Below are 72,089 nucleotides of genomic sequence, written 5' to 3' on the forward strand. Positions count from 1 at the left end.
GTGATGGGCATTAAAGAGGGCACACGATATGAGGAGCACTGGGTGTTAGACTGAAATAATGAATCATTGAACATTATATCAAAAACTACTGACATACTATACCTTGGCTAATTGAATTTAAATTTAAAAAATAGCAGATATCTTAAAATTTGGGAAGTCAGAACTGAAACCAGTCTCACTAAACCAGAGGTGTAGGCACAGCTGCAGACTCAACTTAGAGGTTCTAGACTGGGGATTAAATCCACTTTCTCAACCTCTCCAGCTACTATAGGCTGCCCTTGACTTTGGCTCATGGCCCTTCTAAAATCAGTGATGGCTAGTTAAGCCTTTCTTACATTGCATCACTCTGGAACTAACTCTTCTGCCTCCCTTATCCATGTTTAAAGACCCTTATGACCCTTATGATTATACTGGTCCTGCTGGGATAATCTGATTTTTTGGTTGACTGATTACCAATCTTAATTCCGTCTGCTGTCTTTGCCCCTTGATGTTTAACCATGGTATATTCACAGGTTCTAGGAGTTAGGATGTAGACTTTTGGGGGTGGTTACTGTACCTACTACAGAAGGGTATGAGAAGCAATCTCCACCTGCAAGGGACAGGTGTTCATGAAAGGAGTCCTGTGAATACAGTCTACAATTTTGGTGCTGCCCAACATAGGGGAATTAAGTGGTGGGCACTTGCACTGTGGCAAGGACTCCAAAGGCCCCAAGTGATTACTGGATATGGAGATTAAAGGAAATAGACTGAGAACCAGGTCTGTGGGGACTTTTGGTGGGGGGGATCATGGTGTTCTTGCTGCTTTCACTTTGACCTGTGAGTTGTTCCTGAGGTTTGTATAAGCTGCCAAGTTCTACCACTTGGCTACAACATGAGGTGCTTAGACTTGGTTTCTACCCCTTGTGTTTATTTTATTTTTTAAAGGTTTTATTTATTTATTTGACAGATAGAGCAGGAACACAAGCAGGAGGAATGGGAAAGGGAGAAGCAGACTCCCCACAGAGCAGGGAGCCTGATGTGGGGCTTGATCCCAGGACCCTGGGGTCATGACCTGAGCAGAAGGCAGATGCTTAATGACTGAGCCACCCAGGTGCCCTACCCCTTGTGTTTAGATAAAACAATAGGGCTTGGGAATAGGTGCTTAAGTTCCTTCCCTGTGGCCTGACCATTGTTTCCCATTAGCTTTGTGTTCTTCAGCATTAATGTCCTTGTGGATTCTGCATGGTTTTTCCACTTGATACTTGTCTGTCTTTGACTTTCAATATTCAAATTGCCCCTCTGTTCAGCGGAGCTGCAATTAAAGCCCTAGGTATTCACTGGTATAATAGAGCTAATCAATGTCTGGGAATATCTTTCCTCAAAGCCCCTCCTTTATTATCTTTACTAACATGGTAATGGGGGGGTGGTAGAAGGAAGCTAAACTGCCTGGGTGATCGATGTGGACCCTAGAACCCATTTACTTTAATCCTTAAAAATTTTAAAGTGTAGGACATAATGACTTAGTACATAAGTACAGTCAAATGATCAGTCAAGCTAATAGAACTTCTTACATAAATATGCTTTATTTTGCAATGTGAGTACTTAATGCAGTGTTAGCAAATTTCTACTAATCAATACAGTATTAAAATGTAGTTGCCATGATGTACAATCTTTAGAATTTCTCATCTTACAGAACTGCAACTTAGTACTCCTTAGCCAACATTCCCCCATATCCCTTACCTGATGGCCCTTGGTAATCACTGTTCTGTTTTTACTGCACTTGGCCTCTTTAGATTCTAAATATAAGTGGGGAGATAATGAAGGCTTCTTCTTTTCCCTAACCCAGAACTTGTCTTGTAGTATCACTAATACCAAGGAATGAAGAACTGGCAGAACTATGGTTTTGACAAATCTTCATGGCAGGGAGTGCTTGTAAGCTGAACTAAAGACACTAATCTCCATGGAAGTGTCTGTTCTGATTGCTGTAGGAGGTTCTTTTGTACAGCATTATCACAAAAGATGGGGTTGGTCCATTGTTCTTATTGGAGTGTTGCACTGGAGATGATTGTATGGTACTGTTGAACCTCTTGTTTGGGTGACTTGCATGGAGAGATGGGTCATTAGTATTGTATATACATCTCAGGATATCCATACTCAGCTATTAAAAAAAATGATGTAAGACATAACTTGTCTTTCCTCTTCAAAGTTTGTTAGTAATTACTCCATGGTTAATCATAGATTTGGGATCCATCTTTTTGAAGCATCCTCCAGTCTGTTTCCCTGTTTAGTTGTTAAAAATGGCTTATGATCATCTTTTTTCCAGACAGCAGGAAGAGAACAAAAAGTGGTGAGTCTATAGCTTCCTAAAGGCATGGGCTGACATTTGGACTTAATTTTTGTTAACATCCCATTGCCCAGTTTCTAGACATGTGGTCACAACTAGCTGAAAGCTTGGTCATACAGTCTTAGCTGGGGAGTTGTAGGTAGACCTATATATGCGGGACTCAGTTACTAAAAGGAAGAACCTATTGGCTGACCAGTAGTAGGTTGCACCACTCTATATTTAAAGAAGGCCTCCCAGATTTGGAACGAATATATTCTGTAATGAGATAGTTCACTTTCTCAGATTTCCTCCGCCTGTGGGCTGATCACGTCAAACCCTTCTAAGGTTACATAGCTGGCTTAGAGCTAAGTCTGACTTTGAGTGTAGTGGTTAGAAACTTGTTACTGCCAGGTTCAAGTGGAACATGAGTATATGGGCCTATGGAGTGGAGTACCTGTCACATTAGTGTTTGTACAGATCCTGGCCCTTGAGCTGATGCCACGTTTGGTACTTCACTGGCATTCAGGTAAAGCAATAGTGTATGGCTTGGCTGCTTGGCCTGGATGAGGCATAGTAGTAAAAGCATCTGAATTCTGTTTTTCTTTGAGTATAAAGATGTAAAGAGCAAGCTTGGGCACAAGGTTATTCAGGCAGTCCTGGTGAGGAGGGAGGAAGTACAGGAAATCACTCTTACTTTCTACTACAGGCCTTCAGACAGCTCTGGAGTCCATGGCATGGGTTTTGTACTTGGATGCATGAATCTTAGGCAGTATGTTATTTGGAAGTGCAGCTATGCTTGTGACTGTCCCTTTTGGGTCAGGTGTCCGGGATCAGTTGAAGCAAAGTATGGCTGATAGCACTAGTAGCTTAACCTGTTCTTCTAATCTGGGGCTTTATGGGCAGACATTCCAAAGCTGATCTTAGAGTGGAAGAGGAAGGAGTATCTTGTGCCTTGTGCTGGTCTAGTCCTCACTAGAGCCCACTACCATTGGTCTCTACATAGTTGTGGCACTTGTGATTCCTTTGCCTTGAAGAAATAGTTAACAGTAGGAGCAGGGATATATGTGCCCTACGAGAAGAGTTGGATCCTACCACTTTGAGCCTAGGCCTTTGAAATTAGGTTCGGAACTTCAATACTATTCATTATTGGTTGGCTAACCAATTTTTTTTGTCTGCCTTCAACAGACTGAAAACTATATTAAGTGTAGCTTTTAAGAAGAATTGAGAAAGAATTACTGAGACACAACCATAAGTCTACTGGAGGGCTTCTGGGAAAGATATTTCTTAGTTGATTAAAAATCAAAAAGGAACAAAAACCTTTTCTATATTTGTGCTTGCAATGTCTGTGTGCTAGCTGGAGCTCATTACATTTTGTGCCTGAATTGAAATTATGCTGGCAAGTCACCATTCAAAAGATGATGAAGTTGATGGAAAAAAGTCTGGGTCTGTGAAGACACCATTGAGCAGAACTATCTACACTTGTCTGTCTCCAAATTTGCTGTATGTGGAAAATTATCTTTGAGCTCTTAAAGCCAAAGTGGTATTCTCTGTAAAACCAAATGTGTAACTTAACTGAAAGCATTGTGGTTGAAACAAAGTCTGTCTTAAACTTTCCCTTACTTCTACTGAAAAAGCTTCTGTAAAGTCCAGAAGGAGAAAGAGGAACAAGGTCAAGTCCTCTGCTTTAATGCCATAACACAGCTTTTGTAATGGCTAAGACTAGTCACTTACATATGAGCGGCAAAAAACAGACATAAAGGCTTAGCATGCCTAAATCTATCCTATGCTAAAGTAGACAAAAATGTTATACCCTTTTTCTACCTAAAATTACCTCCTCTCTTTACCACCAGTTAAATGTCAGTAACTTGAATCGCCTTAGGGTTAATTCTATTTTCAGGTAAAATCAGGTAATTAAGATTTCATTCCTGCTTAGTTAGGGTTCTATAAAAATGCAGACCCTAGAAAAGAATCTTGGAGGAAGTAACTTATGGAGGTGTTATGAGGAAACAGTGAGTTAGGGCAGTGAGGCAGGGATAGCATGTATACCAGTGATTACTTAATAATCACTTAATAAGTGGTTACTTATTAGTGAGTAAGTAACCCCTGTGGTAACTTGGGCCAGTTCTGCCCAGAACCTTCTGGTGGGATAGTTGTGAGGAATGATCTTTTGAAGACTGCCAAAGGGCAGGATGCTCACTCTTGCTCCTCACCGGCTGAGGGTTCTTCCTGGGGGACTCACTCCCAGAACTCCTGGCAAACAGGGTCCTGTGGCAGAAGAACTTGGGCAGAGAGACACAGGAAGCCATTGGCCTGTGGTGACTTTGGGTCACCTGCATAAATCAGCAAGAAGAGTTGGGTTATCTACTCAGTTTACCTCTTAAACATTTGGATCCAATTTTGCCTCATATTGAACTTACTTGTCTTGTTACCATTTTGAATCAACCTTAAGGAAACTTAAGTGTGACAATCTACTTTACCACACCATAACAGGTCCTTAAACTCTAATAAATACACATTCTTTATCTATTCTGGATTCCCCTCTGCTTCTACCAGTAGTTTGGATCAGGATGCTTAAGCAGTATGTTGCCCAGAATGAGAGGTCTAGATATCTGATCACCTGTTGTTATGAGGTCATCAATGCTACAGTAACTATATTCCACTCATAGTGGCATTAAGGTACTCAATTTCAGAAGCCTAGCCATAACACCCAACTGTGTAGTAGAAGTCTATTTTTTCATGATGCATGGGGTCATTGATTCCCTAACCTATCAGTAACTCTTCCCTTTGCCTATTGACCTACTGGCATGAGGTGCCTAGCATGACCAATTGTTGGTTTAGGTCCTCTGTAAGGCATTCTATATCGTCCTGGTGGAAGATTTCCTTTCCTGAGGGTCAGAAACTCTAATCTGCAGGCCTGAATTCGTGGGAAAATGAGGCATCCAACTCCAGGTGGGTCTTAGGGTGTAATGGCCACAGGAGCCATATTACTTCCCACTGGTTATAGATATTGTAGCTCCTAGGGACAAAATACTACATTGTTATATCTTCAACTAAGAGTGTAACTTTATGGGTAGGATATTGAGGCTATCTAAGGGTTGATTTGAATCTAGTGGAAACATAGCCAATTACCTTGAGTGACAAAAGCACTAAGACACTGGGTAACAGGCAGTTAACATGGGAAAGCTAGTAGTGAAGACTTCTGAGTTCATGTGGTTCTAGTCCAGTCATGCCTGAGGTTGTTTCTCAGCTTATCTAGTCTGAGGCTTATCTTGTCTGCACCATCTTGTCAAGTTGGCCATTATGTTCTTGAAGCCTTTCACCTTCAGGAAGTGGTTCTGTAGGAAATCACAAGGATGAACATATTTATGGTTTGCCAGAGCCCAGGGTATGTGGATCTAGAAGGGTGAGGGTCTGATGTTTGTCTACATATTCAGGGTGTGTCCCCATTCATTCTGGGAAGAGGATGCAATTGATACACAAATAACATCAGAATGTCTTTGGTGCCTTCATTAATTGTCTGGTCTGAGAGAAAGTGGTTTCAAATCTTAAGGCCACATCCTCATGGTCAAAACAGCCCAGTATAGGTTTGCTCAGATGCTGACTGATGAGGTGGGTGGCAGCATCACTGGAGTGGATGGAACTTACCCTGGAGTACATTAAAGTTTGTGGTGAGAGGCAGGTACTGCCTGTGAAAGATTTAGGTGGGTTAGGAGCTGGTCAGGAGCATGGAGTGTGTTGGGGTCTGCTTCTAAAAGCCTAGCCTAACATGAGAATTTGAGTGAGGACACACCACCAAGTAAAATTCCATAGGATAGTAGAGAGGTAGGATGGGCGAGAGGAGGCTAAGCAAAGGTGTGATACCGAGTAGGGTCCTAACAGATAAACAGGTCCATATGGCAGAAGACCTCTGAAAATAGTATAGTTCCTATCTCAGTTGTTGTAATCAAGGGAAAAAACAAAAGTATTTCTGCCACCTCACTCGTCTCTCTTGGACTAAAGCTTGTCCAAGACCAGTTTCAGGCCCTTAGGTTGGGTTATCTACTCATAGACCCTACCCTTAGGCCCTCTTCAGATGGCTCCTTTCCCTGCCCTACCATCCTCCAACAAAGACATAAGTGCTGGCTGTTGGCAGTCAAATCAGCAGGAACCATAATGCCTAAGACTAGGAGATGCCCTAGGCAGGCGTGGGCTGAGCCCTGGCAGCCTCTGGAGCTAGAAAGGGAATGCTTAGGTTGTTCATTCCAAACATTACTAAATCAAGAAGTAGATCACCAAAACTGGAAGTGCCATGAGTTGTCACAGATTTAAAATGAGACTGAATAAATTTTGTTTAGGCTCCCCACAAAAGAACATGAGGTTTGTGTAAGCAATAAGGAAGTATTCTCAGGAGAACTCCATGAAGGTGTGGGAAGACAGAATATAGGGGTTGGTAGGGAAACCAAAGAAGAATGATTTCTGGCAAAATCCTGAGTACTATATCATCCATATGGATCACAGGGGAGCACTAGACTACAAATTAGACAGTTAGTTGGACCTTAAATATCATATCTGACAGTCATGAAGTTAAAATGCCTTTATTTGGTAGAGTTAGGAGAGTGTGAAGCCTTAGACACACCTGTATCTTTGGATGTAAAGGCAAAACAGATCCAATAATCCAAGGATGGTATTCTAGAACAGAGGCAGGAGCTGGCCCTGGAAGTCACATGATAGCCAGAGTTGAGGAGATAGAGAAATAGTAAAAAGGACCTTGAGGGGATATGAGCCTGGCCTCAACATGATTCATTAATGATTGTGTGGTTATAGGAGGAAAAGGACAAAGAATAGGTGGGAAATAAGGCCTAAAGATCTTGCATTTATTCCTTCACATACTTTTCTACATGCTATCCTAGAGATGTGACCCCTTATTCTCTGTATGCTTGCCTCTGGGCTTAATTGTAAGAAGAAAACTCAAAGTAGCTTTGTGAAGTCCTTTGCTCCATTCTTAAATTGAATCCGGCATCTTCTGGAATGCTCCAAAGTTTAAACCAGTGGCAGGGCAAGAAGTTGCCAGAGGGATCCCTTTGTCAGGAGGCCACCTGGAGGCTGAGGTAGGTCATTATGGAGAAGTAGGCAGTGGACTAATATAGAAACATGGCTTCTTGTTTTTTTTTTCTTTTTTCTTTTCTTTTTGCTATGTACTGTATATCTTAGCATTGCTTCCTGGCAGGGATAAGAGTTTCCATATTGGTATCTCACCAGTTATTTTGGTTGTTGTGGAGGTTGTTATCTAATTGTTGGAGTAGTATTCTGAGACCTATTAACAATATCTTGCTGACTCACTCATGAAAGTTCTTTGTTTTAGAAAATCTTTGGGTCATATTTTTTTTTTCCTTTAAATTTATTTTATTATGTTAGTCACCATACAATACATCATTAGTTTTTGATGTAGTGTTCCATGATTCATTGTTTGCGTATAACACCCAGTGCTCCATGCAATATGTGTCCTCCTTAATACCCATCACTGGGCTAACCCATCCCTCCACCCCCTCCCCTCTAAAACCCTCAGTTTGTTTCTCGGAGTCCATAGTCTCTCATGGATCGTCTCCCCCTCCCATTCCCCCCCTTCATTTTTCCCTTCCTTCTCCTAATGTCCTCCATGCTATCTCTTAAGTTCCACAAATAAATGAAACCATATGATAATTGTCTTTCTCTGCTTGACTTATTTCACTTAGCATAATCTCCTCCAGTTCCATCCATGTCGATGCAAATGTTGGGTATTCATCCTTTCTGATGGCTGAGTCATATTCCATTGTATATATGGACCACATCTTCTTTATCCATTCATCTGTTGAAGGGCATCTCGGCTCCTTCCGCAGTTTGGCTATTGTGGACATTGCTGCTATAAACATTGGGGTTCATGCAGCATTTCTTTTCACTACATCTGTATCTTTGGGGTAAACACCCAGTAGAACAATTGCTGGGTCATAACGTAGCTCTATTTTTAACATTTTGAGGAAACTCCACACTGGTTTCCAAAGTGGCTGTTTCAACTTGTATTCCCACCAAAAGTGTAAGAGGGTTCCCCTTTCTCCACAACCTCTCCAACATTTGTTTCTTGCCTTGTCAATGTTTGCCATTCCAACTGGTGTAAGGTGGTATCTCAATGCGGTTTTGATTTGAATTTCCCTGATGGCTAATGAATATTTTTTTCATGTGTCTGTTAGCCATTTGTATGTCTTTTGAGAAGTGCCTGTTCATGTCTTCTGCCCATTTTTTGACCTGATTATTTGTTTTTTGGGTGTTGAGTTTGAGAAGTTCTTTATAGATCTTGGAAATCAGCCCTTTGTAGTGTCATTTGCAAATACCTTCTCACAGTCTGTTGGTTGTCTTTTGGTTTTGTTGACTGTTTCCTTTGCTGTGCAGAAGCTTTTTATCTTGATGAAGTCCCAAAAGTTCATTTTTGCTTTTGTTTCACTTGACTTTAGAGATATATCTTGAAAGAAGTTGCTGTGGCCGATGTCAAAGAGGTTACTGCCTATGTTCTTCTCTAGGATTTTGATGGATTCCTGTCTCACATTGAGGTCTTTCATCCATTTTCAGTTTATCTTTGTGTATCATGTTAGAGAATGGTCCAGTCTCATTCTTCTGCATGTGGCTGCCCAGTTTTCCCAGCACCATTTATTGAAGAGACTATCTTTTTTCCATTAGATATTCTTCCCTGCTTTGTTGAAGGTTATTTGACCATAGAGTTGAGGGTCCATATCTGGGCTCTCTATTCTGTTCCATTGGTCTATATGTCTGTTTTTATGCCAGTATCATGCTGTCTTGGTGATCACAGCTTTGTAATATAGCTTGAAATCGGGCAATGTGGTGCCCCCACCTTTGTTTTTCTTTTTCAACATTTCCTTGGTGATTTGGGGTCTTTTCTGATTCCGTACAAATTTTAGGATTGTTTGTTCCAGCACTTTAAAAAATGCCATTGGTATTTTGTTCAGGATGGCATTGAAGGTATAGATTGCTCTGGGTAGCAAAGACATTTTAACAATGTTTATTCTTCCAATCCATGGGCATAGAATGTTTTTCCATCTTTTTGTGTCTTCAATTTCTTTCATGGGTGTTCTGTAGTTCCTAGAGTATAGATCCTTTACCTCTCTGGTTAGGTTTATTCTGAGGTATCTTATGGCTTTTGGTGCTATTGTAAATGGAATTGTTTCTCTAATTTTTTCTACAGCTGTATTGTTAGTGTATAAGAAAGCAACTGATTTCTGTGCATTGACTTTGTATCCTGCCACATAACTGAATTGCTGTATGAGTTCGAGTAATTTGGGGGTGTAGTCTTTTGGATTTTCCACATAAAGTATCATGTCATCTGCAAAGAGAGTTTTTGTTCCACTTTGAAGTTTAATTTGCCCATGCATTGGTCATTATGAGTAGGTTGTTTCCTGGAAATATTGATGCTAATAGGCGGAACAAAGAGGACACTGATTCCTCCACATGGGGAACTTCCATGCAAAGGATTGCTAAAAGAAACAAAGTGAGTATAATGGACATAATAGTAAAAACATAATTTTTTTGGTATTTTGGTATATTGAAATTTTTTTAATGGTAGCCAGATGTGATGTTCCATGTTAAAAAACAAACAAACAAAACTTCCAGGTTTCTTTTTCCAGGTAAATAAGACTTAGGTAATGTGTTGATGAAATATGGGAGATGTACTGCATAGTCATAAGGTTAGGTGTCAGGCTTTTCATGAGCCTATGAATTGGGACTATGAACTTCACAGGTGTGTGTTTTTCTCCTCCTGTTGGTGGACAGATGGTTGGAATTGGGTATTTTCCTTCCAGACAAGGCTCTGATAATACCCCAGCATGTTAGGCTCTAGTGTACTAGTTTCCGTTGAAGGCAGACATTAAAACAGAGTCCTCTGGCCCATTTTAAATGATTCTTACTCCTTTGCCCCTGCCAGAAACAGAAGGGAATTTGTTCCCTATTTTCACTGTGGAACTTAGATTTACCTCCAGGAGCTCTTCTATCTTAAGGTGGGGGCAGTCCCTATGATTGAGGGCCATGAAGTTTTTAAATCTCAGACTTGTCTGCTCTGAACTTCCAGAAACTGGTAAAATACAGTTTAGGCTATCCTCCCTCTTGCTGGTTCCCTCTGAAGTTTCCAAAAGAAGTCTGTTCTTATAAGCCAGGACTCCCTGTATTCACTTATCTGTCTCTTCAGTCTAGGGGGCAGTTGTTTGCCCTATATTTCCCCCTCTTATAAATCCAGGCAGAGTAGATTTATTTATTTTTTGAGATTTCTACTTGTTAGGACAGAGTGACTTCCAAGCCCATACATGTGAAACTAGAAAGGGGAAGTCTCCTCTTTAGCCATTTTTTGAATACCAACTGCTCGCCCACTACAACTAAAACAGTCTGAGATCCGGGTCTTTGGAGGAAATGAAACCTGGCACAGAAAGAATGTAATAATGAGAGACAATGGTTACATTACCTTTAAACATGATTTTTACCTATTAAAGGCTAATCTGGGCACAGCAATGTCTGCTTTGACATAAAACTAAATGTTCCCACTGTTGAGGGACTGAATATGAGCAGAGTTGGTGGGAAAAGTGAAGGAGTTCAGGTTTGAAGGCACATCCATATTGTGTGTAAAATTTGTGAAAGTGTTACACAAAGTAAGGTGGTTCTTTCTCTGAAGTAGGTTAGAGAAACCCAGACATCATCATCACATGATAGTGTGGGCATGGGACATGGTTCTGCCTAGTAGTCAGGGAGAAGTTCTCCTTCCCTATTCTTGGTGATAATAGGGTCTGAAGCCTGTGCAACTCTAGGTTCTGACCTCAGAGGGTTCTGAGAAGATTTCTTGGTCCCAGCAAGGGGTGGGAGAATGGAGGAGTCCTTGCTATGAGCTATATCTGTTTGGCAGTTTCCTTTATTTCTGCCTGAGCTGCTGCTTGCCAACCATTGTGTGCAGTAGTGACCATTATTTCTACTACTGGGATCCTCTGGTTTGGATATAGATCTACAGATATTAGAGAAAGGCATGAAATGTAATTGTTAGCACCTCCATTGAACTAATGTCTCAAACTCATTCCAGGGGTTACTTCCATAATCCAGATGTTTCTTTACCCCAACATCTGAGTTACTGGGCTAGGTTGGCATGGATTGTATTTGGCATAAGGGAGAGACTTGGTGAGAATTTAGGACTGCAAGTCTCTATCAGAGTCAGGTACTTGAAGCTATAGGTTTGGGGGACATATATGGGATTTACTGACTGCTAGGGTCTTGAGCTAAGGTTAGGGTGAAACTGGTGATTCCTAGTGTGGATTCCTGGGAGAAGTCAGTGCCAAGACATAATTGGATGTATAAGAACTTGCTAAAGATAACACTGATGAGGTGGGGAAAAGAAGCCTCAAGAGGCAGGGGAGAACTTTCATACTGCAAGCAAGTAAGTAAGGAAGGAAGGAAGGTGGGTATAAGCATCAGACTTAAATGAAGTCATATAACAGGTTTGAGTAGACTGGCAGGAAATATTTTACTCAAAGCTCATTTGAAAGAGAGGACTTGCATCTTAGTAGAAATGGTCTTGCTTTAGTCTCCTTACCACAAGGCATGAGCTGGGCAGTTATTTTGACCACAGAATATCTGAGTGGGCTCTTAATTATTTCTGTTATGGGAGCTCTTTTGTGTGGACATGGATCTACAGATAATGGAACAGAGTACAAAATTTAAGAAGCCTAGAAAATGGGTAGGAGATCTCTGGGTCCCCAAAAGATGGTTTAAAATGCACTTATCTTGGAGGCAAGATAAGAATCCTCGGTTAGCTCTAGATCCCAGGGGGTTCTTGATCTCAGCTGCACTGGGAATTGATAAATTTTACCAGTTACCTGTATGCCTGGATTTAATGTGCCATGGGTTTCAACTCAAATCTTTGAAAAGTGGTCAACTGGTGCTCTGTGTATCTGGAATAGAAATGTGATACAATCATTGTTTTGCCCTGGCTATATTACAAAATCTGTTAATTGGTAGTCCTTTTGGGTAGGGATGGTCTCAAGTAGGAGAGTACCCATAATAACTATTGGAGTATACCCACAGTTTCATTAGCTGTCTAGGGAGCTGTTGATTGGGATGATTTTGTATGGGGGTGTTATACTTAAATAGTTTATAAAGCTAAACTTCATGTTTTTGAGTAAGTGTGCTAACATCAGATGGATAGCTATCACTTTTTTTCTCCTTGCTTTTAATTAGGAAGGTCAACTTGACAGATCTCAAGGGGTAATAACTAATCTCAAAGCTATACCTGGGATTTTTCAGAGGGGCAATTCCTCAGTAGAAGTTGTGAACTCAAAGCTAGTCATCCTACTCTGGGCTTAAGTCTTACAGAAAAGACTTAACAGATTATTCAACATTTATTACCACATTTTCAGCCAAACATACCCCCTGACTTTCTTCTAAGGAATCATTTCTCAGTTTCCCTCTATCCCTGGTCATTTTCAGTCATAGATCAGACTTACTCTCACCAGGATATTCCATTTCCCTACCCACATGCCCATGAGTATGGTGACTAGTTCAGGGATGGCATGCTTTCAGCCATTAAAACACAAGGAGATAGTGTTGAAAAGGAGCAGCTTAGTTTCAAGAAGAATGTATGGAAAAAATATGACAAAGGTAACAAGGTAGAATACTTAGTATCATAAAGGGGGAACTTGGAATTTCCCAGTCTTAAACCAATCTCTTAAACCAATCTTCCCCTCTTAAACCAATCTCACTTACACAAAACTAAATTTAGACTTGTCAGTTGTGCCACTGTATTTCTATCTTAAGATTTTATTTATTTGGGGGGAGGGAAGAGAAAGAGAGAGAGCAAGCACCAGCCAGGGGAGGGGCAGAGAAGCAGACTCCCCACTGAGCAGGGAGCCCGACCTGGAACTCAATCCCTGGATGCTGGGATCATGACCTGAGCCAAAGGCAGACCCTTAACTGACTGAGCCACCCAGGCACCCTGTATTTCTATCTCCAAACAATTATAGTTTGGATTTACCATCATTTGCAATCAAAAGAATCTTAAGTTACAACCCAATGGAATATTACTGAAATGTGGATATTAAACTGTTTTTGCTTCATTTGCAATATTAAAACCAACTTGCTTGTTAATCTGGGGAGTTAGATAGTAGGGTGACTAAAAAGGCTTTCAGACTGCATAATTAAAAATGGTGTTGGAGTAGGAAGGAGTATACTAAAGGGAGTTGGAAAGGTTATGCCAAGGCCAATACAAAATGGAAATGAGTCCATATCTATATGGCTATCCTGCTTATAATTGAGTTTACCAGCATGCATGCTACTTTTATAAAGGAAAGGTGGTGCTTTCAAGTAGTATGTCATGAGTAATGTAAGTAAAGTTAGGAAATTACTACCACTTTGGGGTCTTGTGTCTAGAAATGATTAAAGTTTGCAAGGAAGGAAGACACTTAAAGTGAAATGGAAACTGCATATGTCAAAAAAAAAAAAAGGATTAACATAGTGTAATGGTGAAAAACACTAGCCCTTGTGCTCACATTGGTAATAGTCACCCAGGTTTCCATCAACCTGGATCCAGTGAGCATCCAATCCAAAGGAACCTTACTGGTGAGTTTGGGTGCCTCTAGCCACTTATTTTGGATACTTAGTGATCAACCTCTTGGGGCAGGATGAGGACATTGTGGCCCACAGGTAGATAATTATGCCTAGGAAAGCCATAAGTTGATCTAGGTCAATAGCAGAAATGGCATAATGCAGAACATAAAACTAGAACAGGAAAAATCCAAAATAAGTAGGCATGAGCAAATGTGAGGTAAAAAATTGACAAAGAGTGAAATAATAGGTTTGGAAGGGGTAAGAACTGATTTTTGGAAAATAGGATCCACATACCTCAACCATCACAGCAATGTGGGGTAAAATCAATATCTACAGGGTTAATTAACTCAGGAGCTACACCTAAACCCTTCATGTGCTTTAGATGGCTTAAATCTTTGTTCTGAAGGAAATGGCCTTGTAGATATCTAACAGGCTTCTTTCCATAACTGAGTGAATATAGTGCTTTAGTCTTTAATTGTGACCCAAAACTTTTGTTGTGGTTGTAGATGGTGGTGGTAGGACTGCTTTTGCTTCATCCCAAAGGTTTTGGGCTTTCGTTTTCATTTGCTTCCATATATTTGTTTAAATTCTTCTTTAATTTCCTGGTTAACACACTCATTTTTAGTGGATATTTAATCTCCATGTATTTGAGGTCTTTACAAATTTTTTCTTTCAAGTTTCAATGCATTGTGGTCTGAAAATATGCATGGAATAATCTCAATCTTGTACTGGTTGAGACCTGATTTGTGACTCAGTATGTGATCTATTCTGGAGGATGTTCCATGTGCACTCAAGAAGAATGTGTATTCTGCTTTGGGATGAAATGTTCTGAACATACCTGTTAAGTTCATCTGGTCCAGTGTGTCATTCAAAGCCATTGTTTCCTTGTTGATTTTCTGCTTAGATGATCTGTCCACTGCTGTAAGTGGGGTGCTACAACTGTATTATCAATGAGTTCCTTTATGTTTGTTACTGTTTCATATATTTGGGTAGCTCCCAAGTTGGGGGCATAAATATTTACAATGTTTAGATCTTCCTGACGGATAGACCCCTTTATTATGGTATAGTGCCCTTCTTCATCTCTTGTTACAGTCCTTAGTTTAAAATCTAGTTTGTCCGATATAAGGATGGCTACTCTGGCTTTCTTTTGATGATCATTTGAATGATAGATGGTTCTCCATCCCCTCACTGTCAATCTGCAGATGGGTCTTCATGTCTAAAATGAATCTCTTGTAGGCAGCCTATAGATGGGTCTTGTTTTTGTTTTTTTTTTTTAAAGATTTTATTTACTTATTTGAGAGAGAGAGAGCATGAGAGGGGAGAGGGTCAGGGGGAGAAGCAGACTCCCCGCTGAGCAGAGAGTCCAATGTGGGACTCGATCCCGGGACTCTGGGATCATGACCTGAGCCAAAGGCAGTCGCTTAAACAACTGAACCAGGTGCGCCCCCCCTTTTTTAAATCCATTCTGATACCCTATGTCTTTTGATTGGAGCATTTAGTCCATTTATATTCAGAGTGATTATTGATATGAATTTAGTGCCATTTCATTACTTAAGTCATTTTAAGAGCTTTTCTGTTCCTTTCTAGTCTTTTTAAAATTTTTTACTTAAATTCAATTTAATTAACATATACTGTATTAGTTTGAGGTAGAATTCAGTGATTTATCAGTTGCATACAACACCTAGTGCTCATTACTTCAAGTGCCCTCCTTAATGCCCATCAATTGCCCCATCCCCCCACCCATCTCCCCTCCAGCAACCCTTAGTTTGTTCCCTATAGTTAAGAGACTGTTATGGTTTGCCTCCCTGTTTTCCTTATTTTATTTTTTCTTCCCTTCCTCTGTTTGTTTGTTTTTCTTAAATTCCACATATGAGTGAAATCATATGGTATTTGTCTTTCTCTGACTTATTTCACTTAGTATAATATCTTCTGGTTCCATCCATGTCATTACAAATGGCAAGGTTTCATCCTTTTAATGGCTGAGTAATAATCCATTTTTAGCTTCATCCATTCATCCATCGATGGACATCTGGGCTTTTTCCATAGTTTGGCTATTGTGGACATTGCTGCTGTAAACATTGGGGTGCAGTTGCCCCCTTGAATTACTGTACCATTTGGGTAAATACTGTACCATTTGGATAAATACCTAATTGCTGGGTCATAGAGTAACTCTATTTTTTAACCTTTTGAGGAACCTCCATACTGTTTTCCAGAGTGGTTGCACCAGCTTGCATTCCCACCAACAGTGTAAGAAGGTTCCCCTTTCTCCACATCCTCACCAACATCTGTTTCCTGAATTGTTCATTTTAGTCATACTGAATGGTGTGAGGGGGTATCTCATTGTGGTTTTGATTTGTATTTCCCTGATGCCGAGTGATGTGGAACATTTTTTCATGTGTTTATTGGCCATTTATATTTCTTTGGAGAAATGACTGTTCATGTCTTCAGCCCATTTGATTGGATTATTTGTTCTTTGGGTGCAGAGTTTGATAAGTTCTTTATAGATATTTGGATACTAGCCCTTTATTTTTTTGAAAGTATGAATAGGGAAATAATTTATTCTGCATACTTATATTATAACTTGTACTTTTGCTGAATATCCTTATTCTTTTTTAAATTTTATTTTATTATGTAAGTTGCCATACAATACATCATTAGTTTTTGATGTAGTGATCCACAATTCATTGTTTTCATATAACACCAAGTGCTCCATGCAGTATGTGCCCTCCTTAATACCCATCACTGGGATAACTCATCCCCCCACCCCCCTCCCCTCTAAAACCCTCAGTTTGTTTCTCAGAGTCCATAGTGTACCCTGGTTTCTCTCTCCCTCCGATTTCCCCCCTTCATTTTCCCCTCCTCCTAATGTCCTCCATGCTATTCCTTAATCTGTGATGTCATTTGCAAATATCTTCTCTTATTCTGTAGGTTCCTTTAGTTTTGTTGGCTGTTTCCTTTGCTGTGCAGAAGCTTTTTATCTTGAAGTCCCAATAGTTCATTTTTTTAAAAATTTATTTTATTATGTTATGTTAGTCACCATACAATGGTCCGATAGTTTATTTTTGCTTTTGTTTCCCTTGCCTTTGGAGATGTGTCTAGCAAGAAGTTGCTGCCTGTGTTCTCTAGGATTTTGATGAATTCCTATCTCATATTAGGTGTTTCATCCATTTTGAGTCTATTTTTGTGTATTGTGTAAGGAAATGGTCCAGTTTCATTCTTCATGTGGCTGTCCAAAATTCCCAACACTATTTGTGTAAGAGATGGTCTTTTTTTTTTCCCCATTGGATACTCTTTCCTGATTTGTCCATAGAGTTGAGGGTCCATTTCTGGGTTCTCTATTCTATTCTTTTTTTTTTTTTTCAAAGATCTTATTTATTTGACAGAGACACAGCGAGAGAGGGAACACAATCAAGGGGAGTGGGAGAGGGAGAAGCAGGTTTCCCGCAAAGCAGGGAGCCCGATATGGGGCTCAATCCCAGGACCCTAAGATCACGACCTGAGCCGAAAGCAGCTGCTTAGTGACTGAGCCACCCAGGCACCCCTCTATTCTATTCTGTTCCATTGATCTATGTGTCTATTTTTGTGCCTGTACCATGCTGTCTTGATGGTTACAATTTTGTAATACAGTTTGAAGTCTGGAATTGTGATGTCTCCAGCTTTGGTCATCTTTTTCAACATTTCTTTGGCTATTCAAGGTCTTTTGTGGTTCCATACAAATCTTAGGATTATTTGTTCCAACTCTGTTAATGGTATTTTGATAGGTGTATAGATTGCTTTGGGCAGTACATTTTCACAATATTCTTCCAATCCATGAGCATGGAATATTTTTCCATTTCTTTGTGTCTTCCTCAATTTCTTTCATAAGTATTCTATAGTTTTTAGAGTACAGATCCTTTACCTCTTTGGTTAGGTTTATTCCTAGGTATCTTATGGTTTTGGGTGCAATTATAAATGGGATCAATTTCTTAATTTCTTCTGCCTCATTGTTAGTGTATAGAAATGCAACTGATTTCTGTGCATTGATTTTTATATCCTGTCACTTTGCTGAATTCCTGTATCAGTTCTAGCAGTTTTGGAGTGGAGTCTTTTGGTTTTTCAACACAGAGTATCATGTTCTCTGTGAAGAGTGAAAGTTTGACTTCTTCGCCAATTCAGATGTCTTTTATTTCTTTTTGTTGTCTGATTGTTCAGGCTAGGACTTCTAGTCCTATGTTGAACAATAGTGGGGAGAGTGGACATCCCTTTTGTGTTCCTGATATTAGGGGCAAAGCTCTGTTTTTCCCTGTTGAGGATGATATTTACATATTTGCTGTGGGTTTTTTTGTTTGCTTTTTTTTTTTTTTTTGTATATGGCTTTTATGATACTGAGGCATGTTCCTCTCTCCCTTCATGGCAGAAAGTTTTGATCAAGACAGCATGCTGTATTTTGTCAAATCTTTTTCTGCATCTATTGAGAGGACCATATGGTTCTTGTCCTTTTATTAATGTGGTATATCACATTGATTTGTGGATGTTGAATTACCCTTGCAACTCAGGAATACATACAACTTGGTCGTGGTGATTAATCCATTTAATGTACTGTTGGATCCTATTGGCTAGTGTCATGGTGAGAATTTTTGCATCCCTGTTCATCAGGGATATTGGTCTGTAATTCTCTTTTTGATGGGGTCTTTGTTTGGTTTGTGGTCAAGATAATGCTGGACTCATAGAATGAGTTTGGGAGTTTTCCTTCCATTTCTATTTTTTGAAACAGCTTCAGAAGATTAGATATTAGTTCCTTAAATGTTTGGTAGAATTCCCTTGGGAAGCCACCCATTCCTGGACTACTCTTGTGTGTTGGGAGATTTCTTGATTACTGCTCCAAGGTCCTTGCTGGTTATGGGTTTGTTCAGGTTTTCTATCTCTTCCTGTTTCAGTTTTGGTAGTTTATACATTTCTAGGAATGTACCCATTTCTTCCAGATTGCCTAATTTGTTGGCATATAGTTGGTCATGATATGTTCTTATAATTGCTTGTATTTCTGTGGTGTTGGTTGTGATCTCTCCTCTTTCATTCATGATTTTATTAATTTGAGTCCTTTCTATTTTTTTTCTAAATTTATTTGTTAGAGGAGAGTGTGTGCACAAGCAGGGGGAGTGGCAGGCAGAGGGAGAGGCAGGCCCCCCACTGAGCAAGGAGCCCAATGTGGGACTCAATCCCAGGACCCTGGGATCATGACCTGAGCTGAAGGCAGATGCTTAACCGACTGAGCCACCCAGGCACCCCCATTCTCTTTTCTTTTTGACCAGTCTGGCCAGGAGCTTATCAATCTTATTAATTCTTTCAAAGAACCAGCTCCTAGTTTTTTTTTATCTGTTCTAACTGTTCTTTCAGTTTCTATTTCATTGATTTCTGCTCTAATCTTTATTCTCTTCTCCTGCTGGGTTTAGGCTTTATTTGTTGTTTTTCCAGCTCCTTTAGGTATAAGGTTAGGTAATGTTTTTGAGACTTTCCTTGTTTCTTGAGAAAGGTTTGTATTGCCATGTACATCCCTCTTAGGACTGCCTTTGCTGCATTCCAAAGGTTGTGAACTGTTTTCATTTTAATTTGCTTCCATGTATTTTTTTTAAAATTCTTCAATTTCCCAGTTCGCCCATTCATTCTTTAATAAGATGCTGTTTAACCTCCATGTATTTGTGGTCCTTCCAAATTTTTTCTTGTAGTTGACTTCAAGTTTGAAGCATTGTGATTTGAAAATATGTATGGAATAATTTCAATCTTTTTGTATTAGTGAAGACCTGATTTGTGACTCAGTATGTCATCTATTCTGGAGGATGTTTCATTTGCACTTGGGAAGAATGTGTACTCTGTTCCTTTAAGATGAAATGCTCTGAATATATCTGTTAAGTCCATCTGGTCCAGTGTCATTCAAAGTGAGTGTTTCCTTTGATCATCTGCTTAGATGATCAGTCCATTGCTGTAAGTGGGGTGTTAAAATCCTGTACTATTGTAATATCAATGTGTACCTTTTAATTTTGTTAACTGGTTTATAAACTTGGCTGCTCCCAAGTTAGGGGCATTACATACATACAACTGTTAGATCTTCTAGTTGGATAGACCCTTTTATTATGACATAGTGTCCTTCTTCAACTCTTATTACAGTCTTGCATTTAAAATCTAGTTTGTCTGATATAAGGACGGCTACACCGGCTTTCTTTTAGTGTCCATTGGCATAATAGTTCTCCACCCCCTCACTTTCAATCTGGAGGTGCCTTTGGGTCTAAAATGAGTCTCTTGTAAGCCAAGAGATATATATCAATGGGTCTTGTTTTTTCTATGCATTCTGATACTCTGTCTTTTGATGGGAGCTCTTAATATATTTATGTTCAGAGTAATGATTGAAAGATAGGATTTTAGTACCATTATATTACCTGTGAAGTCACTGTTCCTACAGATTGTCTCTGTTCCTTTCTTGTCTTTGAGTGAAGAGGGCTCAAAAGTAACGAAGAATACCCTTTAATTCATGCAGGGCTGGTTTAGTTCACAAATTTCTTTATTTTTTGTTTGTCCTGGAAACTCTTTATCTGTCCTATTCTGAATGATAGCCTTGCTGAATAAATTACTCCTGGTTATATATTTTTCTCATTTAGTACCCTGAATATATCACGCCAGCCCTTTCTGGCCTGCCAGGTCTCTGTGGACAGGTCTGCTGCCAGCCTTATGTTTCTACCCTTGTAGGTTAAGGACCTTTTGTCCCAAGCTCCTTTCAGGATTTTCTCTTTATCTTTGAAATTTGCAAGTTTCATTTTTGTATGTCGAGGTATTGACTTATTTTTTTGAGGTGGGGTTCTCTGTGTTTCCTTACCCAGATCACGGAAGTTATTATCTATAATTTGTTCAAATAAACCTTCAATCCCTCTCTCCTGTTCATCTTCTGGGACCCTTATTATCTGGATATTATTTCATGTTATGGAATCATTGAGTTCTCAAAGTCTGCCTTCATGATCTAGTAGTTGTCTATCTTTTCAGCTTCCTTATTTTTGATCATTTTGTCTTCTGTGTCACTCTCTTCTGCCTTTTTTATCCTTGCTATTAAAGCCTCCATTTGTGACTGCATCTCAGTAATAGCATTTTTAATTTGGCCTGATGAGATTTTAGTTTTTATTCCTATGGTAAGGGTTGTTCTCTAGTGTCCTCTATGCTTTGTTTCAAGTCCAGCTAGTGTCTTTATAATCATCGTTTTAAATTCTAGTTCAGATATTTCACTTATATCTATATTGATTTAAATCCTTGGTGCTCAGCATTACCTCCTGTTCTTTCCATTCAGAAAAGAAAGAAAAAACCCCAGCAAGAACAGCTGTAAAAAAAACTTCAGGAAGTGTTCGTGTATGCTGTGTACACTCTGCTGTTGTGTTTTGGCTACTCTTTCCCACTGGTTCTTCATCTACAGAGTTCCTTCTTGCTTGTAATGGACAGTGTTTGGACCTTTACGTAGATGTGCTTTGATTTGTTTGTCAAGATAAGCCTATAAAGGAAAAGAAAAAAATAAAAATAAAAACAATACACAAAACCTGATCCAAGGCAATAGAAAAAGAAAAGGAACACAAATGCAAACAGAGAATCAACTCTAAGCCTGATTCTAAAAAATAAGAAAGAAGGAAGAAAGAGTAGGGGAAGAAGAAAAGAGAAAAGTAAGAAACCTGATCTGAAAAATAAGCAGGAAAAAAATGAACCAACCAATGAACAAAAGATTATAAACCTGATCCAAAAAAGAGAAAAAAAATATATAAAATAAAGGATAAGGAATAAAAAATTATAAATAGAAAAAAATTTCTAAAAATTAAGAGGAAAAAAAGCCTGGTCCTATTTCCCACTGGAAGCTGTTGAGTTTTCTTTAATGAGTGGACTTGGTATATTGGGGGGGGAAGGGGAGCCTGTGTTGGTCTTCCAAAGGAGAGGCCTGCTTTGCTGGCTCACAAGGTGACTTGCTCTTGTAAAGATGCCCCTGCCTGCCAGGTGTGGGTATGTGTGTGTGGGGGGTGTAGGGGGTGGGCAGGGTTTAGTGTAGGGGGCTCCAGCCTCCACTGGAGGTGCTGTGTTTTTCTCTGAAGTCTGACTGCTCGTGGGTGGGAGGAGGAAAGGTGGTTGGTGGAGGAAGAATATGGTGTCACCCCACCCTCTTGTCCCTGGAGAGTACAACTCCTAGCCACCACTGTTCAGGAGGCCCTCTTAGAAAAGCAAACAATTTCCTGTGCCCCAGCTCTTGTCAGTTCCTTGTCCTTAACCTGTCTGTGCCCTGGCTGTAGGCACACCCAGAGCCACAGATCTGTATTTTATTTCTGGCCAGTGGCTGAGATTCAAAACTCCAAGTTTTAAAAGGCCTTCTAAGGAGCAGGCCCACTCCTGACCCCCAGAGGAGGGGCTCTGGGCATGCTCAGCACCATCCTTACTTGGAAAAGCAGTCATACAGTGCACATGCAGAGGCTAGAGTTCATTGCAATGCTCCCCGAAAAGCTGGAACCAGGTTATTGGCCCTCCGCACTCAACTCAGTCCCTTACTCTTTTCTGTCCCAGAAAAGCTGTCTCTGTGGCTTGAATCTATTGAGGCCAACAGCAAAAAGTGGCAGCCAGGTTATCTGCAATTTGCTCCTCTCTCTTTGCTTAGTTTTGCAGAAATGCAGCCATTTGGTGCCGCACACACACAGAGGCTTAAGCCTATTGTGGCTCACAGGGAAAAGTTGAGGTTTTCTGCCCTCTGCATGTACCTCTGAATCTGCTGATGAGCACTGCTCAATGGCTCCCAGCTGGACTTTTGTTCTTGGAGAGGCAAAGTAAGTTCTTCCAAATGCCCTTTGTGAAGGGGAGCCACCTCTCCCTGTACAATGCAGGGGATCTCCTCAATAAGCCACTGTGGCTTATTGTGTGGTCCCTGCCTTCGGGGTGCTCTCCTACTTTTTCCCTCTCCCCGACTTTGCTCTGGGAAAAGGGTTCTCTCCACTTTGTGGCCTTGGGGCTTTCATCTTCCACAGTTCATGGCTCTGAACCTCACATCTGCCACATTCTCTCCCTCCAACTGTGCAGATTGTTTCCTTAATCCTTCGGTCATCTTCCTAATTCAGAAGAGTTGAATGTTGATCTCTCTGTATTCAAAGGATGAGGCAAGTTCAGGGTCCCCCTACTACTCTGCCATCTTAACTCCACCCCTTGATTCCTGTTCTTTTTTAGTGTTGTGGTCTTTCCTTCCCACTCAGTCTCCTTTAATATTTCTTGCAGTGGTGGTTTAGTGGTCACAAACTCCTGTAGTTTTGGTCTGTGAAACTCTTTATCACTCTTTCTATCCTGAATGATAGTCTTGCTGGATAAAATGTTCTTGGCTGCATTTTCTCCCTTTAGCATGTTGAATATATCCTGCCACTCTCTTCTGGCCTGCCAAGTTTCTGTGGAAAGATCTGCTCACTTTGTCTTCTCTTGTAAGGGTTTTTCCCTTTTCCCTTGCTGCTTTCATGATTTTTTCCTTATCTTTCTATTTTGCAAATTTAACGATGGTAGGTCTTGGTGTTGGCCTGCTTTTGTTGATTTTGATGGGGGTTCTCTGTGCCTCCAGATTTGGATGTCTGTTTCCTTCTGAGATTAAGGAAGTTTTCAGTTAAAATTTCCTCAAATCCTCTGCCTCTTTTTCCCTCTTCTGGGACTCTTATGATACAAATGTTATGCTTTATGGAGTTGCTGAGTTCTCTAAATCTACATTTGTGATCCAATATTTTTCTCTTCAGCTTCATTATTTTCCATAATTTTTTACATATCCTTCACTTATTCATTCCTGCTTCTTCCATCCTTCTGGTCATTACATCCAATTGGTTTTGAATCTCAGTTATTGCATTTCTCATTTTGGCCTAATTTTTAGGTCCTTTATCTGTAGTAAGGGACTCCCTGGTATCTTCTATGCCTTACTCAAGCCAAGCCTAGTGTCCTTATGATTATTGCCTTAAATTCTGGCTCAGGCATAACATTTGTTTCTTTTTTTTTTTTAATTTTTTTATTTAAATTCAATTAAGTCAACATATAGTATATTATTAGTTTCAGGGTTAGAATTTAGTGATTTATCAGTTGCATATAACAGCCAGTGCTCATTACATCAAGTGCCCTCCTTAATGCCCATCACCCAGTTACCCATCTCCCCACTCACCTCCCCTCCAGCAACCCTCAGTTTGTTTAGAAAATTTCCTCTTCCTGTTTAGATTACCTCTCTCACATTTTTCCTAAGCAAATGAATGGGCTAGATGTAATCATTCTCTTTCATGGATAAATAAGAATCTGAAAGGAATCAGCATAGGAATTATGCATACATATTTCTTTTTTTTAATTTTATTATGTTATGTTAGTCACCATACAATACATCATTAGTTTTTGATGTGGTGATCCACAATTCATTGTTTTCGTATAACACCTAGTGCTCCATGCAGTATGTGCCCTCCTTAATACCCATCACCAGCTAACAAATCCCCCCCCAAACCCTGTTTGTTTCTCAGAGTCCATAGTCTCTCATGCTTCATCTCTCCCTCTGATTTCCTCCCCCTTTCATTTTTCATAATATTTGTTTCAATTTAAATTAGATCCCTGGCTGTGACCTTTTCTTTCTGTTGGGATGAATTTCTACATCTTGGCATTTTGTCTAGGTCTCTGTCATCTTTTGTATTGTTAGGAAAGCCTATTAGGTTTCCTGCTCCTGAGAGTAATGGCTCTATAAAGAGGTCATGTGCTGCTCAGGGCCTGGAAATTCAGGAAGTGTCTCTCTTGTATGCTGTGTACATTCTGCTGCTGTGTTTTGGCTGCTCTTTGCCCACTGCAAGCAAGGAGAAACTCTTCAGAGGACTGACCTGAGGGAGTGTTTGGGCCTTGGCTAGAGTGTGGCAAATTTTAACGAGGTGTGCTCTCGTCTGCTTGTTAAGAGACATGATGCTATTTCTGCTAAAGCTGAAGCTTTGCAGCACTCTATTGTACATGTGAGGATCGGTGCTGATCTTCTGGGGGAGGAGCCTCCTGCTCTGGTTCTCAGGTACACTTAAAGAGAAAAGTAGCACCTCTAGAGTGGAGAGGGGTGGGGCTTGGTGGAAGCAGGTTAGGTAGCCACTTTTGGCACTGTGTTGCTTACTGAAGTTTATGCTGAGGGGTGAGGGAAAGAAATGGTGCCAACCCCCTCCCTCTTCCCTGGAGAGGGGAGTTCGTGCCTCCCACTGTCCAGGAAGCCTTCCAGAAGAGCAAACAATCTCCCTTCATGTGTCCCACATGTCTCTCAGATCCCTGCCTTCATCCTGCCCGTGTCTGGGCCATTTTCCTGCCCAGCAGTGCAGTGTACCTGTGTCTTATCCAAGGCAGGCCGGTTGAGTTTTAAAACACCAAATTTTTGGGGACCTGGCAGGGCATGGACCCATGCTGGTCCTCCATGGAAGGGTCTCACTATGCTGGGACTGATGCCGGTTTGTCCCAGAAGGGCAGTCGCACCAAAATGCAGGGGCATGGAGTTGGGAGTAAAGTGTAGCAAAAAGCCAGTGTCCAGGTTAGCTGCCCTCAGCAGGTGTCTCTGAACCTATGCTGAGGGGAGGGTAATGGTGCTTGCCAACTCTTTTGTCCCTGGAGAGGCAATGCCACCTCTTCCAGATGTGCTCCAGGAAGGGAGAACGGTTTCTCCCAAGTGCATCCCAGGGGGATCCTCAGACTATGTGCTCTGCTCCAGGGCTATCTGCCCTCCTTCTCCACAGAAGTACTGCTGTGCCCTCAGGGCTCCACACCAGCCATGCCACAGACCTCTAAAACTCTAGGCTTTGAGCCCCACTGGTTATAAAATCTCATGAAAATCAGCCCATCTCATTTTCCTAGTCAATGGCTTTGGGGAAGTGTTTTTCTTGTGCACTCCCCTGTGCACTTCTGTGTGTGTATGTGTGTGTCTCGCCTCTGCCCCCCGCCCCATGACCAGGACTCCCTCCCTCCCTGTGCCTCTCTCTCTCTCTCTTCATGTGACCAGGGCTCCCTATCCTCCATAGTACACATGATCCATTTCTCCCACAAATTACATCTCCATACCTCCTACCTTGATGTGGCCTTTTCTTTCCCTCTAGTTGTGCAGATTGTTCTGTCAGTCCTCATATCAATTTGATATGATTTGATATTTGTGCTCAAGGGAGGAAGCAAACCTAAGGTCCTTTTACTACTCTGCCATCTTAGCTCCTTCCCTGGGACCCCAAACTTCTATACTGATGGTTTGTGTCCTCTGAGATGCAGATGTCAAAATGGAATTAAAGAAAATTTTTAGAAAAATAACTGAAAAAAGGGAGCTGGAGGATTCTGAGATAGCCATTAGAACAATGCCAGCCACCCTCTCTGAAGAAAGGGGAGAAAAAATGTTGGGTTGGAAGTGGTGTAGACTGGTATGCTACCAGGTGCCTTGGTCAAGGGCAAGTAACAGCAAAAATCACTCCTCAGAGGAGTCCAAATCTCATCTCCCATTAATGGGACTTCCTCAATATTTCTGCTGTACTTTGGTGTATATAATCCACCACAGTCTGCCTCTTGTGCTGACAGATCTTATCTATCCAGGTCCACAGAGCAGCAACTGCATAGTTCTTGAGGTTACAGAGGGGAGACTGAGACAGGATATAAGTAGAATGAACTACAGCTCTCCTTGCTGGAGTTGATCTTGGATTATAACTGGTAAACCATCTTGTTTCTCCTTCACTCTCTACGGTAAATTCTCTTCATCCTTGGCTATCATATCAAAGTTTGGCTTACTTTAGTGGTGTGACCCAAACTGTCATTCCAAGGACTCTGAATCCTTACTATTCATAGCCTTTCAAGCTTGGAATGCTGAAGTATTCATTTTGGGGCAAGGAGGGAAATATGAGGATACCCACGAGAATCACATGGCTTCAATATGCATTCTTCTCCCATGTCAAAGTAGCCCAACTTCTTCCTGCAACTATGATTCATGAAATGACTCAGTAAGTGATTGGGAGTGAGGGACAATGGAACTGCTCTTGTCTTTATCCCTTGGTTCTTGTACCCATGTGGCCTTCTTTCTTAGTAGGGATAAAAACCTACAGATGATACCTTTTTATTCTATCTAGGTCATTCCTCTGAATTATCTGAGAGGGTCCCTCTGCAAATTTGGTTCAAGATGCCCACAATACTCAATGTATTTTTAGTGATTTATATGTCTTCCCTTTTTTACATCCCTAACTCCCTTCATGTTACCTGGAATCACCTCCCTAGTAGTTTACTTGCTCCTAAATCCTTGTCTCAGGGTTGCTTTTTGGAGAACTCAGACTAAGCAGAAATGAATTTCAGTTGACTGATCTTCCTCAAAATTAAGTCTTAACCCAGAAATGACTTAAATGATTGTCATATTTAACTGAGGCTCAAGGGTAGAGTTCAGTTTAGGTAGAAAATCAAAGATATTGTATCTTTTCCATCCTAGTATGAAAAGCATTTAGGACTATCCTGTCTACACTTTGCCTTTCAAATCTAAGTAGCTTCATCATAAGAAGGAATAATTTGAACACCAAAGTTCAAAATTCACAATACTGTAATAAACCACTTAGAATCCACAAAGACATCAATGCCAAAGTACACAAACCTAAGGAGATACACATGGTCAGGCCACAGGGGAAGAACCTAAGCACCTGTCCTTAACTCTTACTGTTCTGCAACTAGACATGAGTGCTAGAAAGTACCAAGTCTAATGGCACCTCAAATTGTAATCAGTTATAAGAGCAAGGTAGCTTATAGATACCAAGAAGAACACACAAAGGAGAAGATCAGAGAAACCATGACCTTCTAAGAGCAAGCACAGACCCACTGGCTCTCAGGTATGTCCCTTTCAGTCTCCATAGCCAAGGAGCACCCAGTGTCTTTAGAGTTCATGTCTATTATTGTGGGAGTACCTATCATATAACCCATGGTATGTCATAGTGGACCACATCCTTTCACGGGCACCTCCCCTTTTCAGGTGGAGATTGCTTCCCATTCCCTTCTGTGGTACAGATTAAGGCTCCCAAAGAGGTCTACAACCTAACTCCTTGAAGCTGTGAATAGGTTAGGTTACATGGCAGGGGGAATTATAGTTGCAGATGTATTTAAGGTGCTAATCAGCTAACCATCAAGGAAAATTATCCTTGGATAATTGGATAGTGTAATCATGGGTGTCTTTAAATGTGGAAGAGGGAGGTAGAAGAGTTACTGTCAGGGTGAAGGGATATAAAAAGACTCAAATCACTGGTTTTGAAGATGGAAGGGGGCCATGAGCCAAGGAACACAGGTAGCCAGTATAGCTGGAGAAGTCAAGATAACAGAGTGAATCTCATCTAGATCCTCCAGGAAAGAATGCAGCCCTGCCAACACTTGTTTAGTGAAAGGAAAGTCCTTTCAGACTTTTTAAGGGGTTATACACAAAATCGGGTCTATAGTATAATTCCCTTTGAAAATTTAAGTACATGCATAGAGTATCTGGAAGAAATAAAAATGACCTTCTAAAGAGAGGAAATGGGTTGCTTGGGGAAAGGGTGGAAAAAGACTAAATTTTTTTCCATGAATAATTTATGACCATGATGAACATTTAAAAAGTCCAAGTATAAGAAACTATACAGGAAAAATTAACAGATATATGCAAACCAGTTGAAATAAAAGTGTATTATATACTGATGTCTAATATCCCTAATATTCAAAAAACCTTTGGAGAGTGAAAGGCCTGCACTGTATACCTTAAGTACCCATGAAGCATATAAAGTTGTACTCAATTCACAAGCAAAATTATGCTCTCACTTCAAATTGAAGGAAGGCGAAGATAAAAGAAAGCTACTTCATTCTGACTAGGTTGCAGGAAGATATGCTATCCTATTGCTAATGCCATCATAAGAAGCTATTAAAAAGCATTGCAAAATCTACTTACATTTTGACTCTGTCATTCAAAGTCTTTAAAATGGTCTCCCAGATACAAGGGAAATAAGATATAGTCTCTTAGAGACAAACTCAAGGACATCCATTCAAAGCCTGTACAATCATACCAGTCATGTGTTGCTATGAGAGCAAAATTAATTCCCTCAGCTTCTGAGAACTCTTCTAGCAAAGAGGGATCAGTGACATTAAGGAGTTCCGGAGCTGGGGAGCAGAATCCTGTAATGACAAATTAACCAATAGCCATTAACTTCACATCTCTCAATCAAGGACTATAGAGCAAATCTCTCCCCCTATAGGAGTCACCCTCATCAAGTGGTTTCACTTGAAAATAACTGTGTTTGCACAAAGACCAGATACCCTTCATTATGCCCTCTCCTACTATATAACACCATTATTCACCAAGATTCCCTACTTAGTAACCCAACAGTTCTGTCAATGACTTTTCCCACCTGCAATATCCACCACCAACCTCCAATGATTACAACTCTTGCTCGGTAGGGACTACTGGCCCCCACATCTGTGAATGTAGCAGATATCCTTGCTGTGGTGCCCATTAGACACTGGATGCTACCACAATTGAATCCTGGCTGCTATCTCTAAAATATCATTCCTGAATAGCCACTATTTTTCTTCAACCAAGTGGTGTAATAACCAATTGTCAACTCTGATATGAATGCTACCTTTTCTGAGCCAAAAAAGTGTGTAAGCCACTGCAAATGGGTCCATTTAGAATCACTGTGCCTTTTTAAACATTTACTAATTTCCCTAAGAACTAGAATGTTTTATGAAACCCGGGTAGGTTGTGAGGTGCTCTTCAACAAACCTATGGGGCAATCCCTCTAACAGTAAGCAGGGATTGGTACCTGGGGCACAAGATTTTAAATGAATCACAATTACAACTAACAAATGGGAGTAGCTGAAATTTGAATGCAAAGCTAACTATACCCACAAATTTAGTTTTGTTTATTTACTGTGGCCACTAGAGTTTTTATTATGTGGCTCACATTATCTCTGTTGAACAACACTGCCATAAGGGCTAAAAGATAGCTCCCAGGGATGAGAAAAGAATGAATCCCAAATATCAGAACAATCTCTATGGTAGTACAGAGGGTGTCCATCTCAGGCTGTGGGTGCTCTAGCAAGGACTGGCATGCCTGCTACTTTGTCATTCCGATCTGCTCCCTGGAAGACCATTATTCCTACAATCCCCACAATCCCATTTTCAAAAGACAATGCCAAGATTTCTTAGCTGATTAAGGCAACTATTCTATTCAGGTCTAAATGGGCTTTTATCCTGATGATAGATTACAGGGAAAGTTAGCAAATCAGGAACAACAAATGGAAAAGATGTGGGCTGGCACACTCAGGATATGACAGATGAGTTATAACTTGGTTACAAAAGGAATAGACCTTGAAGTCAGGGTCTATTAACTAGGCAAGCAATCTACCTCCACCATCATTCTTCTGTCCCAAATGGACATGGCATGACCCTTCTTTGCAAAAACTACCTCTATCCAGTGCTGGTTCTAAGGGCTATCCCCAGTTATACATCTAGTCAATTATTACTGGTTGTTTCTCAACCATCTCAAAAACAGCCTGACTGAGGTTCCAACTCACCTGAGGGGTCTCAAGGAACATAGAGCTCCACCATGTGAACAAGTGCTGCTGTCTCCTAGGCCAAACACTAGACTCTGCCCTAGTAGATTTACCCTACAGTTTACCCTCAGATCTTGTCAGATTCTCCACTTGCACTGCCACACCCGATGAAAGAGAACCTCAAGATCATCCATATCTTATAAGGCATAGAACATCTTACAGTACCTTAACAACAGTGTCCTAGAGACTCACAAACCTCATTGTTTCTAGAATCCTAAAAACCTTTCCCTCATAAAAACATCCACTCAGCTAGTCTTCTCTGTTTTGATCCTCTGGTCAAAGGAACCAGGTGAAGGGATCTACAGAAATGCTGTCTAGCTTTTAGGTGTAGACTTGCCTTCATATGTAGTACAGACTTGATTCTTTCTGTCAGGTACAGTAGAATTTTTTCCTAATGACATAACATGAAAGGCAAACCTTGGATGGAAGACTTGGTATAAATACAGAGCATCCCTTATTAATCTGAATGTGTAGATGAGATCTGCTTCCTCTGAAAACAAACTGACAACCTTCCTACCCAGGATTGAAGATCTGCAACCAAGGCTAAGTCTTCAACAACCCATTGTGTAAAAGTTGAAGACTTTAATACACAAGTAAAAAACAGGCCATGTTAGTAATATCAGTAATATGTCACTCCATCCGTGACAACAGTAGTGGCTTGATAGCTGCTCCCCTGTGCACATCCAGGCGTCTACTGTAGTTGTGTGGGCCCAGGTACCTCCAATCAGAATCATAGGCCTAACTAATCCTAGATTCTTTCAGTCACCTGGAAGTTCCCAACTCTGAATACTGTTTGGCATACTTACCCAGGAAACTAGAAATGTAGGTATGTCATGTTATTCCAGCTCAGGATTCTTCTTAGCCTTGGAAAGCTCATTTGTTAGGAAATGAGAAGTATCAACCTTACATTAAACAATAGAGAGATTCTGTAAGAAGACATTAGATCTGATATAATTTCTTACTATAAACTTTTATCCTATTCTGAAGGACAGTAGCAGGTAACTCATCACACTTTGTCCAAATTGATCAGGGCTTGAAGTCACAGTCTACCAATTAGAGGGGAAAATAGAACTATCACTACTACCACTAATATTGCCTCACCCAAAACTGACAGGACACTCAGTTCTCATTCCCTAACCTGCATGTACATGGGCTCTCCCATCAGGCTTAGCTAGTACTCACCAGGACCTGCAATCTCAAGACAGGTTTTTTGTTTTGTTTTGTTTTTTGTTTTTTTGTTTGTTTTTTTTTACTTTCCACTTTTGCCAGTAAATGGGAATCACAACTATACTTCAAAAATTCCCTTACTATCCAACAATCAGATCTCTCCTACCCCTAATTGTAAGAGAGCAGATAGCAAAGCCAGCTTTATTCTTGAACTATAGCCCAGATTCTTTAAATGTTTAAGAAATTCCATCAGCACCGATACAGTTTTAGGATTAGGAAAGAAACAAATGCTAAATGCTAAAAAACTATGTCCAATTCCAAAGCATCTTAGCTATAATTATTGTGACAGACCCCCTATTTAGGGAACATAATTGATAGTTCCTGCAAGCTATACTACAAATCAACTTTAAGTGAAATGACAAGTGGCCCAAGGTAATATATACGGATCCCTTGGCAGTGGTCAATTGCCTGGCCATCTAGACTGGGTCCAGACAAAAAAGGACTGGGAAATCAAAGGAGATCTAAGAAGAGGCATATTGATATGTTAAATATGCAGATTTTCATACCACATGTAATACCCTCAAGTCCTGACTTAAGACACACAGAGTAACTGAACAGACAAAATGGTTCTGCCTGTTTACAGCCAGACTTCTTCAGCCAATGGGCGAATGAGTACAGTGGTCAGGGTTGCAGGGATGAAGACTGTATATGTGTCTAACTACATGGAATGCTAATTTTCAGACAAACTACCTACTGTTGCCTCTGAATGCACAACCTGTCAAAGAGAACTGTTGAATCCCATATATGGCACTATTTGTTAAGTAGACCAACTTGCCACTTGATAGAAGTTGACTACTCTCACTACATTAAGCCCCCTCCAACCCAAAAGAAAAAAAAAAGAGCCAGAAATTCAGCCTCCCAGAACTAGATACCTAATCTTGGTATGGGTTTGTTTTTCCTGCATACAGAGCCTCAAACAGTACTATTCTCTAGTGACTTATGCAATGTTCCATCCATAGGCCTGTATACCAGAGTGTAGCGCTAGATCAATGGACTCATTTCATGGAAGAGGTAGAGAATGGGCCCTTGGATCATGGGGTCCACTAGTCCTGTTACATCATATAACCATTCAAAAGCAGTTAGCTTCTTAGAAAGCTGAAAGCATTCAGAAGCATAGCAGAAGTCCTAACAGAGTTAACATGATTTAGGTTTAGGATACCTTCTGTCAGCATGCAGTCTGCACATTATAGAATTCCAAAGGTCAGACCATCCCGCTCATCGTCTTAGTGACTGAGCATCCCTTGAAGGACTTACTCTCTACATTCTTGGCCTGCCCTGCACATAGATAAGCATGGAACTGTGGCAGGAGAACACATGGGCACACAGACTGTAACAGTCTGTAGGTTTCCTTTGGATGACTTCAACAAATTGAGCAAACACTAGCTCCTTTTGCTTACCTATGGCTTACACATTTGGAACCACCTGTGTGCCATATTGACTTCATTGTCTTGACTGGTTGCCATCTTAACCATTACAGATAAAAACCATATGATCATTTCAATAGATGCAGAAAAAGCATTTGACAAAGTACAACATACATTCATAAACTCTCAACACATCAGGTTTAGAGGGAACATACCTAAATGTAATAAAGGCCGTATGTAACAAATCCACAGCTAACAGAATTGTGAAAAACTGAGTTTTCCTCTAAGATTAGAAACAAGACAAGGATGTTTATTCTTACCACTTTTATTCAACATAGTACTAGAAGTCCTAGCCATAGCAATCAGACAAAAAGAAAAGGCATCCAAATTGGTCAGAAGTAAAACTGTCACTATTGGCAGATGCTCTGACACTATGTATCAAACCTCAAAGACTCCACCAAAAAACTGAGAACTAATTAATGTATCCTGCAACTGCTGAATTCAAAATTACACAGAAATGTGTTGCATTTCTATACACTAATAATAAAGTGGCAGAGAAATCAAGAAAACCCCATTTATAATTTCACCCAAAAGAATGAACTACCTAAAAATAAACTTTTTTAAAATTATGTTAATCACCATACATTACATCATTAGTTTTTGATGTCTAAAAATAAACTTAACCAAGGAGGTAAAATACCTATTCTTCAAAAACTGAGACAGTGAAAGAAATGGATGACATGAAGAAAGGGAAAGATACTCCATGCTCATGTATTGAAGAACTGATACTGTTGATATCTATACTACCCAAAGATACCTACAGATTTAATGTAATCTCTATCAAAATACCAATAGTACTTTGCACAGAGTTAGAATAATCCTAGAATTTGTATGGAACTGCCAAAGACTTTGAGTAGCCAAGGCACTCTTGAGAAAGAACAAAGCTGGGGGTATCACAATCCCAGATTGCAAGATAAACTACAAAACTGTGGTAATCAAAATGGTATGGTGTTGGCACAAAAATGGACATATATATCAATGGAACAGAATAGAGCCAAAGGATAAACCAATGATTTTTTGGGTCCACTTATGACAAAGGAGGCAAGAATATACAATGGGGAGAGCAATCTTCAACAAATAATGCTGGGAAAACTAGACAGCTACATGCAAAAGAATGAAACTGGACCACTTCCTTAAAACATACACAAAAGTAAACTCAAAATAGATTAAAGACCTAAATGAGACATGAAACCATAAAACTCTTAGAAGAAAACATAGGCAGTAATCTCTTTGACACTGACCATAGAAACATTTTTGTAGATGTGTCTCAGCCAAGAGAAAAAAAAAGCATAATTAAATTGTTAGGATTGCACTAAAATAAAAAGCTTTCACACAGTGAAGGGAACCAACAAAACAATGACAACCCACTAAGGAGAAGATATTTGCAAATGAAATAGCTGGTAAGGGATTAATATCCAAAATACAGATCTTATACAGCTCAACACCCCAAAACAAAATAATCCAATTAAAAGTGGGCAGAGGACTTGAGTCCTCTTCCCAGAGATGTACAGATATCCATCAGGCACATGAAAAGATGCTCAACATCACTATCAGGGAAATGCATATCAAAATTACAATGAGATATCACTTTACACCTGTCAGAATGGCTAAAATAAAAACATAAGTGTTAATGAGGACATGGAGAAGAAGCAACCCTCATACACCGCAGGTAGGAATGCAAATTGGTGCAGCCACTGTGGAAAAGAGTATGGAGGATCCTAAAAAAAAAAAAAAAAATCTTAGAATTACCATATGACCCAGTAATTCTTCTAAGAGTTTTATGGTTTCAGGTATCACATTTAGGTCTTAGAATTACCATATGACCCAGTAATTCCACCTAGGTATTTACCCTAAGACAACAAAAACTCTAATTCAAAAAGATACCTGCACTCCACGTTTGTTGCAGCAGTATCTACATTAGCCAAGATACGGAGGCAACCCAACTGTCCATCCATAGACAAATAAAGATGTGATATATATATATGCAATAGAATATTACATAGCCATAAGAAATGAGCTTTTGCTATTTACAACAACACGGATGGACCTAGAGAGTATAAGTGAAATAAGTCAGAAAAAGACAAATACCATATGACTTAGATGTGGAATTCAAAAAACAAAATGAACAAAGGGTAAAAGACTCACAAAACAACCTCAAATACAGAGAACAAAATATTGGTTGCCAGAGGGGAAGTGGGTGGGAAATGGGTGAAATGCATAAAGGGGATTAAGAGTACACTTACCTAGGGGAGTAATGTATAGAATTGTTGAATCATATATCTGAAACCAATACTGTGTATTAATTATACTTGAGTTAAAAAAAAACTTTTATAAAGAAACAAAGCAGGGTGATGATTGTAGCAAACTACTATGCCCACAGCTGCAATGAGTGCCTAGAATGTAATGGGTATTAATCATTTCCCTTTTTACCAATTCTAGACTGCTCTTTATCTGCCAGTATCTCTGCTGATCTAGATGCCTATTCCTAGGGAGACCCAATTGTTACATATCCACGAATGTCTGAGTATATGGTTACCTTACTCTAGTTAGGTTGTGGTTGCTGTAGTAAATGTACCTGTCACCACACAGTGTCACTAAGAAGGACTCAGTCAACCTCACCAGTCTAGACATAGGTTTCCCCTACAAAATGGGATGTCATATCTTCATAATGCTCAGACTCAATGATCCCTGCTATATTAGTAATTTCCCACTTGCCTACTGGCCAAAAGCATGAGATGCCTAGTATGACTGTTGTTTTAGGTTCTCTGGAATTTATTCTGTATTTCCTGGTGGAAGTCTTTCCTTTCTGGGGGCTGCTGATCATGCCAGGCCTAAAGTCGTGAGAACAAAGTATCCCATCTCCAATCCGATCACAAGGTGTATGGTGATAGGAACCATACTATTTTTCTCTTGGTCATGATTACAGTATTGTATCCTTTGGGGGACACAAAATACAAAGTCCTGGCTTCCTTCAAGTTAAATTAGATATGATATTGGGGATATTTAAGGGTTGATTAGAAATCAGATGAAGCATTTCACCAGTGAACATGAGGCAAAAGCCCTAGGATAGCTGCCTCAAACAGGAAAGACTGTATTAGTCTGCTGAGCTCAGGTGGCCCCAGTTGTACTTGAGGTTGAGCTTCTCAGAAGGAGCCCCAGACTAGGAGGGAGGTACCTCTTGCATGCCCTTGTGGTCAGGAGGTCACTCATTTTAAGGCCTTTCACTTCCTTCAGGAAGTAGTTCACCAGGAAATCACAAGGATGGGCATATTTATGATTTTCAGAGCCCAAGGTATGTGGATCCAGCAGGGCCAGGTTCAGGTATTTGTCCATATATATGGATGTGACCTCATTCATTCTGGGAAGAAGGGTGCAGCTGATGGACTCATGTAGTGACTTCAGGATTACTTGGGTTCCCTCACAACTCTCTTCTGCCAAGTCCCAGAGAAAGTGGTTCATGCCCTCTAGGGCCACATCCTTGTCAAACTATACAAACCTTGTAGATTGTAGACAGAACATGCTCAGATACAAATTGACCAGGTGGTTGATAGCATCATCTGTGTGGTGGGAACTATACATGAAAGTTTGTCATGAGATGTGGGTGCTGTCTGTGAAAGAATTAGCTGTGCCAAGGGGCTGTGGGTGTGGAGTGTGTGTGTATGTGTGTGTGTGTTAAGTTGAGTTCTCTAGAAGTAGATGCTAAGATGAGAATTTGAGCGATCAGGACTTAGAACCAAGTAAAATTCCATTAGGGTAGTAGAGAAGGAGGGTGGGCAAGAGGAGGTAAGGCAAGGGCATGATAACAAACAGAATCCAATGGCTGGTAAACAAAGGTCTTTATGACAGAGGACCTATGCTGGCAGTACATGTTATACCTAAATTCTTTCAATAAAAGGAACAGTATTTAATCCCTTTTACCCCATTCATCATTGTTTAAAACTTGCCACTCTGGGGACTAAATTTCCAGATCTTTGAGTTCTTCCAAAGCCAACCCCTACCCCTCCCCAAAGACCTAGTCACTGACTGTTAGCAATCAAATCACCAGAACCTTCTGTGCCAAATATGGAAGAGGGATCTAAGGAGATGGGGGTTGAGCAGGGACAGACTCTGATAGAGGGCATCCTAAAATCTGGAGCTAGAAAGGAGAACCCTTCCCCCAGTCTGTTCCTCCAAACACTGTTTTATCAAGAAGCAGTTCCACAAAACTAGAAGTGTCATGAGTTGCCATGACTTTAAAATGAGACCAAGTCTGTTTAGATTCGTTCCCTAGAAACAGACCATAGGAGACTTATGTGAAAGTAATTAAGGAAGTATTCCCAGGGGAAACCAGTGGAAGACTAGGGAGGCAGGCAGGAGTTGGTAGGAAGCCAAGCAACGTTGTGATCTCTGGCAAAATCCCGTGTACTGTATTCTTCATCCAGATCCTATAGGCAAGCACTAGACAAGTTAATTGTGAGCTGGGCTTTCACACTCCTGTAACTGCTAGTGATTAGTACTGGCTGCCCTTGTTTGGAGAAGTGTAAACTCTCAGGCACTCTGGCTCTTGGGGTGTGCAGGCAAAACAAGTCCAATAATCCAAGGGCAGTGCTCCAAAAGAGTTGCAGGTGTTGGCCTTTGAAGACACATGACACCCAGAGTTGAGGGGTTACAGAGTAAAGTTAAAAAGGATTTTGAGGGGATATAGGTATGGGCCTCACATGGATCATTAATGATTTTGTGGTTGGAAGGTGGAAGAAACAAAACAGGTGGCAAGTAAGGTTCTTTGGTCTATTCCTTCAAATAACACTTTGCTACATGCCTGTTGTAGGAATGTAACCCCTCATAGCTTGCAGGCTGGCCTTTGGGCTTTATCACAAGAACAAAGTTCCGTCAAGTATTGGAGTCCTTGCTTCCTACTTTAGGCCCAAATAAGATATTTTGGAAGATGGTGTGAGAATTTGTAAGAGTTATGAAGCCTTCCAAAATAGCCCCTATTTGTAGAGTTTCACATTTCAAGTCATGATACCCCTCATCATCTATAAGCCGCAGACTTTGGCAATAGGGTCTATTTGTGTAGGGTTCATGTGCCTTTTTCTTTAGTTTTAAACTCCTGGGCATGTGTTCAGAACATTTCTTTGGGGGAGCACTCAGTAAATCCTCTTCTAGAAACACAAGGAATAAAGGTTCTGTGCTTGTTGGGAGACTTTTGGGACTATTCAATTTTATTAATAAGCATGTTCAGATTTTCTACTTCCTGATTCAGTTTTGGAAGCTTGTATGTTTCTAGGAATTTGTCCATTTCTTCTTGGTTATCCAGTTTGAAGGGCTGGAGATTTCTGTGCCTGGGCTACAGCTTTGCTTCTATTCCACCTAAAAGCAGGTTAAAGCAGCATATTTAATGGATGGGCAAATCACATGTTCATGTAAGTGTCACAGGATTTTTGTCTGGGGTAATGGGTGGACCTTTCAATGGAGATGAGAAGAATTCTCCTGGGGTCAACACATGTGAAAGGGAAGCAGGATTAGACAGAGGGAGAAGTTGAATTGTAGTGCAGATCAGACAGAAGCCTGAGCCACCCCTGTGGGGAATTGTCAGTCTGGGATGACCCTTGAGAGCTACCTGAGTTGGGATGAGAGGTTTGGGTTTGTATTATCTCAGATATAAGTTCTTCATTCCTGAAAGAGGGGGATATAGGTGCTACATCGCAGCTCCTACCATGGCATTAAACATTGTGCAGCAATAAAAACAAACATCTTAAGACATACCTAAGAGTAATGAACCTGATACAGATGACAGAAGGTTTCCTATGAGGCCTCTAAGAAAATTCATAGGATTAGGAGAGCAGGCCATTGTGTAAATACATCTACATCCTGGTGCTTTGATCAAGTATAGTCTGGCTACCTTGGAGACTCTGGAATTCTAGCACTTCACTGGGCTAAGGGCTGTCTGCTTTGACATGGGACTAAATGTTTTTGTTTTGAGAAGACAACTGGCTGTTAATTGTCCAGAGGGTACCCCATCCATGACTGGATCATCTGCTGCGAGGGAAGCTGCCTGGAGTCTCAGCCAGGTCATCATGGTGGAGAGGTAGACAGATTGGTATAGAAACACTCCTTCCTGTTTCTTGATGTCTACCGTACTTTTCTAGCATTGCTTCCTGGCACAGATACTAGTACAAATATTGGTGTCTTATCAGTCATTTTTGGTTGTTCTAAAGTTTGTTCTCTTGTGGATTCCAAAGTGAGGGATCATTAGAGCAGTATTCTGAGTCTTATATGTTACCATCTTGTCCACTTAACTCTTAAAAGCTCTGCTTTTTTGGTAAGTTTTATTTTTTATTTTTTTATTAAGTAGCCTCCATGCTCAACATGGGGCTTGAACTCATGACCCTGATATCAAGAGTCATGTGCTCTACCAACTGAGCCAGCCTGGCACCCCTGTTTTCTTGATAATGTTAAAATTTTCTATACCATCTTCTGGCTTAGTGTTGCTGTTGAAGTTATGAGTGGCTTGGTGGTGTTGCTTAAATGCCCAGAGATTTTTGGTTTACTTTGAAGTCCTATGTGTCCAGCCATTATGAATAGATTTTTCTTGGAGATCTTGCCACCAGTTGAAGAATCTGTGTCATCTTGGTTCTGCCCAAGTGTGGCAACCATCTATGCAGGGAATCAGTAGAAGACCTAAGTTGAGTATAATGGACTTAATACAAAAAGTAATGTCTTTTCATCTGTCACTTTGCTTTTGGTATGCCTCGTTTTTTGTTTTTGTTTTGTTTTTTGTTTGTTTTTAATCTTTTTCATAATAGCCAGACATGATGTAGTGGGTAGAAGGAATTGTTGTAAGTAGAACTTTGGTATTGCTGTGAGGTTTGTGGGGAGCATTCCATGATCATATGATTAAGTCTCAGGCTCTCTGTGACTTAAGCCTTGGGACCATGAACTTCACAAGTGTTTATAGTTGTTTTTCTCCCCCTGTAGGTAGGACAAATGGCCAGAGTGGTGTGCAGTTGAGTATACCTTTTCCAGATCAGTTAGGCTCTGATAAAACCTCAGCAGATTAGGTTTGGTGTACTAGTTTCCCCTGAGGAGGGAGGCCTTGTTTAGAACAGAATGCTTTGGCATATTTTTATTGGTTCCTCTTCTGTTCCTGCTAAACACAATAGTGAATTTTCTTAGATTCTTATTGTGGAAACCTGGTCAAGTTCTTGCAGGTAAATCTTAGGATATTTTGGGTGGGTTTCCTGGAGTCTTTAAATCTCAGACTTGTCTGCACTGAACTTCTCAAACTGGTGCAGGATCTCCTCCTCTGTGCTGGGTTCCCCTCAAGTTTCTGTGACTGTAAGCAGGGACTCCCTGCATCCCACTGTCTCTCCAATCTAGGGGGAGCAGCTTGCCCTGTGTGTTCCTTTCTTGTATGCATTCAGAAAGAATTTAAAAAAATTTCCAGTATTTTATTGGGACAGAGAGGCAACCTCTAAGCTCCATATATGTGGCCCTAGAAATCAGAAGTCTCTTTGGCTGCTGTTTTGAATACCACCTGCTCAGTTTCTATTAGGAAAATAAATTTGGGTACCTTAGAGGAAATAAAATTTTGCTGTACAAGGAATGTGAAGAATGAAAAAAGCAATAGTTAAAACTCTCTTAAAACAGTTGTTTTTACATATCAGAAGCTTTTCTGGAAACAGCCCTGTCTGCTAGAACACGACAAAACTCAATGTTCTTGTTTGCTCTGGTGGGGGACCTGAAAGGAAGACCAGATTTTGTGGGAAAAGTCAGGAACTCTGTTTTGAAGTCCTATCCACATGATGTGTAAAATTTTTGACTGTGTCATGTGACATGAGGAGCTCTTTTTTTTCTGAAGCAGTTTAGAAAATCTCAGGGATTATCACTATGTGAAGGGCATGGGTGGGACATGATTCTGCCTCATGGTCAGGGAGAAGTTCTCCTTCCCTGTCCCTGGTGTCAACAGGGTCTGAGGCCTCAGTACAACACTAGCCTCTGCCCTCAGAGGGTTCAAAGGAGATTCATTGGTACCGCTGAAGGGTAGGAAAATGGAGAAGTCCTTGACTATGAACTATATCTGTTTTGCAGTTCCCTTTACTTGTACCTAAGCTACTATGCTTGCCAGCCTTTGACGTAGTCCTATTCCTACTACTGGGGTCCTCTTGGCGTGGACATGGATCTACAGATATTAGAGCAGGGCATGACGTGCAAGAAGTCTAGGAGAGTGTTGTAGACCACTGGGTCCCCAAAAGATGGCTGAAAACCCACTAATATCTGAAGGGGGCGGTTGAATCTTCAGGTGAACTCCTTATCCCATGGGGTGAGCTAACAAGCTGGTTTAACGGTTCCTAATCCCAGCTGCACTTGGAATTGAGAAATTTTGCCAATTACCTATGTGTCTGAGTTCTGTGTGTTATGTTTCAGCTCAAGTTTTTGTAAAACTGGCCAAGTGGCTTGATGTCTAAATGGGAAACTTGTTGGAGAGGCAATGAAATTATTGTTTTGCCTCAAATGTATTGGGGATTTTGTTAATTGGTAGTCTTTGGGGCTGAGGGAGAGCACTCACAGTAACTATAGTGGTATACTCACAATTTTCTTAGCAAAGTAGCTTTTGCTCAAGTGTAATGCCCTCCCCCCCAAAGTCATCTCAGAATGTCCTGCAACTGAACTTGGTGTTAAGTAGGCAAACCAACACCAAATATTAGCTAAATTTTTTGTTGTCCCCTGCCCTTACTCAGGGTGGCCAACTTACAGGTCTCAAGGAATAATGAGTAATGACAAACTAGACCTGGAATTTTCAGAGTTGGAATTCTGAAGCAAGAGTTCATCTACCTATTCAGATCAATAAGGGATGCTCTTTATTAATATGGGGTCTACCTTCCACATGCTGTCACTTAGGGACCAATCTTGTCCCAGTGGGCAAAAGAATCAGGCTGGAACTCCATGTGAAGGAAAGTCTGCTTATAGTCGCTTTATAGTTCTTTTTTAGACACCCTAACCTGATTTATTTGCTAATGGTTTAAAAAACAGATTACCCTATTTGAGTTAGTTTCCTCTGTAAGCAAAATGGTAGTGGAGTCTAGAAATAGGTTTGAGTCCATAGGACATTGCTATTAATAGATTCTCTCTGATATGTCTCCTAATATGTCAGTGTTGCTGAGTACCTCTCCCATCCTGGCTGGAAGTGCATGTGGGGGTATCAGACAAGGCCTAAGGGTGAACTGTGGGGTAGAAATGCTGGGATTATGTTCAGCATTTTAGCCAGGAGATGGTAGCACTCATACTGTGGTGGAGCTCCATGTTCCCTGAGACTCCTTAGGTGAGGTAGAGCCTCAGCGGGGCTGTTTTTGAGATGGCTTCTGTGTAGAAGGACCAGCAGTGATTGACTAGTTGGTCTAAGGGAGATTTCGGGTATACAGCTCTGGATGGAGGCAGTTTTTGGTAAAGAGAATGAATTAAGTGAAAAGGAAAATGGATCTCTGTAGATGATGTAAAACAAAGCTGTTCAGCAGAAAGAAAGCCTGAACAGACTTTTTTTTTTAAGATTTTATTTATTTATTTGACAGAGAGAGACAAAGTGGGAGAAGGAACACAAGCAGGGTGAGTGGGAGAGGGAGAAGCAGGCTTCCCATTGAGCAGGGAGCCCGATGTGGGGCTCAATCCCAGGACCCTGGGATCATGGCCTCAGCCGAAGGCAGACGTTTAACAGACTGAGCCACCCAGGCACCCCTGGAACAGACTCTTAAGGCTAAACAGAACAGAGTGCCCAGAGAAGCACATTAGTTCTCATCATGTATCAATGACACACACCTAGATGAGTGGATTGTCATAGTAGTTAGAGGGTATCACATTTTTGAAAGCATATGTGCTTAAGCAGCATGATGCCTTTTCTACAAATACACTTGCATGTTTTTCTCTTGAGCATAGAGAAAATGGGTCACTAGAAGCAGTTAGTGTATGGCTAAGTGTGTCTTGTATGGGTTCATCTTTTGGGGTGTTTTATCACATCTGTTCCCTGAACATAGGAGCTTTTCTAGGTTTCTAGAGCTCATTTAATTTTCCTCCTCTTGTGGGGATAAGGGGCAAGGCACTGTAAATTAATGTGAACATGAGGTGTGGACCTTGTGGGGGGAAAGGGAAGACAGGAGCTCACCACCATCTGCCCTCACAGCATGTGCAGCTGGATTTGCTGGTGTGCACCCATAGGTTCTTTAGTGTGTTTTCAATTTGCATAGTGACTCCTGGGTAGAAAGACTGTGCCAATCATAATAAATTACAAATGGTTCAGCTCTTCCTGAGATGTTGGAAAATTGAGATAGAACACTAGGGTACTTGTCAAGACAGTTCTTTTAACTCTATCTAATTTTTACCGCTTTGGGGCTGGGCTGAATCTTACTACTTCTATAAGTTATAGATCAACAATAAGGAAATCAGCTTGGGTATTGGACTAGGTAAAAACAAACAAACAAACAAACAAATAAACAAACAAAAACCCAATTCTGACTTGTCCTAGCATATTTCACATTAAAATCACATGTGTGGAGAATATATCTACATTTTTTTAGGTGTTATGGAAGTTATAGCAGTACAAGGTTTAAATTTCTCTGAGCATTCCAGTGGTGAAAACTTGGATGTCTGGTATCTCACCTTCTACTAATGGTGACTGTGTTGGGATCCTCCCTGGAATTACAGAACATGTGGAGCCTGTTCTTGATCTTTATTCAAACCAATGGCCCTTAGTGGGCTATACTTTTCTCTAACCTTGGGAGGTAGGATGGATTTAGCTTTTAATACATCTGTGTTTGGCCTGGATAAGTGACAGACACCCAGGTCACCAGCTGAGAAGCTAATACTAGGTAGGAAACCAGGCCAGAGGATAAAAATTATTAGAATCTAGGGCCATAAAAAGCAGTAAGAGTTTGCATGTAACCTGAAACTAAGAGTATGGAAAACCACTGCATGTCCTAGAGGTGCCAGAACTATGCTGAACTCTTTGAGAGTGTTTAGAATTGAGAAGAGCTATGTTGTGATGTTGAAAAGGCAACCTGGGCAGGAAAGAGTGGAATCATGTTCCTTCATGCCCCTTTTGCTTAATGTTGCAGGTTGGGTTTTCAGAATTAGATATCAAGGTGGAGTCTGGCATGAAGATTCCTCTTTAGATAAAATCCTGTATAAGGGATGGGAAAAGATGCAAGATTGGGAAATGGTTGCAGTTAACTGCAGTGTAGACACAACAGTGTTTGGCTGGGTCCTGGGAGCACTGGCATGTGTTGACCCATCAGAATTGCTCCATGGTGGCCTGAGATGGCTGCCGTTTGTATGTTCTCTGTAATCAGTAACGTCAGGTGAGCTGCCAGGGGAAGGGCATGCCTTTGCAGCAGAGACAAACCATGAAGGGGAGGGGACAGGGACTCCCAGGAACCAGAGTTAGGTGTTGCCTTCCCCCGTTCTCTGTATCCAGTGACCTGTTGAATTTGACCATTCTTTCTAATGTCTGCCTCCTTTTACACATGGCCGTGTGCTTAGAATAGCTTTCTTCCTGAGGACCACTGACTTTACTACAGAGCTTCCAAAATGAAATCTGCTATTAATTATTGGATGTTTGGTAAGTGAGACAGAAACCATAGGGGACTAACGTTCTGTTCTAAGTAGGATGTGAAAGTGTGCAGGGCAACTATTCTTTTACTTCCTTTCTTTCATCATATCTAGAAACTTCTCTTAAGTATGATCTCTGTAACTTGTCCAAATTGACTAAAACAGATCAATGTGCTGTTTTCCAAGTCCCAGATGGTTTGGGTCCCATGAGGATTTGTTTACCCTTCCCATGCTGAATGGTTCAAGGTCCTAGGACCTTTAGGAGAAGGCAATCTACAGTGTTATTTTGTTTTTGCCACTTTCAAGAGACTTTCCAGCGAAGAAAAACCAGAAATTTGTCTTAGTGCCAGGAGAGGAGCTCTTTAAGTCACTTACCTAAGTCCTCAGATTGGGATATTTTAGGCCATAGTCTTGTGCTGCTTGTCATAAGGCACAAAGGGGAGAGAATTCAAAGTGGCTCTACCCATGGTGGGGGTGGTGTGGGGATCACTTTAACCTTTTGCTTGCCTCACAATAACATAAGTCTTCAACTTCGAGCCTGGGCTTTCAGCAGAAAAGGAGGAAGAACCTACTGGAGGCTCCTAATGCCTGGAACAATCCTTGTGAAGGATGGGGACTTGACAGTGAACATGTGGGCTGTACATAGGTACAAGTGATCTCTTAAGGGGGGGATCTCCTAGGTGAAGCCAATGATTCTCTATAGTAGCAGCCTCATGGACACAGAAATCTGCTCTTAAGTTCATAATGACAAGGTAAAGGTCTAGGGCATTCTGGTAAGCCATATTAATGTGATATGGAAAAACCCAGCTCCTGGGCCATACTTGAGTAGTGGTAGCTCACACTTGTTTTCACTGCTCCCCTTGACTTTGAATTACCTCTTCTTGTTGTCCATCAACAGGATAAAGCCTATTTGGACCAGAAAGAATGGTTGTCTTAATATACTTAGGACTCTTGGTGTTGTTTTGAAAATGGGATAGATGTAGGGGAGAACTGTATATAATAAGAGAGCCTTCCAGGGAACAGACCAGGATGATAAAGGTAGCAGGCATGCCAGGGCCTTGCAAGAACTTCCACAGCCTGGATGTCCACTCTCTGTACCTGATTATCATCCTGATAATTTGGAATTGTTCTTGGCACAAGGAACTACCTCCTCTCAGCTCTGAGGGCAGTGCTGTCCAGTAGAGTTAAAGCCACATGTTTAAATAGTCTAGTTACTTCAAAGAACAACAACCCAGGTATCTGGGTAGCTCAGGTGGTGGCTTAGTTGGTGACTCTTGATTTTTGGCTCAGGTCATGATCTCAGGGTCCTGAGATTGAGCCCCACATGGGACTCTGTGCTCAGTTTGGAGTCTGCTGAGAGAATCTTCCCCAAGATTCTCTCTGCCCCTCCCCACCCACCCCTGTGTGCCTGTGCTTGCACTCTCTCTCAAAAAAGAAAAAAAGAATTGGATTAAATTAAATTCTTAAATTAGACTTAAGTTCAAGTCTCAGTTGTGTCTAGTTGCTAGTTATAACTGTGGTCCTCATTTAGAATCTTCTGGCCTGGGTACCAAATCCCTACCTACGAATATAAGAAGTGTTCCATAAGCTTGTTGAGTATGGGCTCATAAATTACCCAGTCTTTTAAAAATTTTCTAGTTCTTAGGGAACTTGGTAAGTGTTCTAAAAGGCACAGTGACTCTAAATGGACCCATTTTCAGTGGCATGAATGATTTTTGGTCCAGAAGAGACAGCATTCATTTTATTTTATTAAATTTTTTATTTAAATTCAGTTTAGTTAACATACACTATTGTTAGTTTCAGGGGTAGAATTTAGTGATCCATCAGTTGCATATAAACACCCAGTGTTCATTACATCAAGTGCCCTCCTTAATGCCCATCACCCAATTACCCCTTCCCCTGACCCACCTCCCCTCCAGCAACCCTCAGTTTGTTTCCTAGAATTGCCTAGAGTTCAGCATTTCTTACAGTTTGCCTCCCTCTGTTTTTATCTTATTTTTCCATCCCTTCCCCTATGTTCAGCTGTTTTGTTTCTTAAATTCCACAGATGAGTGAAATCTTGCAGTATTTGTCTTTCTCTGGCTGACTTTGCTCAGCATAATACCCTCTAGTTCCATCTACATCATAGCAAATGGCAAGATTTCATTCTTTTTGATGGCTGAATAATATTCCATTGTGTGGGTGGGTGGGTATATATATAAAATAATCACATCATCTTTATCCATTCATCTGTCAATGGACATCTGGGTTCTTTCCATATTTTGGCTATTATAGACATTGCTGCTATAAACATTGGGGTGTATGTGCCCCTTTGAATCACTATTTTTGTATCCTTTGGATAAATACCCAGTAGTGCAGTTGCTGGGTCATGGGGTAGTTCTATTTTTAACTTTTTGAGGAATCTCCATACTGTTTTCCAGAGTGGCAGTAGCATTCATTTTAGATTAGCTGAGATGTGATAGTTTTTGGTTACTATACTACTTTGATTGAAGAAAAATACTGGCTCTGCAGAGTGAATGTTTTAGTGATGGCAGCAGGGATTAGATGAGCTGTGGTAGCATCCAGTGACTAAATAGGGATCATGGTCAGAATATCAGCAGCATTCACAGATGTGGGGACCATTAGTCCTCACTAAACAGGAGTTGTAATCAACAGAAATTGGTGGTGAGTGTGGTAGGCCTGGGGAAAGTCACTGATAGAACCCCTGGGTTTTCTGAGCAGGGAATCTTGGTGAATGATGGTGTTATATACTAGAAGAAAGCATAACGAAGGGGATCTGGTTTCTGTATAAAGACAGCTGTTTTCCAAAGTAAAACCACTTGGTGACTCCTATTGGGGGTGTCTCATGTGTATAGTACTTGATTAAATGAGACTTAACAAGATTCTCTTCTTTGGGTATACCTCCCCAACTCCTTTAGGTCACTCCCTCTTTACTGCAACAGTTCTCGGGGGCTGGGGGACTTTATCTCCCCACCAACACAGTACTGTGACAGGTATAACTGCATGGTTGGAATGAATGTTTTTGAGACACTGTATTTGATCTCCCTGTATCTGGGAGACCATTTTAAGGAATTATAGTGGAAAGGTCAAAATGTAGGGTTTTCCAATGTATTTTTAGTAACTTCTCTTATAATTGCATTAGCAATGAAGAACATATCTTTTTTCAAACTAGCCAGAATAAGAAGCATTCTCTAATTCTTGCTATCCTTCAATTAGAAATGAAAGCATAATTCTGCTTCATTGAGAATTAAGTACATTTTTGTATGTTTCATAGGTACTTGTTAAAAAATTATGCCAGACTTTTGACTCCTTACCTCTTCAGTGTTTTATTTTTTATTTGTAAGTTTTCTGAATAGTCTGTAACATGTTTCCTAACCCAACTTACCTTAATGTCTATTTTTGTTATGTATCTTCTTGTCTTTTAGATTTTCTTCTGTTCATCATGGACATAAAATACTCACTGGAAAAACTTAGTCTTTCAATATCCTTTCCCCAAACCGGTCCCCCTTTCTAGAAGAAACTACCTTTCTTTCCAGAGATTCTGTGCATATACTTAAGCTTCCATGAAGTAGAATCATACTAGATGCCGTTTTGTGCCTTACTCCTTACATTCTGAAATGGGTCGTACTTAACTAAAATGGAAGTGCTGGTAGAGCTGCATTCTTTTTTGGACAATCTATGGGAGACTGAATCTGTTTTCTTCACTTCTTTAGCTATTATGGCTGCCTGTGTTCCTCAGCTCATGGCGTCCTTCAAAACCAGTGATGGCAAGTTGAGTCTTTTTACATCCCATCACTCTGACCATGTCTCTTTTGCTTCTCTTCCATGATTAAAGACTCACGATTACACCGTCTTAACTGGGATCATTCAGGATAATCTCCTTGTCCTATGGTCAGCTGATTAGCAACCTTAATTACATCTGCAATATTTTTTTTTGTTTCAAGTATTTAAATTTTAGTTAGTTAAATATAGTGTAATATTTGTTCTAGGAGTTGAATTTAGTGATTCATCACTTAAATATTATACCCAGAGCTCATCCATCTGCAATATTAATTCTCCCTTGTTAACCTCGCTCAGTTTCTGGGAGTTAGGCTGTAGACCTGTTTGGGGGCTATGATTGTGCATACTACTGTGTCAGAAGGGAATGGAAAGCAATTACTACCTGGAAAGGGGCAGGTGCTTATGAGTGGAGTCACTGTATATGGTCCACTATGTTGTTACCCATGGGATATATGCTGGACACTCCCACCATGAGAGATGAATTTGAAAGACACTGGTGCTCATTGACTATGGTAAAAGATCTGAGTGCTAGCAGGTTGTGGTCCCTTTTGGAAAAGGACAGTTTTTCCTCCTATTTTCCTTTACTGTGAATTGTAAGCTCTTCTTGGGGTTTCCATAAGCTGTTCTACTTTTCTAATGTCTGGTTGCAGCTTGCGGTGCTGTTAGACTTGGTACTTTCTACCATATGTCTAATACAGAACAATAGGACTTAAGGACAGGTACTTAGATTCCTCCCCTATCACATGACAATATGTTTCCCCTTAGCTTTGTGTATTTCAACATTTATAACTGGATCAAGTGGTTTCTCCTTACATAATATTTTTCTTTTGAGCTTCTGTGTTCAAACTGCCCTTCTCTATTTAATGAAGCTGCAAGACTGGTCACTTACATAATTGAGGCAAAAAGCAGTTAAGTTGTGCCCAGTCTGACTAAATGCTTTTCTACTATAAGTAGAAAAATGTAACATCCTGATTTCTCTATCTAAAATGACATCTATCCTTAAGCCCCATGAATCATATATGGATTACTTTTGTTTTCAAGCAAAAATAGCCAATTAAGGGGGCACCTAGGTGGCTCAGTTGGTTAAGGTGCCTAGGTGGCTCAGTTGGTTAAGTTCGGCTCAGGTCATGATCTCAGGGTCCTGGGATTGAGTCCTGTGTCAGGCTTCCTGCTCAGTGGGCAATCTGCTTCTCCCTCTCCCTCTGTCCGCCTCCCCCTTGTGTGCTAGCTCTCTCTCTCTTTCTCAAATAAAATCTTAAAAAAAAAATCAGCCAACTCAGATTAATTCCTGCTTATTTTGGGTTCTCAAAAAAGACACACTGAGACAAGGATTTGGGATTTGTGATTCCAGGAAGCATAGGGAGGAAGTTAGGAAAGGCAGGTAAACCACTAAAAATACATTAGTGAAAAGGTGACTGTGGGCAACTTGGACTAATTCTGCTGAAGAATTTTGGTGGGGCAGTTTTGAAGAATGATTTAGGTAAACTCCCAAAAGACAGGCCACCCAGTCCTTCCCCTTCCTGGATGAGGGTTTTCCTGGGGCACTCCCAGGGCTCACACAAGTAAGCATGTAGGAGAATACAGAGACCAGAATCAATTAGTGTATGGAACTGTCTGTAGATGATCTCTGGGTGGCCTAAGCAAATAAGAGGAGCTGAGTGCTTGCTTAGTCTATCTCTCACACATTCAGATATACTTGTGCCCATATTGAGTTAACTTGTTTTGTTTTGACTGGTCACCATCTTGAAGACCTGAATATTTACAAATAAACTTAAAATAACATGATCAGTGTGAAATGCTACTGACCCCATAGTTGAAACAAGTCCCTAGGCAGTAATCCATATTCATCATCTTCCTCTTTACTCATTCTGGATTCACCTTTATCCTCTGCCAGTATTTTTGCTGATTTAGTTGCTTTCTCAGTAGGGTACCCAGACCTATATCCACTAAGGGTCTGAGCACCTAGTTAACTTGAATTTGTCAGGTCATGGATGCTGCAGTAAGTGTACTTGTCACCACTGTGTCTCTAGATGCATTCATTCAACCCCACAAGTATAGACATAGGTTTCTCCTACAAAATAGGGACTATTTCCTTATGATGCTCAATGATGCTAATGACGGAGTGCAATTGCTAGGCTGTAAGGTATTTCTATTTTTAACTTTTTGAGGAAACTCCATACTGTTTTCCAGAGTGGCTGCATCAGTTTGCATTCCCATCAACAGTGTAAGAGGATTCTCCTTTCTCCATATCCTCACCAACATCTGTTGTTTCCTGACTTGTTAATTTTAGCCATTCTGAATGGTGTGAGGTGGTATCTCATTGTGGTTTTGATTCATATTTCCCTGATGCCAAGTGATGTGGAGCATTTTTTCATGCGTCTGTTGGCCATTTGGATGTCATCTTTGGAGAAATATCTGTTCATGCCTTCTGCCCATTTCTTGATTGGATTATTTGTTCCTTGGATGTTGATTTTGATAAGTTCTTTATAGATTTTGGATACTAGCCCTTTATCTGACATGTCATTTACAAATATCTTCTCCTATTCTGTCAGTTCTCTTTTCGTTTTGTCGACTGTTCCTTTGCTGTGCAGGAGCTTTTTATGATGATGATGATGATGATGTTAGTCACCATACAGTACATCATTAGTTTATGATCTAGTGTTCCATGATTCATTGTTTATTTATAACATCCAGTGCTCCATGCAATACATGCCCTCCTTAATACCTATCACTGAGCTAACCCATTCCCCCCCGCTTCTACTGTGGAAAGAGCCAACATGCCCTTCAACAGATGAATGGATAAGGATGTGGTCCATATATACAATGGACTACTACTCAGCCATCAGAAAGGAGTTTTTTATCTTGATGAAGTCCCAATAGTTCATTTTTGTCTTTCTTTCCCTTGCCTTTGGAGATGTGTCTAGTGAGAAGTTGCCAAGGTCATAGAGGTTGCTGTCTGTGTTCTCCTCTAGGAGTCTGATGGATTCCTGTCTCACATTTAGGTCTTACACCATACACAGAAAGACTCAAAGTTGATGAAAGGAAATAGTCCAGTTTCATTCTTCTGCATTGTCCAATTTTCCCAACACCATTTGTTGAAGGGACTGTCTTTTTTTCCATTGGATTTTCTTTCCTGCTTTGTTGAAGATTAGTTGACCATAGAAGTTGATGGTCCATTTCTGGATTTTCTATTCTGTTCCATTTATCTATGTGTCTGTTTTTGTGCCAGTATCATACTGTCTTGATGATTTCAGCTTTGTAATAGAGCTTGAAGTCCGGCATTGTGATGCCCCCAGCTTTGATTTTCTTTTTCAACATTCCTTTGGCTATTCAGGGTCTTTTCTGGTTCCATACAAATTTTAGGATTATTTGTTCCAGCTCTGTGGAAAAAAGTTGATGGTATTTTGATAGGGAGGGATTGCATTGAATGTATAGCTTGCTCTAGGCAATCTAGACATTTTAACAATATTTGTTTTTCCAATCCATTAGCATGGAATGTTTTTCCATTTCTTTGTCTTCCTCAATTTCTTTGAGTGTTCTATAGTTTTCTCAGTACAGATCCTTTGCCTCTTTGGTTAGGTTTATTCCTACTTATGGGTTTTGGAGCAATTGTAAATGGGATCAACTCCTTAATTTCTCTTTCTTTTGTCTCATTGTTACTGTATAGAAATGCAACTAATTTCTGTGCATTGATTTTTATATTCTGCCATGTTGCTGAATTCCTGTGTGAGTTCTAGCAATTTTGGGGTAGAGTCTTTTGGGTTTTCCACACAGAATATCTTGTCATCTGTGAAGAATGAGAGTTTGACTTCTTCATTGCCAATTTGAATGCCTTTTATTTCTTTTTTGTTGTCTGATTGCTGAGGCTAGGACTTCTAGTATGATGTTGAACAATAGTGGTGATAGTGGGCATCCCTGCCGTGTTCCTGACCTTAGGGGAAAAGCTCTGTTTCTCTTAAGAATGATATTTGCTGTGGGATTTTCATATATGGCCTTTATGATATTGAGGTAATGCTAGCCTCATAGAGTTTGGAAGTTTTCCTTCCATTTCTATCTTTTGAAACAGCTTCAGAAGGATAGGTATTAATTCTTCTTTAAATGTTTGGTAGAATTCCCCCAGGAAGCCATCTGGCCCTGGACTCTTGTTTGTTGGGAGATTCTTGATTACTATTTCAATTTCCTTGCTGGTTATGGGTTTGTTCAGGTTTTCTATTTCTTCCTGGTTCAGTTTTGGTAGTTTATACATCTCTAGCAATGCATCCCTTTCTTCCAGATTGCCTAATTTGTTGGCATATAGTTGCTCATATGTTCTTATAATTGTTTGTATTTCTTTGGTGTTGGTTGTGATCTCTCTTTCATTCATGACTTTATTCATTTGGGTCCTTTCTTTTTTTGATAAGTCTGGCCAGGGTTTATCAATCTTATTAATTCCAATCCATGAACTTGGAATGTTTTTCCATCTTTTTGTGTCTTCTTCAATTTCTTTCATGAGTGTTCTGTAGTTCCTAGAGTATAGATTTATTATTCAGCCATCAGAAAGGATGAATACCCAACTTTTACATCAACATGGATGGGACTGGAGGAGATTATGCTAAGTGAAATAAATCAAGCAGAGAAAGTCAATTATCATATGGTTTCACTTATTTGTGGAACATATGGAATAGCATGGAGGAAAAATTGAGGGTGGAGAATCTGAGGGAGAGATGAACCATGAGAGACTATGGACTCTGAGAAACAATCTGAGGGTTTTAGAGGGGAGGGTGGTAGGGGGATGGGTTAGTGCAGTGATGATTATTAAGGAGGGCACGTACTGCATGGAGCACTGGATGTTATACAAAAACAATGAATTGTGGATCACTACATCAAAAATGAATGATGTATTGCATAGTGACTAACATAACATAACAATAAAATAAAATAAAATAATAAAATGAAATGAAATAAAATAAAATCTTATTAATTCTTTTAAAGAACCAGATCCTACTTTTGTTGATGTTCTGCTGTTCTTTTGATTTCTATTTCATTGATTTCTGCTCTGATCTTTATTATTTCTCTTCTCCTGTTGGGTTTAGGCTTTACTTGCTATTCTTTCTCTAGCTCCTTTAGGTGTAAGGTTAGCTTGTGTATTTGAGACCTTTCTTGTTTCTTGAGAAAGGCTTGTATTGCTATACACTTTCCTCTTAGGACCGCCTTTGCTGCATCCCAAAGATTTTGAACAGTTGTGTTTTCATTTTCATTTGTTTCCATGAATTTTTAAAATTCTTCTTTAATTTCCTGCTTGACCCATTCATTATTTAGTAGGATACTCTTTAGCCTCCATGTATTTGAGTTCTTTCCAACTTTCCTTTTGTGATTGAGTTCTAGTTTCAAAGCATTGTGGTCCAAAAATATGCAGGGAATGATTCCAATCTTTTGGTACTGGTTGAGACGTGATTTGTGACCTAGGATGTGATCTATTCTGGAGAATGTTCCATGGGCACTAGAGAAGAATGTGTATTCTGTTGCTTTGGGATGGAATGTTCTGAATATATCTGTGAAGTTCATCTGGTCCAGTGTGTCATTTAAAGCCTTTATCTCCTATCTTTTACTTAGATGATCTGTCCATTTCAGTGAGGGGGTGTTACAGTCCCCTACTATTATTATATTATTGTCAGTGTGTTTCTTTGATTTTATTATTAATTGGCTTATATATTTGGCTGACCCCATGTTTGGGACATAAATATTTAAAATTGTTAGATCTTCTTGTTGGATAGACCTTTAAGTAGGATATAGTGTCCTTCTTCATCTCTTATTACAGTCTTTGGTTGTAAAGCTAATTTATCTGATATAAGGATTGTCACCCCAGCTGTGTTTTGATGTCTATTAGCATGGTAAATTGTTTTCCACCCCCTCACTTTCAATCTGGAGGTGTCTTTGTGTCTAAACTGAGTCTCTTGCAGACAGCATATCGATGGGTCTTACTTTTTTATCCAATCTGATACTGTGTCTTTTGATTGGGGCCTTTACCCCATTTACATTCAGAGTAATTATTGAAAGATATAAATTTTGTGCTATTGTATTGCCTGTAAGGTGACTCTTACTGTATATTGTCTGTGTTCCTTTCTGGTCTATGTTACTTTTGGGCTCTTTCTTTGCTTAAAGGATCCCTTTTGATATTTCTTGTAGGGCTGTTTTAGTGATCACAAATTCTTTTAGTTTCTGTTTGTCCTGGAAGCTTTTTTTTTTTTTAAGGTTTTATTTAGTTATTTGAGAGAGAGAGAATGAGAGATAGAAAGCACGAGAGGGAAGAGGGTCAGAGAAGCAGACTCCCTGCTGAGCAGGGAGCCCAATGTGGGACTCGATCCCGGGACTCCAGGATCATGACCTGAGCTAAAGGCAGTCACTTAACCAACTGAGGCACCCAGGTGCCCAGTCCTGGAAGCTTTTTATCTTTCCTATTTTGAATGATATCCTAGCTGGATAAAATGTTCTTGGCTGCATATTTTTCTCATTTAGCACCCTGAATACATCATGCCAGTCCTTTCAGGCCTGCCAGGACACTCTCTCTGGATAGATCTGCTGCCACTGTAATGTTTCTTCCCTTGTAGGTTATGGACCTCTTGTCCTGAGCTGATTTCAGAATTTACTCTTTGTCTCTGAGATTTGCAAGTTTCACTATTATATGTGGAGGTGTTGACCTATTTTTATTGATTTTTGAAGGGGGTTCTCTGTGTCTTCTGGACTTGAATGCCTGTTTCCTTCCCTAGATTAGGGAAGTTCTCTGCTATAATTTGCTGCAATATACCTTCTGCCTCTCCCTCTCTTTCTTTCTTCTTTTGGTAATCCCAAATGTTCTAATATTGTTTTGCTTTATAGTATCACTTATCTCTCAAATTCTCCCCTTGTGATCCCATAGTTGTTTCTTTTTCTTAGCTTCTTTATTCTCTATCATTTTGTCTTTTACATCATTAATTCTCTTCTGCCTCATTTATCCTAGCAGTTAGAGCCTCCATTTTTTTTATTGCAGCTCATCAGTAGCCTTTTTTATTTTGACTTGATTAGATTTTAGTTCTTTATCCAGAAAGGGATTCTCTAGTGTCTTCTATGCTTTTTTTCAAGCCCAGCTAGTATCTTTTATAATTGTTATTCTGAACTCTAGTTCTGTCATCTTACTTAGGTACATACTGATTAGGTCCCTGGCAGTCAGTATTGCGTCTTGTTCCCTTTTTTGAGGTGAGTTTTTCTATCTTGTCATTCTTTCAGAAAGTGGTCACTTTTCTATTTGTAGAATTGTAGCTATTCTTTCCTTAGATCTCTGGTTGAGTTTGCAGGTGTTCAGAATGATTTGATAGCTATCTAGATGAATTCCTGGGACCAGACAAAATTACAGTTTCTGACTCGTCTGCCATCTTGGACTCTGGCAACAACGTGGGAAATAGATTTAAGGAGATATTGGTCTGAACACTGACTGCCTCTGATACAGGGCTTTCTTGAGGCCTGCAGCTAGAAGAAAACCCCTCCCCTAATTTCTTCATTCCAAGCACTGTTATATCAAGAAGCAGATCTGTGAAACTGAAAGTGCCAGACTTGTAATGAATTTAAAGTGAGGCCAAATATATAAAGGGTTTTGTTTGAGATCCCCCACAAAAGACTGAGAGATTCACAGAAGTAAGAAATTATAATAAAGTATTCCAGGAGAAATAAGGGGTAGAGAGGCAGGATAGAGGTTGATAGGTAAGTCAAGGAAGACTGTGATCTCTGGCAAAATCCTGTGTACTATATTCTCCATCCATTTCCCACAAGGGAGATTTAGACCTTAATACCCACTCCGTTGTGAGTTGGGCTTTCAAAGTCATGTATCTGACAATCCTTAGTTAATAGCTGTCCTTATTTTGTGGAGGTGACAAGGAGTAAACCTTAGGCACTTATGAATCTTTTGGTGTACAGGCAAAACAATAATCCAAGGACGGTGCTCTGAAAAAGATGCAGGAGCTGGTTCTGGAAGTCACATGAGAACCAGAGCAGAGGGGATACAGAGAAGTGGTAAAAAGGAACTTGAGAGGATATGGGTCTGGTCTCAACATGGTTCATTAATAATTTATGGTTAGAGGAGGAAAAGGACAAAGAATAGGTGGGTGTTAAGGCTCTATTGCCTTTACTCCTTCATGTGATATCTTTCCACATGTCTATGCTAGAAATGTCACCCTCTTTTTTTTTTCCTTCAGATTTGCCTTTGAGCTTGATCATAAGAAGAAAATTCTGCCAAGGTAAACTTGTGAAATCTCTTGCTCTGTTATTACAAGATCTAATTCAGCATCTTCTGGAAAGCTCCAATGTTCCCACTATAGGCATGCTGAGAATATTTCAGAGGGAATCCCATAGCCAGATAAGCCACTGTCAGGAAGCTACTTGGAGGCTGATCTATGTCATTATTGAGGAGCGGTACACAATAAATTAAACACGCTTCTTGGTGTACTCTGTATATCTTAGCACTGCTTCTTGGCATGGACACTGGTCTTTATAATGGCAGATCACAATCATTTTGGTTGTTCCAAAGCTTGTTCTCTAGTGGATTCCAAAGAAAGGGATTGTTGCAGTATTCTGAGTCTTATTAACAATATCCTATAGACTCATTTATGAAAATCAGTTTTTTTTAAATAAATATTTGGGTCATATTTTCTAGATAGTAAAGTTTTTACACTGTCTCCTGGCTTACTATTGCTGCTGAAGTTATGAGTGACTAGGTTTTGTTGCTGAAATGCCTTATAGGACTTTGTTCTTCTACTTTGAAGTTCAATGTGCCCATGCACTGGCCATTATAAGTAGATTTTTCTCAGATATTCTTGGTGCCTAATGAGGAATCCCTGTCATCTTGGTTCTTCCCACGTTGGGAACCATACAAGGCAGGGGATTGATAGGAGGAACAAGGTGAGTATAATGGAGATAATATAAAAATTAATGTTTTTTCTTCTGTCATTTTGCCTTTTGGTATGCCTTATTTTTTCATAAACACTAGACATGATATACTAGGTAAAGAGAATTGCTGTAAATAGGCCTTTTGTAATGTGGGAAAGTGTGGGAGAAGTATTCCATGATCATATGACTAAGTCTCAGGTTTTTTTGTATACTTATGCCTTAGAACACATTTCACAAACATTTACCAGTTGTTTTTCTGCCCTTTTAGGTGGGAGAAATGGCTAAGTGAGCAGGAGCTGGGTATTCCTCTGCCAGGTCAGTTAGGCTCTGATAATATTCCAGTTGGTTAGGTTCAGGGTTGTTACGAAAAAGAGTGCTCTGGTATATTTCATACCAAATTGTTCTTCTCTCCCACTGCCAGACAAGAGGGGATTTTTCTCAGATTCTTAATGTGGGAATGTAGTTGAGCTCCTGGAAGTAAATGTCATGGATTTGTGGGGGCTCCTTATGACTGATTGCCTCTGAAGTTTTTAAATTTCAGACTTCTCGGGGCTCAACTTCTAGAAATTTGTCAAGTACTATTTAGGTTTTCCTCCCTCTGCTGGTTCCCATGTGGTTGTCCCTTGAGTCTTTGCACTGGGACTCCTTGTACTCACCTCTCAATCCAGGGGGAGCAGTTTGCCCTATGTCTTCTCTCTTTCTGATCCAGGAGGAGTTATTGGTATTTTTTGGTCTGTTCAGTATTTCACTTGTTAGGATGGAGTGTCAATTTCCAAGCCCGCACATATGGAACTAAAAACCAGAAGTCTCCTCTTCTACCATTTTAAATACTACCTGCTCAATTTCTGTAACCCAAACAGTCTGAGATCTGGGTCCTCAGAGGAAATTAGACCTTGGTGCACAAGGAAGAGGCAATAGTTAGAGCTTCTGAAAATATTTGATTTTACATATCAAACTATTCTGGGAAGATCAGTCTGTTATGACATGATAGGACTAGATGTTCTTTTTTTCTCTGGTGGGGGACCAGATTTTTTGGGAAAAGTCAAACATTCTTACTTTGAAGTCACATCCACGTGGTATCCAAAATTTGTTACAATGTTATATGGGATGAGATGACTCTCTGAAGCAGGTTAGAGAATCACCATGTAATGGTGTGGGCATAAGCTATTACCCTAACCTTGTAGTCAAGGAGAAGTTTTCCTTCCCTGTTCCCAGTAGATAACAGGTCTATGGCCTCATTGCAACACTAGGCTCTGCCCTCAGAGTGTTCAGAGGAGATTACTTGGTACCAGTGAGGGGTAGGAGAATGGAGGAAGAGTCCTTGGCTGTGAGCTATATCTGTTTTGCAGTTCCCTTAACTTCTGTCTGAGCTACTACTGCCTCCCAGCCTTTTATTATAGTCCTGGCCCTTATTTCTACCTCTGGGGGCCTTATGGACAGACATGGTTCTACAGATAATGGAACAGGACATGAAATACAGTTGTTGGCATTTCCATCACTTTGATCTAATGTCTCCTCATAACTGGTTCTAGCCTCACTCCCATAATCCGGATGTTTCTTTACCCCAAAGTGTGAGCCTCTGGTAAGGTTTATCGTATGGTTGGTATTTGGTGTAAGATAGAGTGCCAGTGAGAGTTTAGGACCACAAGAGTCTATCAGAGGCAAGTACCTAAAGTTGGAGGTTTAGGGAATACATAACGACCTTACTGGGTTCTAGATCCTTGGGGGAAAAACTGGTGAAAGTTACTGTACTGGGAGAGATCCTAGGGTAAGCAAATTCTACAATAGAATTGGGTGTGCAATAACTCATTAGAAGAAACACCTGTGAGGAAAAGAAGTATCAGAAGTAGGAGAGCCTTCATCCCACAATGGAGTGTAAGGAGGAGGTACAAAGCTTCAGAGTTCAATGAAGTCATACATGAGTTTTGGGTAGGCAGGTAGGGGGCTTTTGACTCAAAGTTGCTTGACAGAAATGCCTGGTGTCTTGCAGAAATAGATTTGTCTTAATCTTTCATGGGATATGAGCTGGGCCTATTGGTCACTCTGGTGTGGGAAGAGTTTCTCTATGACTTACAAATTTCTACATGAGAAGAAGCCTAGAATTGGTCTCATATCTCAGGGATTTCAAAATGTTTAAAACCTGCTCTTGTCTGAGGCATGGTATAAATCCTCAAATTATTAACTCTAAATCCCTTCGGGTGGAGTTAAACAGCAAATTCTTAGGTTCATGATCCCAACTGTACTTGGAATAGACATATTTTTTACTAATTACCTACAGGCTTGAGTTCTGTGTACTACAGGTTTCAAGTTAGTCTTTGTAAATCTGCCCAAGTGGCTTGATGTCTAATTGGGAAGTTACTGGAAATTCGTTAAAATCACTATTTTGCCCTGGTTGTATTGCAGGTTTTAATCGTCAGTCTTTTGGTAGTGACAGTATGAAGGAGGGAGAGCATCCACAGTAATTATTGGAATATACTCATAATTTTCCTTAGCTGTCTAAGGACCTGGTTTCTTAAGTATAACATCCCCATTAAAGCCATCTCAGAAATAATAAAATCATCTTTTTGAGTAGGCCAACCAATGGTAGCTAACATTTTCTTGTTCCCTTGCTCTTAATCAGGAAACCAACTTAAGTCTCAAGGGATAATAACTAATATCAGAGCTAGATCTTGGATTTTTCAGAGTTGTAACTCCGCAGTGAGAAAAGAGAGGTTGTGAACTCAGAAGGTTAGTCATACTACTGAGCTTAGTTTTAGAAAAGACTTGTCAGATCCTTTCTTAACATTGTTTCCCACATTCTTAGCCACACGTTTCCCTGACTTTTAGGATATCATCTATTCCCCAGTTTCCCTCTAGCCTCAGTCAGTCTCAGTCATAGGTCTACTTACTTTAGCTTAGTAGAGTATCCTCTTTCCCTACCCATACAGCAATGTCTACAGTGACTAATTCAGGGATAGGCATCCTATCTAATGAGCCCCTTGGGGTAACTACAGACATATATAAGCTTACTTTTATATCTTAAGTGGATTAAGGTGCTTAAGTTTTTATCTGAGACCCAAAATTTTACACTATTGGTTTGTATTCTTTGAGATGCAGATGCCAAGATGGGGTTTATGTTCAAGAATTTTTTTATGGTGGGAGGAAGATCTGTGAAGGAAATCTAGAGGGAGTTGGAGGGTTCTTGGGAGAGTCATCAACTACAATGCAAATCTGACTGACTGCAGGAAACAGAAGGATGAAATGTTGGGTAGGAAGTGGCTTAGACTATGGTGCAATACTAAGGGACTTGGCTAGGTCAAGGGCAAGTAACAGACCAGAAATCACCCCTCAGGAGTCCAAGTCTCCCAAGGATGGGACTTCCTCAATATTCCTGTTGTACTTGGTTTTTGGTTGGAATCTACCTATGCAAACTGTGGCATTCTAGTGGCTACCAGATGCTGACATCTACATCTTTACCTGAGTCCTCAGAGGAACTCCATGGTTTCCACAGGCCTCTATTCCAAAGGGTAAAGATCAGAGGTTATAAGTGAAATGAAGTACAGCTCCCCTTGCTGGAGTTGATATTGGGTCACAGCTGATACCCATCTTGTCCCTCCTCCACTCTTCACTCTGAATTCTCTTCACCCTTGGCTATCTCCTCACCTGAAGTTTGACTTACCTGGTGGTGTGACCCAAACCATCATCTTGAGGGGTCTGAATCCTTTCTAATAATACCCTTTCAAACTCGAACTGCTAAATGTATTTGAGTTAGAATGGAGCAAGGAAGTATGAAGAGATAGTTAAATGGACCACTTGGGTTTCACACACATTTTTACTTTCTCCCAACATGTAAAAGTAGCCCAACCTCCTTTTGTTGATCAGAGTCTGTTATCCCTGCAAAAACGATGACTCACAAAATGACTCAATATGTCATTTGGAGTGATGGAATGTGGGATAATCCTAGCTTTTACCTCCTGATTCTTGGATCTAAGGAATCTTCTTACTAGGGATACAGTACCATATAGATATCTCTTTAATGTAAAGACTGCATCATAAAGGGAGGCATCCTAAACTTACAGCATGCTGAGTTAGTGCTTCTTCTATGCTATCTGAAGGCTCTTTAAACTTGCTGCTGAAAGAAAGGCTAGCTGCTTTTGCATGGTATTACATGTTTTGGGATAGATCAGTGGATCCCATGATCGGGGTTCACTCTGTACCTTTTCTGTAAGTGTTCTATTGGTTAGGTGCTTTGATTGGGATTCCATGCCTGTGGCTGGAACATTGCAGAAACCCCCAGAGTGGTACTGTTCGAGGGTCTGCAAGCAGGAAGGACAAACCCATACCAAGATTAGGTATCTTTTCCTGGGAGGTTGAATTTCTGGCTTTTCTAAAATGGGAAGGACTTTATGTAGTCAACATAATCAACATGCTAACAAGTTGTCTCTTTTATAAATAGTGCTATAGTGGATATTCAACATTCCTCTCTGTTAACAACTGGGATATTCAGAGGCAACAGTAGCTAGATTGTCTCTGGAGTGTGGCATTCCATGTAGTTGGTCACCTATGTAGCCTCCATGTCTGTGACCATGCCCACTGCAATCATTTGCCTATTGGCTGATGAAGGCTGGCTGCCCTCCCCTGGCAGAGATATTTTGTCTGTTTGGTCATTCCACACCTCTTCCACTGTGGGTGCTTTATTGTAGGTGTAACAGGAGATATGAAAATCTGCACATGTTTTGTATCCATATGCCCTTTCCTAGATCTCTTTGTCTAATATTCCAGTCCTTTTCCATCCAGACCCTGACTAGATGGCCAGGCTATTGGCTTTTGTCCAGGAATCATTATATAGTCTCCTTTTTTTTTTGGTAAAGATTTTGAGAAAGAACATACCTGAGTGGGGGGAAGGGCAGGGGGAGAGGGAGAAACAGACTCCCCGCTGAGCAGAGAGCCCAATGTGGGACTCGATCCCAGGACCCTGGGATTATGACCTGAGCCAAAGGCAGATGCTTAGCTGACTGAGCCACTCAGATGCCCCTATATTCTCCTCTTCTTTACACTTAAAGTTGATTTGCAGTGCAGCAGATGGAGCTGCCAGTCAACTATTTTTCCCTAAGTAGGCAGTTCCAAAAGCATATTTTCAAGGCTGCCACCATCATAGAGCATACCTGAGATGCTCTGGTATTGGAACTAGTGTTTAGATACCATTTGTAACATAATTCTGTCTCTCACTGTTAAGCCACTGTTAATGATGCTGACAATTTTTTATGCCTGAAGAATTTATGCATGTGAATTAAAAACATAACTACCTTTGGTATCTGGGCTATTATGACAAGGGTTCCTCATTACTTGATAATAAGGAAGTTACTGAAATAAAATTGTCACTCTCATTTACTGGCAAAAGTTGAAAGATATAAGCTGGCCCAGGAGTATTGGAATGAGGACTGAGTGACATCTGCCAGTTTTGGGCAGGGTGGGTAGTGGAGATGGGTATCTTGTCCGGTTGGTACACCCTGATATCTAGCCCTGTTTAATTTGTGAACAAGTGTGAGTCACCTGCCATTGTTCTTGTTTTTCAGAATAGGATAGAAATCAGTAATGACAAATTATGTCAAAGGTCTAATGTTGTCTTCTAGGACTCTCTGTATGTTAGCTAAATGAAGGCTTATCTTCCACATTCCTTACAGGTAAGGATTCTAAGGCTAAGGAAAAATCTGAGAGGTTGGTAAAAACATGTCTGGACTCAGGGGACATATAATGTACCTGCCTTTCCAGCCCTGTGGGTCAGTGTGCCAAACTGTATTCAGAGTTGGGAACTCTGTGCCTGGAAAATCTTAGATCACAGACAGGCAGACCTATGGTAGTGAGGGAGGGGCCAGAGGGGCCTGGGCCCATTCAACTGCAGTGGGCACCTGGACATCCACAGGGATACTCCTAACAAGCCAGTTCTGATATTACTTGTTACAGAGTGGCATATTATTGGTGTTACTTCCGTGATAAAGCCATATTTTTTACATACATTTCAAACTAAGCAATCGTATTGTGAGTCAGGTTCCTAAGGAGAAGATCCTTGGATCTTTGGTTAGAAATGTTGCCTTTCATTTGTCAATTTGTCTTTGGGAGGAAGCCTGGGGAAGCAAGAGTTCATCTACCCATGCAGCTCAATAAGGGTACACTCTGTATTTATATGAAGCTTTTCTTAAGAAGTCTGCTTTCCACCTGCTGTCACTCTGGGATCAACCTTGCCCTCACTGGCAATAAGAATCAAGCCTGGGGATTCTGTGTGAAGGCAGATCTGCTCTTAATACCTGGATAGTTCTTCTGTAGACACCCTCACCTGGCTTAACTAGATGGGTCAAAAAACAGGATAGGCTTATTTAAACTGCTCTTTCTTTGTGAGTGCTGTGCTTGTGAAGTCCAGAAATGATGAGATTTGAGTCCATAAGTCATTAACTGGTTCTCTAAGATCTCTGCCTTTTAGAACGTGGGAATTCCTGAGGTCTTCTACTATGCTAGCTGGAGCATAGGTGGCAAGGCCCAAAGGTGAACTGTGGGGGTAGACATGCTAGGACTACATTCAGTATTTTGGCCAGGAGATGGCAGCACTCAATCATACAGTGGAGCTTCATGGTCCTTGAGACTACTTTGTTGGCTGTTTTTGAGATGGCTTCTGTGTGGAAGGAACCAGCAATGATTGACTAGTTGTCCCAAGAGAGATCTTGGGTATACAGCCGTGGATGAAGGCAGTTTTTGGTAAAGAGAATGAGTGAAAAGGAAAGGGGATCTCTGCTGATGATGCAAAACAAATGCTGTTAAACAGGAAGAAGAAAGGGGACCTAAACAGACTTTGAGGCTAAGGCAGAGCAGAGTGCTCCAGAGAAGAAAGAGTTAGCTCTATTGTGTCATAGTAGTGGAGAGGATATCCCATTTTCAAACGTGCCTGTGCTTGAACAGTATGGTTCCTTTTCTACAATACACTTGCACATTTTTCTCTTGTGCATAGAGAAAATGGTCACCAAAAGCAGTTAAGTGTATGGCTAAGTATGTATTCTTTCGGTTCATCTTTCAGGATGTTTTTATCACATACATCTCTTCCCTGACCACAGGAATTTTTCTAGGCCTCTAGCAGTCATCTAATTTTCTTCCTCACATGGGGATAAGGGACAAGGCACTCTAAATTAAACAATGCGAACATGAGGTGTGGACGTTGGGTGGGGGGGAAGCAGAGAAGACAGCAGCTCATCACCATCTGCCCTTGCACCATGCACAGCTGGATTTATTGGTGTGCACCCACAGGTTCTTTTCAATTTGCATAGTGACTCCTGGGTAGAAAGACCGTGCCAATCATAATAACAAATTACAAATGATGAAATCAGATTGCAAGGAATATCTCTATTTGAACTTCAATTCAAAATTTTTTTGAATTTTCAGCTCTTTTGGAAAAGCTGTAAAATTATAAGATGGAATACTAGTTAAAGGGCTTTGTATTAGTCAAGGCTTGTATAGTTCTTATATAGTTCTGTATGATTTTTACTGCCATGGGGTATGGTCTGTGACCACCTCCGGAAGTTATAGATAAACATCTTCAGGTAAACAGCTTGATGTGGAACTAGGTGTAAAACCCAGTTCTCTAACTTGGTGTAGTGTATTTTATAGACACTGTTAAATTTACATGAGCAGAGAATTCTTTACGTTTTTTTCAAGTATTCTGGAAGATGTAGCAGTATAGAGTTTCAATTTCTGAGCACTTTCGTGGTGGGAACATGGATATTTGATAACTCACCTCCCTCTCCAAGTGGTACTCTGTGTTGGGATCCTCCCTGACATTACAGAAAATATGTAGCCAGTTCTTGAATTCTATCCAGACCATCAGTGGCCCTTAGTGGGCTGTGCTCTCCCCTAACTCTAAGAAGAATAATTTTAGCTTTTTAGACATTTGTATGTTTGGGCTGGATAGATAAGAAGCATACAAAGTCCTTAGGTGAGGTGCTAACATGAGGTGGGAAACCATGACAGAAAATAAAATTACTGGAATCTAGGGCTATAAATATCTATAAGAATTGGCATGTAACTAGAAACTACAGGAGTCTGGAAATCACAACATACCTTAGAGGTGCTAGGTCTGTGCTAATCTCTTAGACTTTAGTGTTGAATAACCTTGTAATGATGAGGGTAGGTAAACTGGCAAGACAGAGGGGAATCATGTTCCTCTAGGCCCCTGTTGCCTAGTGTTACAGGTATTGTTTTTCAGAATTAGATATTGAGGTAGAGTTTAGCATGAAGAACCCTGTGAAAGGAATAGGGAAGAGAGCAGGGTTGGGAAGTGGTTGCAGTTAATTGCAGTGTAGACACAACAGTGGCCATGCCCAAGGAGCATCAGCATGTGTAGGGTCCATCAGAGTTGCCCCATGGTGGCCTGAAATGGTGAGCCTTTGTATGCCCTCTGCAATCAATAATTGGATATAGGCTGCCAGGGAAAGGGTATGGCCTTGCAGCAGAAGCTAACCCTTTGGAGGTGACACCTAATAGCACTCCCAGCAGCTGGAGCAACAGATCCTGTCTTGTGGGGAGGTTGTGTTTTTCCAAGTCCTTCGTATCTAGTGATTTCATGAACTTGACTATCATGTCTAGTGTCTGGCTGTTATATACATGGATGTGCTCAGCATAGGTTTCCTCCTGAGGACCACTGCCTTTCTACAGAACCCCCCAAGTCGAATCTGATTTTAATTACTGGATGCTTGGCAAATGAGACAGAAGCCATAGGGGACTAGAATTAGTTGTACACTAAGAAGGATGTGAAGGTTTTCTTTCAACTTCCTTTCATTGTACCTAGAATCTAGTTTGTAGGAATCTGACTCTTCAGAATGTTTTGAAGCACGTATGTTAGGAATAGTTTGTGTGGTCTCTTAAGTGTACAAAATAAGATAATTCAACATGTTTTCCAAGTGCCAGATGATTTGGACTCAGTGCAAGACTTGTTTTCCCTGACCTGGTTCGAAGGTCCTAGGGCCTTTGGCAGAAGGCAATCTGCAATAGTTACCCCCTATACTTATCACTTTGAAGATGCTCTCCAGTAAAGAAAAATCCAGAATTTGTCCCAGTGCCTGGACAGGAGCTTTTTAGGCCACTTGTCCAGTCCTCAGTTGGGAGTATCATCTAGGCCATAACAGCTTAGTGCTGGTGGTCTTACAGTCACCAGGGAAAGAGCTATCCAAAGTGGCTCTACCTGTGAGGGGCCAGAACTTTGCCTTGTGATAACTTAAGTCTTAAACTTTGAACCTGAGCTTTCAGTGGAAGAGAAGAAGAGCCCACAAAGACTCCTATTGTCTGGAATAATCATCCTAGTGTAAGCATGGGGGCCTGACAGGGGCCATGTGGGCTGGGTGTAGGTACCACTGATCTCTTATGGGAGGATCTCCTCAGTGAAGCCAATGATTATCAATGGTATCAGCCTCACAGACATGAAAATCTGCTCTTACTTCATAGTGACATTGTAAAGGGCTGGGAAGCTATGTGTTAATGCAATGTAGTAAAACCGATTCCTGGCCCATATCCTGGGAAGTGTTAGCCTGTATCTTTATCCATATGTTCCTTACTTTCAATTACCCAACTCTCCTTGTAGTTCATCAACAGGATAAAGCCTATTTAAACCTAAAGAGAACGGTTGCCTTAATATACTTAGAAATCTTGGTCCTGTCTTTTGAAAATGGGATTGTAGGGAAGTGGGAATAACAGAGTGCCTTCCAGGGAGCAGAGCAAAATGACAAAGTAGCAGGCACACCAGGCCTTGCTAGGGAAACTCTGTCCAACAGAGAGCTAATTTGAGCCACATGTTATTTTAAATAGTTTTGTAGGCACAATAAAAAATAAGCAGATGAAATTTTAAAAATTCTTGGTTGTATTTAGATTTGCATTCAAGTCTCAACTATTCCCCCTTCCTAGTTGTAATTCTGATTTTCATTTAGAAATGTCTGGCCTGCAATTCCCTGTGTACTTATAAGGAAACTGCCCCATAGGCTTTCTGAAGATCAGCTGATGAAATGCCATGCCTTCCTAAAATGTTCCAGCTTTTAGGGAACTTGGTAAATGTTCTAAGAACTTAGAAATCTAAGTGTACCTATTTTTCAATGGCTGGGGTGGGGGGGAGGCTTGGCCCAGAAGAAGTTAACATTTGAAGATTGAGAGTTGATAATTGTAAATTCTTACGTTGTTTAGTTGAGGACAGATATTGACTCTCTAGAGAAAATGTTTTATTTTATTGTATTTTTTATTAAAGATTTTATTTATTTGACAGAGATGCCCAAGCAGGGGGAGAAGCAGAGGGAGAAGCATGCTCTCCTCTGAGCAGGGAGCCCAGTGTGGGGCTCAATCCCAGGACCCTGGGATCATGACCTGAGCCAAGGCAGATGCTTAACTGACTGATACTCCCAACTGATACTCCCAACTGACTGAGCCACCCATGAGCCCCAAGAAAGTGTGTTTTAGAGGTGGCAGCAGGAGCTGGGTCAGCTGTTGGTGATATAAGGTATGTTGGTGACAAAACATCTTTTTAAAATTCTAGCTGAAATGGAGATGGGTGGGGGGATGTGGTAACTGGGTGATGGGCATTAAAGAGGGCACATGATATGATGAGCACTGGGTGTTATATGCAACTAATGAATCATTGAACATTATATCTAAAACCAATGATGTATTATACCTTGGCTAATTGAGTTTAAATAAAGTTATTCTTGGAATTTCATAGAAAATAAAAATGGAGCAAGTTGTGGGCAATGGATACCCATTTTGACTGAGTCCTTGTATGAATAGGTAGTGGCTTGGACCAGCATGGCAAGATTGGAAATTGAGGAAATAGACTAGTTAAAGAATGTTTAGGAAGTGTAATCAACTACATTGATGACTGGGTCTGAGAAAACTTCTTTCATGGAATTCATAGGATTCTGAGCAGAGATTCTGTGTGAATGGTGTTATCATTTACTAGGATATAGAACATGATGGAGGGATCTGATGAGGTTGGCTCCTCTCATTCTCTAGGAACAGTCTCTGGAGTCAAGGGATCCTTATTTCAATACCTAGCAGGGTAGTGACTAGTATATTATTGTGCAAACTTTGAATGCCTTGTATTTGTCTACTTCTGGGAGATTATCTTTAGGAATTAGAGCATCAGGGTCAAAATTTAAGTATGCTTTGCAACCTTTTTATGCTAATTGTCCTTAGGCCTGCCTGTTGCTAGTGCAATTCTATTTTCCTGCATCCTATCCAATTCTAAGTGATATTCCCTAGTCTTTGCTATCCTGAAAGTTGAAAAATGAGAAAGCATGTTTCTTTGCTTGCTTGGGAATTTGAGTACGATTCATAATGCTTAATGGCTACTTGTTTCCCCACAAATTACCTATGCCTGTCCTGTATTCCTTACCTTTGAATGTTTTATTTGTAAAATTTTTGAGCATGGGGGGGCAAAGATGGCAGAGGAGTAGGGGACCTTATTTCAACCGGTCCCCTGAATTGAGCTGGATATCTATCAGACCACTCAAAACACCCACAAAATCAGCCTGAGATGTAAAAAAGATATATCTGGATCTCAAAAAACAGAATATCTCTGGCGGTTGGTTTTGAGGGATGAAGCAGGGAGCTGTGATTCTGTGGGCAGATAATGGACAATAAACAGAAGGGGGAGGGAGCCTCCAGGATCCTGCACTGCCAGAGTGGGAAAGCCTCCTGCGCTAGGGACTGGGCACAGACTCACAGACCAGTAGCAGCAGGGAAAGGACTTTAGGGTAGCCCCCTGGACTGAAACCTGGAGCTGCGGGGGCACAGTGGGGGCGGCTGGTGATTTTAGAAGCACGAAGGGCAGAGACATGCCTGGACCTGGAAGTGAGGGCTGGGAATGCTGCTCTGGGGTGCACAACCCAGAACACTGCAGTTTTAGCAGCACAGACAGAAACAGAGACAGGGTGGCCTGGAGAGCTCACTGAAGAACAGACTGCAATCTCTCTATTCTGAAGCAGAGGTTTGGAAGTGGTCACTTCTGCTCTGACTCTCTGAAGAGATGCAGAAAGCTGCCAGAGAACAAAAGCCCCCCAAAACCGGTTTTCACGGAGCCCATCCCCCCCCAGGGGGTCAGGGCAACTCTGCCCAAACAGGGTTGCCTGAGTAACAGTGCAGCAGGCCCCTCCCACAGAAGACAGTCTGGGAGAATAAGAGGTTGACAACCCAAAGGTCCCTATAAAACAGGTGTATCTTGCTTGGGTTGTGGTCAATAATTTGGACTCTGTACATTCCCTCAACCACCCCTCAACAGAATGACTAGGAGGAGGAACACCCAAAATAGGAAAGACTCAGAGACTGTGATGTTGGCCACAGAACAAATGGATATAGATACAAGCAAGATGTTGGAAACAGACTTCAGGGTAAGAGTTATGAAGACAAAGCTAGAATGGAGAAATTGATTAATGGCAACATAGAGTCTCTAAGGACAGAAATGAGAGCTGATCTGGCAGAATTTAAAAATGCTATCAATGAGATCCCATCTAATCTAGATACTCAAACAGCTAGGGTATACAAGGCAGAAGAACAAATTAGTGATCTAGAAGACAAACTGATAGAAAAGAAGAAAAATGAGGAGGCCTGGGAGAAACAGCTTAAAATCCATGAAAACAGAATTAGAGAGATAAGTGATGCCGTGAACTTTCCAGTGTCAGAATTATTGGGATCCCTGAGGGGGTGGAGAGAGAGACAGGACTAGAAGATATATTTCAGCAAATCATAGCTGAGAATTTCCCTAATCTGGGGAATGAAACAAACATTCATGTCCTAGAGGCAGAGAGGACCGCTCCCAAGATCAAGGAAAACAGACCAATGCCCCGGCATGTAATAGTAAAACTCACAAAACTTAGAACCAAGTAAACCATCTTAAGGGCAGTTAAGGGGAAGAGATTCCTTACGTACAGAGGGAGGAACATCAGGATAACATCAAACCTATCCACAGAGACCTGGCAAGCCAGAAAGGGCTGGCAAGACATATGCAGGGTACTAAATGAGAAGAATATGCAGCCAAGAATACTTTATCCAGCAAGGCTGTCATTTAGAATGGATGGAGAGATGCAGAGCTTGCAAGACCAGCAGAAACTGAAAGAATATGTGACCACTAAGCCAGCCCTGCAAGAAATATTGGGGGGGTTCTATAAAAGGAGAAAGACCCCAAGAGTGATATACAACAGAAATTTACAGGGACAATCTATAGAAAAAAGGACTTCACAGGTAACATGATGACAATAAATTCATATCTTTCAATAATCACTCTCAACATGAACGGCCTAAATGTTCCCATAAAGTGGCACAGGGTTGCAGATTGGATAAAAAGACAGGACCCATCCATATGCTGTCTACAAGAGACTCATTTTGAACCTGAAGTTACATCCAGACTGAAAGTGAAGGATGGAGATCCATCTTGCATGCCAACGGACCTCAAAAGAAAGCTGGGGTAGCAATTCTCATATCAGACAAATTAGATTTTAAGTTAAAGACTGTAATTAGAGACACAGAAGGACACTATATCTTTCTTAAAGGGTCTATCCAACAAGAAGATCTAACAATTGTAAATATCTATGCCCCCAACATGGGAGCAGCCATCTACATAAGCCAACTGTTAACCAAAAAAAGGGTCATATTGATAACAATACGTTAATTGTAGGAGTCCTCCATACTCCACTCTCAGCAATAGACAGATCATCTAAGCAGAAAATCAACAAAGAAACAAGAGCTTTGAATGACACACTGGACCAGATGGACCTCATAGATACATACAGAACATTCCACCCTAAAACAACAGAATACTCATTCTTCTCGAGTGCACACGGAACTTTCTCCAGAATAGACCACATACTGGGTACAAATCAGGTCTCAACCGATACCAAAAGGTTGAGATTATTCCCTGCATATTCTCAGACCATAATGCTTTAAAACTGGAACTCAATCACCAAAAATTCGGAAGAAATTAAAACACCTGGAAGCTAAAGATCACTCTGCTCAATAATATTTGCGTCAACCAGGAAATCAAAGAAGAACTTAAACAATTCATGGAAATCAATGAGAACGAAAACACATCAGTCCAAAACTTATGGGATACTGCAAAGGCGGTCCTAAGGGGGAAATACATAGCCATCCAAGCCTAACTCAAAAAAAATAGAAAAATCCCGAATTCACCAACTATCTTTACACCTTAAAGAACTGGAGAAAGAACAACAAATGTCTAAGCCATGCATTAGAAGAGAAATAATTAAGATTAGAGCAGAGATCAATGAATTAGAAACCAGAAATATAGTAGAGCAGATCAATTAAACTAGAAGCTGGTTCTTTGAAAGAATTAAAATTGATAAACCACTGGCCAGATTTATCCAAAAGAAAAGAGAAAGGACCCAAATTAATAAAATTATGAATGAAAGGGGAGAGATTACAACTAACACCAAGGAAATAGAAACAATTGTTAGAAATTATTATCAACAACTATATGCCAATAAATTAAGCAACCTGGAAGAAATGGATGCCTTTCTGGAAACCTATAAACTGCCAAGACTGAAACAGGAAGAAATTGACAACCTGAATAGACCAATAACCAGTAAAGAGATCAAAGCAGTGATCAAAAACCTCCCAAAAAATGAGTCCAGGGCCTGATGGATTCCATGGGGAATTCTACCAAACATTCAAACAAGAAATAATACCTATTC

At 40.6% G+C, this 72,089-nt stretch overlaps 1 long non-coding RNA gene across 1 annotated transcript; it reads right to left on the reverse strand.

The window, feature by feature from the left end:
- Window positions 1–1,592: 1,592 nt before the first annotated feature.
- LOC141372621 (uncharacterized) lies at window positions 1,593–30,584 on the reverse strand. Its single transcript, XR_012377950.1, has 5 exons — window positions 30,446–30,584; window positions 12,175–12,249; window positions 5,432–5,637; window positions 4,513–4,632; window positions 1,593–2,137 (listed from the first exon to the last, which is right to left on the reverse strand). It is a non-coding gene; the product is annotated as an uncharacterized lncRNA (long non-coding RNA).
- Window positions 30,585–72,089: the final 41,505 nt, after the last annotated feature.

The sequence above is a fragment of the Callorhinus ursinus genome, unplaced genomic scaffold, assembly GCF_003265705.2.
Source record: "Callorhinus ursinus isolate GAN/ISIS: 27379988/994484 unplaced genomic scaffold, GSC_fseal_2.0 scaffold4, whole genome shotgun sequence".
Lineage (NCBI taxonomy): Eukaryota > Metazoa > Chordata > Mammalia > Carnivora > Otariidae > Callorhinus > Callorhinus ursinus.